At 42.2% G+C, this 72,089-nt stretch overlaps 3 protein-coding genes across 4 annotated transcripts; 2 read left to right on the top strand and 1 right to left on the bottom strand.

Annotated features, from left to right (window-relative positions):
- Positions 1-23,051: 23,051 nt before the first annotated feature.
- On the top strand, positions 23,052-27,752 carry LOC149303717 (interleukin-11-like; the record flags this gene model as incomplete). Its single annotated transcript, XM_089480806.1, has 4 exons — positions 23,052-23,219; positions 24,618-24,704; positions 26,539-26,697; positions 27,588-27,752. Coding segments are annotated over 4 exons (579 nt in total), but the record flags the coding sequence as incomplete, so codon positions are not given.
- Positions 27,753-35,973: 8,221 nt separating this feature from the next.
- LOC149303716 (germ cell-specific gene 1-like protein) lies at positions 35,974-52,189 on the bottom strand. 2 transcript variants are annotated; one of them, XM_089480243.1, is made up of 5 exons: positions 49,022-52,189; positions 45,218-45,265; positions 42,672-42,824; positions 39,228-39,339; positions 35,974-36,634 (listed from the first exon to the last, which is right to left on the bottom strand). In XM_089480243.1, the coding sequence occupies exons 1-5, from the start codon at positions 49,329-49,331 to the stop codon at positions 36,286-36,288; spliced, it is 972 nt and encodes a 323-aa protein (XP_089336369.1). In that variant the 5' UTR covers positions 49,332-52,189; the 3' UTR covers positions 35,974-36,285. The 2 variants fall into 2 exon arrangements, with proteins under 2 accessions (XP_089336369.1, XP_089336370.1); XM_089480244.1 differs by lacking the exon at positions 42,672-42,824.
- Positions 52,190-66,471: 14,282 nt separating this feature from the next.
- Positions 66,472-70,012, top strand: RPL28 (ribosomal protein L28). The gene is made up of 5 exons (XM_089480213.1): positions 66,472-66,570; positions 67,884-67,975; positions 68,185-68,308; positions 69,094-69,212; positions 69,876-70,012. The coding sequence occupies exons 2-5, from the start codon at positions 67,895-67,897 to the stop codon at positions 69,963-69,965; spliced, it is 414 nt and encodes a 137-aa protein (XP_089336339.1). The 5' UTR covers positions 66,472-66,570; positions 67,884-67,894; the 3' UTR covers positions 69,966-70,012.
- Positions 70,013-72,089: the final 2,077 nt, after the last annotated feature.

Here is a 72,089-nt window from a genome sequence, read left to right as displayed (position 1 = left end):
TTACAGGGTTAACAGTAAATGAAAACATTATTCTTTTGGACTACAACTCCCACCATCCCCTCAGCCAGCATGGTCACTGAGCATGGTAGGCAGGGTAGGATCTAGGAGCTTGAATAAGAACCAATCCAGTCTCTGGAGTGATAATAGTAAGACTCCAGTGGACCTCGGCTGTCCTTTAGTTAATAAATCTTACAAACACAAGTGAGTTTGTTTGTGTGTGTGCACATGGGTGTGTGTGTGAGCACATTCATTTTATACACACCTGTGAGTGAGCATGGTTGTGATGGGACTTCAGACAGTGTAGCCTGTGTTTTCTTACATCTCCTTTTCCCTTTTCATCTCGATCTCCATCCCTTTCTCACCTTTGTCTCAAACCTTTGCACTTCCAGGTTTCCCTAACTGAAAACTTTGATGTGTCTTTCTCTGTGTAGGTAAATTAATGGGTGTAACTGTGGGGTGTTTTGTGATGTGTGTGTCTCTGTGTGTGTGGCAGTGCCCATTTTTTCTGCTGCAGTCGGAGAAACGCTATAGAACCTGTGGAGTTTAGGAGGGAAGGTGAGCAGGAGTATGAGCTCACTACAAACCCAAGGAACCCCCCCTGCCGAAAAATACACACACACACATACACACACACACATATACACAAACACACCCCTCAGAAATCTATCTTACAGGGATACCATGCGGCATTACAAAGAATATGTGTCATCAAGAGAAGTTTTTCTATGACCATACTTTCATTCTTTCTTTTTTTCTGTGTGTTTTTTTTTTGAATGGAAAAGTGTGTGAGTCAAGATGTGTCACCGTTTGAAAAAAAAAAAAACACACGCGCCTAGACAAGACCCGGGTGTATATAAAGACCAATTTGTAAGTGATGTAAAACACACACTTGCACATACACAAATACTGGACAGTTTAAAGCTGCTCTGAGTGACATTATTTTTTAAAAATTAATTTTGTGTTCTCCCAGGACCAGTTTTTAGAAAAGTTTTCTTTTTTCTTTTTAAACCAAAGAGGACAGGAGGAAACCTGGGAGATTGTAGTGATTTCTTTTTGTTGTTGTTGAAAAAGTTGTTCCTTTTTTAAATTGATATTTATTTATTTATTTATCTGCCTATTTATTGATATGTATTTATTTGCCCACTATTTATTTATTTATCTGTCGGCGAGGCTATTGTTGTTGTGCACATTTTGGTGAGGTTTGTGTGCATTTGCAAACTCATCTACCTCAAAAAAAGGGACCCAATTTTCTGCAAGAGGAGAACAGGTGTGGCCTGGAAGACAGAGAAAACCTTTTTTTTTAAAAGAAGGAAACTTTTCACAACAAAAAACAAATTCCCAGTTAAAATCCTAGAAGAATAACACCTACCTAAAACCAAGAAGGACTTTTTAATTTTATTTTACTTTATTTTCCCCCAAGAAGAGGGGATTTAAACTCAGGGAAAAGAAATCCTCAAATCTTCTCCAAAACATGAAAAGTAAGTCTCTCTCTCTCTCTCTCTCTCTCTCTCTCTAATGTTTTAGCAATATATACCCTCTGTAATTCAGTTTCCCTGTGATTTGTTGAGAACCCCTGCCTTGACAGCACTATATATTTCAAGATGTACATATTGACAGATAATATATGTGCCTTGTTCCCTTCATTTGATTTATGATCTCATAAATTCAAGTTTATTGCTGACTTTTTTGTGGGCAGTCGATTTTGTCTTAGATACACAGATGTTTTCCTTATCCTTTGCTTGTGGGCAGAATTTTCTCAGTCATTGGATGGAGAAACGTCTCTGGTACTGGAGCTGAGGTCTAGAGGGAAAGAGGGATGATTATAAGTGTGGCTAGTATTAAATACGAAACAGGCTGTTCTTTAGAGATCTTAATACTTGTATAGCTCTAAGCTATGTACTTTGCTAGAAAGCTTAGCTGCTTTTCTTCTCTTTGGTTCTCCTGGTGGACATGGTTTGGTTACATTTGCTCCTATCAAAACATCTTAAGAGTCAATCTAGCCAAAGTTAGACTCTTCAAAAATCCCGTTGATTTCAGTCGGAGACTTTATAGGGCTTATCTGGCTGCATTGCCTTTACTTTGGCTAAACATTTGTGTAACTTTTTTGTCTAGATCTTAAAGAGCAGATCTTAGTGCTCTATCTCTATTATGTTGGGTTTATTTTTTTAACTGTTCAGTCATTTGCAAAGGGAGGAGAAATGGGGTTGTCCAGGTATGTTTCCTCCCTCCCTTCATCTCTTACCTTTATAGATGGGAGGAGGGGACAGAGCTGGGAAATGTAACTTTTTTGGGTTACTACCCCCCCAAATCTCCCAGCCAGTGGTTTGTGGGAGTTGTAGTCCGAAAAAAGCAACATTTTCTAGCTCTGCTCAGAGATGCACTGTTTAGAACCACAGTCTTTTAGTCGTTTCCATGGATGTTTGCTCTGTACTGTGTCATAGCATCGTTGAAGGAAAGTGTGCATAGCATATGGTCAGAGCCCAAATTATACATTTTATCTGGAAATTCAATAAAATCCTTTCAGGCTTATATCTAAGGAAAAGGACCGAAGTTACAAGCCAGGAAGACACATGAAATAAACTGACTAAAAGCACTGGGGAACATCATAGTTTAGTATGCAGTTGTGATGGGAGGAGTGTTCAATAATTAATATTATATATTATTATTATTGGAATGAAGAATTTCAGGATGGAGGGAGAGGAGCCCCTCTTGGTAGCTGTATACAGTAATTCTGTTCTTTTCTTGCTGTCTCTCACACTAAAGAATTATAACGCTATGATTCCCTTTTAACTACCATGACTGCATGCTAGGGAATCTTGGGATTTGTAGTTTGAAGAGGAACTATAACTCTCTGGATGAGAATTCTACAATGAGCACTGTTGTGTGCCCACAAGTTGTTTCCTAAGGCAACCTTACCATGGGATTTTCTCGGCAAGATTTGTTCAGAGAGGGTTTGCCTTTGCATCCCTCTGAGGCTGAGAGAAAGTGACTGGCCCAAGGTCACCCAATGGGTTTCTATGGCTGAGTGGGGATTCAAACTCTGGTCTCCAGAGTCATAGTCCAACGCTTGAACCTCTATACCACACTTAATACCCCACCCTAAACCGCAAATCCCATAGCGTGGAACCATGGCAGTTAACATGGGTTCATAGCACTATAGCTCAGTAATGTGAAAAGTGTCCTTCTCTCTCTCCCATACCATTGTTACAAAGGGAGCTTAAGAAAGTTATTTTGTACTACAGCTCCCAGAATCCCCCAGGCAACATACTCAAGATTAAAACTGTGGGATTCTAATTTCTAGTCACAAATCTGTGGTCTCACCAGAGTTTCTTGACCTTTGGTGCTCCAGATGTTTTGGACTTTAGCTCCCAGAATCTCTCATGCTGGCTAGTGTTTCTGGGAACTGAGGTCTCATAAAGCTGGAAGACAAAAGGTTGAGGACCACTAGACCAGCAGTTCTTAATCTGTGGGTCACGACCCCTTTGGGGGTCGAATGACTCTTTCACAGGGGTTGCCTAAGGCCATCAGAAAACACATATTTCCGATGGTCTTAGGAACTGAGACACAAGTCCTCTATTGTTGGGGGTCACCACAACATGCAGAACTATATTAAAGGGTCACGGCATTAGGAAGGTTGAGAACCACTGTACTAGACCCATGGATATAACCCTTTGTTGTCATTGTTTCTGACGTATGGTGACCCTATCATGGGATTTTCATAATCAGACTTGTTTGGAGGGGGGTTGCCTTTCCCTTCCTCTGAGGCTGAGAGAGTGTGACTTGCCCAAGATCATCCAATGGATTTCCATGGCTGAGTGGGGATTTGAACCCTGATCTTCCAAAGTCCTAGTACAGAGTCCTAGACCACTATACTACAGTAGTTCTCAGAATGCCCTTAGGATCCATTAAAACTCTGAATTTCTGTAATTCTGTAACTCAGATGAGTTACTGGGTGGCTAAATAATGTTTGCCATTTGGATTGGTGAGAATAGGTCTAATCTGTACATTAGGGATTAAGTCTTGGGCCAGTCATTTCTTAAGCAAACATAGCCTCACTTAAAACAAAGGTAAAATGGGAATAATGCCATATTTCCAGAATCAGAAGCTTTCTGGGTCAGATGGAGGCTGCATTGTAATGTCTCTTGCTCAAAAATATATTAGGCGCTGCACTGTATCTGTAAGTGCCTTCAAGTCGACTGTTGATTTATGGCAACCCGTGAATTTCATAGGATTTTCTTAAGCAACAAATACTCAGAGGTGGTCTTGCCAGTTCCTACCAGTGCAAAAATTCTGCAGCCACCACTGATTTTGGCAGCATGGCTCGAATTTGTTGGCAATTGTGGCTACACTCTGTGGTACAAGACGATGCCAGCGCATTCCCTCATACCATAGAGGAAGGTTTCTGGATTACAGGAAGTGATGTTTCCCATCTGAAATAAGGAGGAAATGATTTTGACAGCTGCATCAAAAGGAGGTTTTTACCAGGATGCGCAGAGCGTAGGAGACCTTCAGAAAGATCAGATTTTTGCCGTGTGATCTTAGTTGCAATGCCACTGATTTCCAACAGAGTTGTTGTTGTTGTTGTTGTTGTAGGACAACTGTATATTTGTTGAACTTATGACATAACGAGAGATTTCCCAGTTCCTCTACATCTTTTTCCTTTCTCTCAGAATGCTATTGTTGCTTTCCTTGCCACATCCAGATCACCTGCATCTGCATTTCTACCTGCAGGAAGCAGTCTTTTCTTTATGCACACTGCAGTGGAGTCACCACCATTTTTGCACTACAACTGCTAGGAGATTTTGGGAGTTGTAGTCCAGAAAAGGTACCATTCCCACTTGTAACTCTACCATTTAGAAACCAAAGTAGCTACCTAAGACAGGTGATCTGAGATGTCACATAACAGGAGCTAGTTGCTATCGACATTGGCTGTGTCCAGATGGACAGCTCATAATGCTGCCAGTCAAACAGTATTGTGCAGGTATTTTGGCTTTCCCTGAGTGAAGGATTGTCTGTGGGAAGTAAAAAAAAAAAGTGCAAGAAGCAGGAAATTTGTGGGAGGGTTACAAACGGTAACTATTGTCCTATGGGCCCCTATAAAATTCCATGACTGAAGCAAAATAATTGCATAAGAAAAGACTCTCCCAGAGGGCATTGGACTTTTCTCTTTGATGGTCCTTAAGCAGAGATTGGGTGGCCATATCTCTAGAGAGCTTTCTTTGTCTATTCCTACAGAGTATGGGGTTGGACTAGGTGACCCTTGCAATCCTTTCCAACTCTGATTCACTGAGCATTTGATTCACCTGGAAGCACCTCAATGTAGGATTATAGGTTTTTTAAAACCAGGATAGAAGAGAGGCAGTTGTGGGACTATCTGGCTCAGGTCCTGGAATAACTTGGCTGGTTTTAGATACCATGCATTTTAACCAAGATTGTGTGTGTGCTTGTATGACACTTGTTACTCTGGGCTTGTCCATATGGCTTAAAAACCTATCCTCCCCCACATCTGGAATGCATGGCCCTTTCTTATTGTAGACTTTTCTCCAGAGTTTGTGCCACTATTTTAATGCCTGGACCAGTTTCCAGCCAGAATAGTGGTTTTCCCCTCCTCTTCTCTTTATAGCACCATGGCCACCAGCTCGCAACTGCTTGCTAAGATCAGATGTGGCACCCAGATCACATGCTCACTTTCCCCAGAACAATGGGAGCACCAGTAGAGCTGGCATTGCCAATGGAGGAAGATGGAAGAACCTCACTGTTTGGGCTGGGAACTGGCCTAGGCAAGCTTTGAAGGTGAGGACAGCTATGGCAGGAGCAGCAGGGACAGTGGAAATGGTGGCAGAACCAGTGATGGTGGAAACCACAGGGACATTTGAGTACTGCAGATGATCTACCTGATGTCCCTTTGGAGAAAAAGGTCTGTAGCATGGCTCCAAGCCAGTGTGGGGTCAGGAGGGTCATGAGTCCATTCAAACATTTGTCCCTAGTGTAAACTAGTCCTGTGTCTCAGGAAACAAGATGTTTTTGGTCCTGCACAGAATTGTAAAACTTCCCATTCATCAGTTTGACACGAGCTGATGTAGATGTCACATATTGTTCAATATGTGTGATGTCAGGCAATAATCTGTAAATGAGAATTTGAATGCTCACCTTTGGGCAGTTTTTTTCTTATCCCATGCATCATTTCCAAGCAAAGCTCCATTGGTTTTCCAGACCAATATGGCTATATAGTTGAATGTTAAGGATGATTATTTGAGACTAAATCACATAGAAAATGATCAGACTTAACTTTCAAATATATATGTCATTAAGCTGAAAAATGCTTCAAGTTGGCTGTACCGGGGGGGGGGGGGGGGGGCGCTATTTGTCAAAATACAAAAAGTTTGGGCCATGCTTTGAAAACAGACAGATTTTGGCTGAAGCCCTATCCTTACTCAAGAGATAAAAAGCTGGTTTATTCATATGTGCATAGCCATTACTCATATAAGTATACATGTGCATGCATTGTGTGACCTATCATAACTTGGTTACTCTGTATTGAATAACATTCAGCTAAATTGTGGAAATTGACCTCCCCCCCCCCCCCCGCCCACATAGTTTGGAAAAGTTATTTTTTGAATGACAGCTCACTTGGGGCCTGAGAACTGTAATTTTGAGAGACATTTAGCCTTCTCTGTCAGAGAGCTCTGGTGTGACAACAAATTACAGTTCCCAGATTTCCCTAGCACTGAATCAGGGCAGTTAAAGCAGTCTCAAACTGGATTATTTCTGCAGTGTGTTTTAGCTCAGAGTCTCCCAGCTACTATAGTTGTAGTCCAAAAAAGTAGGCAATCCTGTAAATTGTAGTCCAGACAAGTAATAGTTCCACATTCTGTCCCTAGGACCCTGCGAGATACTTCTGGTCAGAACATGTTAGGCTTCTCCAGTCTTGTGCCCTCTAGATATGTCGCATTGCCTTCTCCATCGTCCCAATCCAGCATGACTAGAGAACATTCAGTACAAGAGGACAACACTGTGGCCACCAAAATTAATGTGTGAGAAAAGAGTTGGTATTTTGAAAAGATATATGCAAATATACTTCTTGTTTTCATCAAGGTTTCTTCCCCCCTAACCTTTCTCCAGTCTTTATAAGTTGTGTTGAGAGATACATCTTATCTTCCCTGACCCAGTGTGCTCTTAATGTTGGAAAAATGTGTCTTAGCAGACCTAAGATCTACCTTTGTATGGTTTTAAAGCCACGGTTTCTTGGAAAACAGGTTGAACTAAATTTTTTCCCACTCTGCCCTGTACCCCATCCCCACTCCCCTGGAACATGATTAATTTGAGATATATGGAACTTGCATGAACTTACAGCAAAATCCTATGCATGCCATGTACCCTTACAAAACCAAACCAAACCAAACCAAAAAACACATTGATTGAGAAATAAATAAATCAAATCTTATCTAATATGTCTTTTCTGGCACCAGATGTCTGCATCCAACCATGGTTATTGAGCATTTATAGACATTTTAGTGGTCATGATTTTGTTGTTGTTGTTGTTTTACAATCCTTACCTCATTTAGCTTCACAACAACCCTGGGAGGTAGGTATAGGGATGGCTGCCTTAGAGGATTGCTTCCAGAAGAATGAGCTAAGAATTATTAAATGATCTGAACATTAAAAGTGCACTGTAAACATCTGGTAATATTCTGCAATGATGGTGAGGTACAAACCTTTCTTTATGGGGAGACAGTCAGACATTGAGTCGTGCAGAGCAAGTGAACCAAGAACACAGTTATAGCCAAACAGAGAGACAAGAAGCAAGATGCTGCTTTTTTTAAAAAAGTAATTAAATGGCCCTGCCATGAGACAGAATGAGGTAGCTGCTTCAGGCAGAAGGTTTGGGGAATATAAAATGGGTATTTAATGTGTTAAGGTGGTGAAGCAGGATCTCAGTTTAACAGATTGAATTTGAACAGTATATTTTGTCATAGCCTCATCTATGAATTGATGTGCATAATTGCTTTTTAAAGGAGATTTGTGTGCTTATTTGTGTTTGTGTATTTGTGTATTTGCATGGTGTAGTGGTTTGAGTGTTGGACCAGGGTTCAATTCCAACTTTGGCTATGAAATCTAGTGGGTGATCTTGGGCAAGCCATATGCTGCCAGCCTCAAGGGAAGGCAATGACAAACCTCTTGTGAACAAATCTTGCCAAGCAAACTCCATGATAGGTTTATCTGTTAGAGTCACCATAAGTTGGAAACAACTTGAAGGCACACAACACTAACAAACATACCAAAATAATTCAAACTACAGGAAAAGAGATTCCACCTAAACATTAGGAAGAACTTCCTGATGGTAAGGGCTGTTTGACAGTGGAACACACTCTCTTGGTGGAGCCTCCTTCTTTGGAGTTTTTTAAACAGAGGCTGGATGGCCATCTTTCAGGGTTGCTTTGATTGTGTATTCCTGCAAGGCAGGGGGTTGAACTGGGTAGCCCTTGAGCTTTCTTCCAATTCTATGATTCTATGATTGTATGAATTTCTAATCCTGGGTGGCTGGGAAGTGTATACAGTGCCCAGTCATAGAATCGTAGAGCTGGAAGAGACCACAAAGGCTATCCAGTCCAACCCCCTGCCATGCAGGAACTCACAAGAGTCTCAAGAGTTCAGTAAGTTTCCAGTGAGGCTTGGTCAACAGAGATGTACCTGCTGTTAGTCAGAGAAGGCAGTTGCTTTAGGTCGCAGATGATGGGATGGCAGATGATGGCCATTTCTTGTAATGTACTGGCCATTGCTATCTAAGGAAGGACAGAGTTGTGTATTTTTCACTGCAACTCCTAAATTAACCTGCTCCCTTAGGTGTAGAGGAGAATACTGTCTTATCACTTACATTGGAATAAAATCCAATTACTCACTTCTGGAGGTGGAGCTGGGCAATGGGCAGGAGTACCAGATTGGTGTAGTGGTTTAAACATTGGACTATGACTCTGAAGACCAAGTTTCGAATCCTGATCAAGCCATGTAAATGGGTTGACTGCAGGGCTTCAGGGTTGATTCAGCCCTCTATCCTTATGTAGGTTGATAAATGTAGTAGTATCCAGCTTGTTGGGGGCAATTGGTTTACAGACTGTAAACTGGTTAGAGAGTGCTGAGTTCACTGATTAAGTGCTATAGAAATGTAAATGGTATTGCTATTGCTGTGTAAATCAACTGGGTGACCTTGGGCAAGTCACAGTCTCCCAGTCTCAGAGGATAGCATTGGCAAATTTCTCTCAGAAAAAACTTGCCAAGGAAACCCCATGATAGGTTCTCCTTAGGGTTGCCATAAGTCAGAAACGAGTTGAAGGCACACAACAACAAACCATCTTGATCTTTGCCTTAGGCAACAGAATATCCTTGTTGGTTGCCTTTCTCCATATGTAATCACAGAATCATAGATTTGGAAGAGATCACAAGAGCCATCTCACCCAATCCCTTACCATACAGGAATACATACAATTAAAACACAAATTCTCATCCAACCCTGTTTAGGGACCTCCAAAGATGCTGTCATAGGCAATTTATTCCACTGTTGAACAGCTCTTACTGTTAAAAAAGAATGAGGTTCTTCCTAATGTTTAAATGGAATCTCTCTCTTTTTGGAATCCATTGGTTCACGTTCTAGTCTCTGGAGAAGCAGAAAACAAGCTGACTCTATCTCCTACATGCCATCCCTTCAAATATTTAAAGATAGCTATCGTGTCACCTCCCGGTCTTCTTTTCTCCAAGCTAAACACACCCAAATCCCTTAGTCGTTCCTCATAAGGCTTGGTTTCCAGACCTCTGATCATCTTGATCACCCTTCTCTGGACATGTTCCAACTTGTCAATATACTTCTTGAACAATGGGGCCCAGAACAGGACACAATATTCCAAGTAAGGTCTGACCAAAGCAAAATTGAGCAGTACTACTATTTCCTTCTATCAGGACACTATTCACCTGTTGTTGCAGCACAGAATTACACTGGCTTTTTTGGCTAAATAAATAAATAAATCACTCAACTGTCCAGTTATCAGTAGTTCTACAAAGATTGGCAAACAGCACACCAATGTTTCTTTAAATATACAGCTTGAAAATGTTACTCTTTTGAACTACAACTCTAGGAATCTCCCCCAGTGGAGTTGTAGTCAAAAAAGTAATACAATATGGAGCCAGAAAATAGCAGCTTTCTCCATACCTTACTGCATGACATTGTACCACTTCGGTTCTCTTTCTGTGGAAGACTGTTGTAAAAGCATATCTTTTTTCTAGCTGGAAAAATCCATTTGACAAAGGACATACTTCTACAGCCATAAGGCATGGAGAAAGGCTCAGTTTCTGCTTTGTTTTTTCCTGGGATAAGGCTCTAAATCTAGGTAACTGTTTAATATCCATTATCATTACCTAGTCACGATTTTGACACTATTGCCATAATTGTAACTCTCTCTCTCTCTCTCTCTCTCTCTCTCTCTCTCTCTCTCTCTCTCGTGCACAACACACACACTTTCTGGGGATCAGCTGCATAGGGAGAGGAAGGTCAACTCTGCTAAAGATCAGTGTGTGGTTGCACAACATTTCCATCAAGTTTCGGGGATTTGAACCAGGAGATGTAGTTAAATATACTTAACTGATATAGAATTCCAGCCATGATTCCCTACCCACATTCTGAAGTTGAAGAGTCTGCTGTGCTGCCCAGTATTCGACAACTTCTGTCTGCTAGTGTAGAGCAGCCCCAGATCTGAGTATAACATAGCAGGGGCAGTCCAATACATACAATATTTGCTGTCTGAGGCTGAGCAGCAAATGACATCTACACCTACACAAACACACACCAGCCAAGTTGCACATACTGGACCACACCAATGTAGAAAACCCCACAACCACCTCTTCCCAGCCTGACAATAAATATGTAATAACTAAGCAGCTAACAATTTGCTGCTGTTTCTTGACACCTGAAATCAGCTGCCTGGGTCAGCCACCTTACTCTAAGACAAAAGGGAACAAGAGGTTAGAATTTTCTTTTGAGCAGCTCTTCCACACTGCAGAAATAAAGCAGTTTGACACCACTTTAATTGTCATGCCTACATCCTGTGGATCTTGGGGATTGTAGCCTGGTGAGGCAGTCAGACTGGTCTGTCAGAGAGCTCTGGTGCCTCACCAAACTATAAAGCTCAGAATTCTCTAGGATAGAGTCATGGTAGTTAAAGCTGTGTCAAACTACTTTATGTCTGCAGTATGGATTTACCCAAGGAGAGAGAGGGAAAGAGAAAGGTAGCTTTTTGCTTCTTTGTATTCATGGCTAGACTAAAAACTTATGCCCCCACGAAGTCCTGGACTATATCTTCCATCATCCCTTACCATTGGCTTTGTGGGCTAGAGCTGATAACAGTTGCAGTCCAATAACTCTTGGAAATCCAGCCATTCCCTATCCCAACATCTAGCAATTGAACTAGTAATTGACTTAAACTGGGCTTTACTGGTTTGTTCACATCATATCTGCCCCATTGCATTTTATTCATTCTTCCTGCCTGCTCCATCCTGCATGCACTTGAACACTTTCTCTATTTGTATCCCTCACCCATTGGTAAGTAAGGAATATTCCTCTTAAATGGAGCCACTGAGGAGGAGGAGTTAGACTCTAACCATTAGGCTCTGTTACAAGTGTTCAACTTGGAAGCTCCAGGTTCTAATTCCCACTGAGCTGTGAAACTGACTGGATGACTTTGGACCATTCGCTTTTACTCAGCTTGAGAGAAAGCCTTAGCCATCTGTTGTGGAGATAAAGCCAAGACGAGGAGAGCTGCATATGCCATCTTGAGCTCTTTGGAGCTAAGATATGTAACATAAGTATTGGTAGTTTTCAAAGGGAAAGCTGTATTCATCCGTTTCTGCATAAAATGCATAAGAGAATGAAGAAATCATTGTAATAAAATGATTTATTTTGGCATGAGCTTTAGTTGATATCGCTCGCACTTCTTCAAATGCACTGATGGAGTTCCGCTGATACCAATGCAAGGACATGCTAAAATAAATTAGTAAATCAGCCTCAACGGGTCTCTCTTGATTCCTTCATTCCATTATCCCATTTTTGCATTTGATAATGAACAGTGGTAGCAAATATGTCATTGTATTTAGATTTACTGGAGTGATTGTAATAGGGCAGTGCTTTGAGGATCAGCTACAAATCACTGCTCCAGAAAATCTGTATACAGTGTACATGCCCAGTACTGTTGTTGCCTCTTCCCTATCATTACCACACAGGAAAGGTGTGGGTTTTTAAGCTTAAAAACTTATTTGAAAGGAGAATTGGTCATCAGACAGAGGATGTTTCCATATGGGGCTTTTGTTGTGCAATAACCCTACTTTATCCATGGGATTTTACTAGAGGTCCAGGTGTCACTATCTTCTGTTTCTGGCTCTCTTGTCTTGTCCCATCTTGTTCTCTGACTTCTGTTGTTGTTGTTGTTGTTGTTGTTGTTGTTGTTGTTGTTGTTGGTACAAAATCCACTAAGACAGAAAACATGGAACAGATGAACAACAAATGTATATTGGTAGGGATTGTTCTTCTGAAAGCACCCAAAACTTGCCCCCCTTCTCCAACAACATGGATAGGATTTACAGATTGAACATGCCACTGGAACCATTTTATTTTTGCCTTGTACAATGTGCGTTCGCCTGCCCTAGAGAAGTGCAAAAGCTACCTGTCTTTATCCTTGGCTGCAGAAAGAGATCCAGGCTGCTCAAAATCTCAAGGGACTACAAGGCCAGTGAGTAACATAACATGAGCATACATTTAAACTTCCACCTCAAAGAGTCTTCTGTTGTTTTTACTGCAACTAGGGCTGGCTCTGCCTATGGCAGCTGCTTCAGATGGCACAGTCAAAGAGTGTCAGGATGTTGAGGGACCAAGCTGGGAGTGCCATATAGGCTGCTCTTTATCCTCTAAGCAAGTCTGCTGTCCTGTCACCAGAGCTGAATCAAAATTGATCTACTATTTTAGTTAGAATCGTAGAGTTGGAAGAGACCGCAAGGGCCATCCAGTTGAGGAGTTGCCATCTTGATATTTCCTTTGGGAAGCAAAATGTCTTGGCTTATCCCAGCCAAGAAATCTTCCTCTCCCTCTTGTAGTTGCTGGTTTCTGAAATTTGCTTTTTTGAAACTACAGCCCAAATCCTCAGGCTGGGAGGGTCCCTTGTAGTCAAGATAATAATTTCCCCAAGCATTCCCTCATTTCCCTTCACTAAGGCTGCATCCACATTAAAGAAATAATCCAGTCTGACACCACTTTAACTGTCATGCCTCCATCCTATGGAATCCTGGCATCTTTAGTTTGTTATGGCACCAGAGGTCTCTGACAGAGAGAGCAAAATGTCTCACAAAATGACAGTTCCCAGAATTCCATAGCATGAAGTTATGGCAAAGTGGTGTCAAACTGGATTATTTCTGCAATGCAGATGCAGCCTCAGTTTAGCATCTGCACCCGTCATCATTCTTTTTGGCAACAGTTCCTTAATTTCAAGTCTGAATTGAGTGTATTGACTGTGTGTGTGTCCCTTCTATGGTAATAATGAGTTGAACCCATTAAGGTGCTATATTGCATGTCTAATAGAGACATGGGAAGAGCATTAAATGTATTTCCATAAGTGTTTCTGTATCTGATGACCACATGCATTTTAGTTGAAAAATTATGGACATGCAAGTGAACATAAGTGTCACTGCTCATAGTATTTGGATACTGTTTTCTTTGGTGTATGTGCTTATTTAGTCTGGCTGCATGCAGTTCACTGGTGTGACAGCAGGCAGGGAAGAAGGGCAACTGCAGAGAAATTGTTGTTTTGGAGAGCAGTTCTCAGCGATGGCTGAGAGATTCTGTAGTTATAGTCCTATGCAAACCCAGGCATAGGGAACATGTGGCCCTCTGGATTATTGCTCGACTGCAGCTGCCATCAGCTATAGCGAGTATATCTAATGATGGAGGATGATGGAGTCCTCAGGAGACCACTCTCTCCCCATCTCTGTCCCAGCGAAAGGCCATAACAAATGCAAATTAGAGCTTAGCAGTAATGCAGAATTTAAAGTGCAAAGCTCTGCATTTTAGCAGCAACACATGAGAACTCATTCAGGTTAAACATCACTGCCTTTACTCTAATTCCAGTCAGCATTTGAGGAAGGGTGTTATAGGTCAAAACAGTAACTTTTCCCCCAAGCTCTGCTCAAGAGAGAACAGCATCAGCATTGCTGTATGTGTAGCTAGAGATATACTGCTGGACAGCTGGTGCTTCGTGTGCCTGAGAGTAGCCACATTTCCCTCCATAGCCATACAGAAGTGTGTTTTCTGGACTAATGCTGGCACTGGTGAATGTATGCATATTTGAATGTTTAAGTCACGTTGCTGCTATTCTATTAGTATCTAGGACCTCCTTTGCATATCCAGCTTTGCAGGCATCATCGTAGGAGGTGTGCTGTGTTGCGCATAGGTGTTGCGCTTAGGGTTCTGTGGCCATGGATGTGTTTGTGTGGGTTGTCTACTGCACTGACTTGCTACATCTCACACGCCTTCCCTGGCTCCCTCATCTTTGAGCCACTTTACGAGGCTTCACCCTGCCAAGCCAGGCCCATAAATCCCAGAGCTGTGAAACCAACCACCCCCCTGGGGGACTCCGCGGTGAGCCACGCGACGCCGGCTTGTTCTGTCTCCCGCAGCTCAATCCTTGTTTCTGTTCTGGCTAGGAAGAATTTGAAGGCAGGGTTTCCAGCAAAATGTTGGTTTCATCCCTGCACCACAGCCATCTGTATTGATCCATTTGCCTATCCGTTCTCCCCCCCCCCACACACACACACACAGAATATCAATTGAAAATGTTTGTCTGCCTGTCTACCATCCTTCTGAGAGCAAGTGTGGTGTAGTGGTTTGAGCACTATGGCTCCGGAGACCAGGGTTCAAATCCTGGCTCAGCTATGGAAACCCACAGGGTTTCCTTGGGCAAGTCACACTCTTTCAGCCCCAGAGGATGGCAATGGCAACCCTCTTCTGAAGAAATCTGCCAAGAAAACTACATAATAGGTTTGCCTTTGGATCACATAGGTTGGAAACTACTTGAAGACACACAACAACAGCACCTTCTTTCCTCTTTCTCCCCTTGAATCCCTTCGTTTATATCAAGGATATGGAAAGTGTGTCCCCCTGCCCCAGTCTCCTGGCAGTCTCCCAATGCTGTCCTGAATCCCCAATTTTTAAATAAAAAGTGAATGGTGCCAATGCAAAGAATACATGTTCATAGTCTTGGGGATTTAGCTTCAGCACGCCTTAGACCACCCCCCCCCACCCCCCACCCCCCCCACACACACCATGACATTTTCTGGCTAAAAATGGGAAATAGAAATGTCAAGACATTACTTCCTTTGTGCTACATTGTAGCAATGTGGCCCAACTGGAATTTGGTGAACTTGCACCATGAATTTCTCCAGCTCTGCTTCATATACACATTCAGTGTAATTTTTAACTTCTTTTCACAACATGCAATACTTTCTATGAACACCTGAGCATCCTTTCTTTAGGAACTGGCACTGTCAGTCTAGACATCTCTCCATCCTTGCTTTCTCATGTGTCCAGGCTGTACCAGTCTTCTGCTGCCCATCTTCATGGCAGATGGGAATGAGCAAAGGATCCACATGAGTAGTTGGCTTATCAACCTAAAAAATAAGGCCATTAAAATCTCTCCAAACCCTGCACCATACCACTTATTCAGAATCTCAAGTGTGGGGCTAATGGAAATAGAAGAATAATCTGTCAGGTAGATAAACCCTGTATCTACCAGAAGTGACTGATGCCCACTGGAATTAGTGGAGCAGACGTTGGGGTCACCAGAGGCAAAGATTTGGGGCTACAAGAGACAGAGCTAACCACATATATCTTTGCCGTCGAGCACTCTCATTTGCAATGTCTATATTCCCCTCATACCTCTGCTGGTTGGGATGCATGTTGGGGAATGGACATTGCTGCATCTGCCCAAAGTAAGACCCACCATTAATATCCAGCCCTTGTTTCACAGCCACCAATCTTACATTTATGCCATAAATATTTTACATGTCCATCTACAATGGTAAGATCACATGTAACAGAAATATTTTTTGCAATTGTTTTTATGGGCCATGGCCAGCTGTATACCTGGGTGAAATATCTGCATTTTCTCCCATTTGAAGGTGTTTTATCTCATTATCCATCATTGCCATTTCACCTTATCAGGATGTCAGACATTTGCATTTTATATCTCAGTTTACCCGTCCGTCCGTCCGTCCGTCCGTCCGTCCATCCATCCATCCATCCATCCATCCATCCATCTGCCTGACTCAGCTTGGGCATAATTTGATTTCTGTGTCTGTCCTAAGGGTGACAATAGAGTGGCCCTCCAGATGTTGTTCGAGTGCAAGTCCCAGCAGCTCTCACCAGCAGAGCCACTGGTAAGGAATGCTGGGGCTTGCAGTCCAACAATATCTAGAGGGCCGCACGATGCCTATCCTGGTCTATCCTGGTGTATCTACCCCTTTAGGGGTAGACATTTTCCATGCCTTCTTGTGCTATCCTGTCTACTGATCATCAAACATGTCCATAACAATATTTATACAGGTGTGATCCAGGGAACATATCATGAGGTGCATTTAATACTGTGTATCACCTCTGCTGATCTTTTGCTCAGGAAAGATGCTGGACTGGAGTAGTTCAGGGGTCAGTGGTTTTAATGGTGGCTTTGATTCAGGAAAGGCCGCTTAACAGAGTTCCAGACTCAGCACTTTATGAGCTAACAGCAGATGGTGGGAGCAACAGAGCCCTTCTCGGCCTTCTTACTTCATGAGTTTGCAGAGTAAACACAAGCAGAGCAGGTCCTTGGCTGAATTTACCTGTGTTACCTCTTTTCTCTCGAGTATCTATTTGTTTTAAAGTTCTGCTATCTCTGCTTTCTCAACTTCAAAACCAAGGCAGATTACAATAAAGCCAAAGAGCCCAATCCCCCTCCAACCAAATTGCTAGCCAAGCCATAATGGAGGTAGAAAAGTAATTTGCAGCACATGGGGTAAGTAGGGTAATGTCAGAAAACATGGTGACCTCAGAAAAGACGTATTTTGCTGGATTTGTCCAAGGTCCACCTAAAGCCAGGATTTTGTTATGTCAGGGAGTGGAGAACCAGTTTGTCAGCAAAGGTTGGAAAGGGTACTTTTTGGGATAACAACTAACCAGTGTGGCCAGTGACCAGGCTGGCTGGAGGCATTCTAGTGCCTTAATCTTATTGCTAATGCCAACTCGAATAAACCCATTGAACCAGTGGGGTTTATTTATGTATAAACAATAATTGAATTAATAGGTTGATTCTATTTGGAATTCACCAGTAAAAATCAGGCCTAGGAGTGTAGGCCCCAAAAATAGGTTTTCAAAGAACAGTGCATAGGTGTGGGGATGTGCCCAGACCCACAACTCTGTTTGTTGTCTCTGGACCTGGATTATGTCAATTGATTTCCCAATGCCATCCCTGCCTAACTCCTTCCGTCCATTTCTTCTTCTTTGCTCATGGTAGTAACATAGGTTTATTATTATTGGCCATGTTAGGGGTGGGGAGCAAGGAGAAAATCTTTAGCAGGAACAAACTGAACATTCAAAACCATTTAGTTGGACCACTGGCATATCTAGCCAGGCAAATGGGTAAAAGAGATTGTAGCTTAAAGTGTGCATGCTTTGGATATAGAAGGTTCCTTTTGAATATGAGGAAACAGCACTGCACATCAATGCCTTCAGCTCGGTTATTAAAACCTCCCAGAAAACCGCAGCCTCTGATTTTAAAGCAGTGTTTGGGGAAAATACTTTCAGGGACTACAACTCCCCCAGCTAGCATGGCCATGGGAAGGTTTTGGTAGCTGTAGTCCCTCCGTGTCACATTTCCAAGTTCTACTTTAAAGAAATGTAAAACTTAATTGAGTAGTCTCAGGATTGTTTTGTCCCCTGAGGTGGTGATCTAAGCCCAAACTGCTTCTCTTGGCTTCTGCCCAAGACTGAAAGCATTCCCTTCTGTATCTCCCACAAGGCTGGTGAGCACCAAAGCCTTCTGAACTTGCCTCTTAAAGAGGCAGGATAGAACAAACCCCGGTTCAATCCCCTGCATACCCTTTTAGGAGTGGGTCAGCGCCAGTTGGTCAGAGCCAGCATGGTATAGTGGTTTGAGCATTGGACTGTGACTCTAGAAACCAGGGCTTGATTCCCTGCTTGACCATGGAAAACCACTGGGTGACCTTGGCAAGCCACACACTCTCAGCCCCAGAAAAACTCCATTATAGGTTCACCTTAGGGTTGCTATAAGCCAGAAATGAGTTGAAGGCACAAACAGAGGCCTAAATAGCCTGAAGTCACCAGAACCCTCAGAAGTCAGCTCTGTTAGTACTTGGATGGAGGACCACTAAGGAATACTAGATGCTGTAGGCTATACTTCAGAGGAGGACAATGGCAAGCTACTTCTGAATATTTCTTGCCTAAGAAAACCCTATAGAATTCATGGGAACACTATCAGTTGACAGATTACTTGAAGGCAGGCAATTGAATACAGTGCCTCGGAGTGTGGTGGTGTCTCCTTCTTTGGAGGTTTTATTTTAAACAGAGGCTTGAGAATACCATCTCTCAGGGGTGCTTTGTGTATTCTTGCATGACAGGGGATAGGACTGGATGACGCTTGTCATCTTTTCCAATTCTACCTAAGCAGTGATTTGGAAAACCTCTGCTAGAGACCCTGAAGAAAAGTTACAGTTACCCTGAAGCAAAGTCAAATCCAGCCTTCCCTGATCTGGGGCTCTTCCAGATGTGGTAAACTAGAGCTCTTATCATAACCAGCCATGCCAGCCAGCAGGCCACTATCTTGGCTGGGAATCATGGAAGTTGTAGTTTGAGTAATAGATTTCAAAGCACATAGGCTGCTTGGAGCAACATAGGCTAGAAGATCATTCTGGCCGAGATGGACAAACTTGGTAGAAGGCATTTTCTTTTGTTCCTTGCCTGATTCACAGGAAGCTGTTCAAAGTGTAGGTGCCCACTACTTTCTGCATGGAAACATGTAATCTGATTTGTTGTTGTTGTTGTTGTTGTTGTTGTTGTTGTTGTTGTTGTTAGCTGTGCCTCCTATCTGGGGACATGAAGGTAATGAATGCACAGGTAAGAATTAAGACTAAAATGCAAATGATAGGCAGCAACTGTGTTTTCCTTTTTAAAAATATGTTTTAGATCTGCTTGGAGTCATGTTCCTTCCTACTTTTGGGCTGAAATTTTGCCTTAATGTCAGTTTTAAATAGGTTTTCTTCTGGTTCACAGGAGTGAAGGGAAGGCACTTAGCACATGCACAAAAGTGCTTTCTTTCATGGGTAGCTTTGCCAACTGTTTTCTGGCAGAATTCCTGAGCCTTTCAGAGTTGCATGTCTGGCAGAAATTAAGCAGCAGCAGTTGGTTTTCCACCCCATTCAGATCAGATACTAGAGGAATAGTTTCACCAGTTAAATTCTTGCCTATCCTGCTAGGTGTCTTGCTGGTGACAATTCACTCAACCATGCTGTGTTTATCAGATGGCCCTGCCCAGCCCCTGCAATGTTTTAGATATCCTATAATGTCGATAAGATGTGGAAAGCATGCCCTCTCTAACCAAAATTGATGAGAAAACCCTATATCTGTGGATTCTTTATCTATGGATTCAACCATCCACGGGTTAAAATTATTACAAATGGATATAAACCCCAAAGAGCAATTATTGGTTTTACTATTTTATATAAGGGATACCATTTCACTATAGCACTGTATTTAATGGGACTTGAGCATCCAGGGATTTTGGTATCCACCGGGGGTCCTGGAACCAAACCCCAATGGATACTAAGGACCCACTGTACATTAACAACAAAATGACCTTTTTTTAGTCATCTATCTTGCTACATGGACAAATTAACAAAGTATAAATATACACAGTAATCAGCAGGCAAAGCTTTACACAGCATAAAGGTATGGGCTTCCCTTGATAACCATAAAAGATGTAGCTACTGCTTAGGAAACAGTTGCATGGACCAGTTTTTTAAAAATTGGTCGTCCTTTTAATCAGAGTCAGCTCCAGCAAGAATCCAGCCAAGAGCCTGTGGTTTTACATCCACACACCTAAGGACTCGTCCTGTTTGCTTGCGCCTATGAATTGAGGAACAGTCTTGGTTCTAGGGGTAGGTTGAGAGAGAGAGAGAGAGGAAGAAATAAACCTAACCTTCATTGAAATCCAGACTGATTCCCCAGCTTGCTAGCAAGGGGAAAATATGCAGTTTGCTCTCTAAGACAACACAGGATGGCTTTTCCATGAAAACACCTTGACTCACCCCCTCCTTTACCCCTCCCTCCTGCATCAGCATCACTATTTCCGAATACCGATGGCTTCTTTTTTCCTTACCTCACGGCAAAGGCGCCGGGATGACTCTGTCGCGGGGCAGGAATTCCCTAACCCAACCAACCCCTCCTTCCCTGCCTTGCCTGCCAACTAGCCGTATGCTCAGAACTCCTGCCAGATGTCTTACAGGGGCACCTTTGGGCCATTTCATTTTCTGCTCAAAATTCCTTCTTCCAACTAGCCAAGCCCAAGGCGCATTTCCCACACACCATTTCTTGCTCTCAAAAGGTGCCGTGCAATTCTCAGAGAGACACACATGCATATGTCCATCATGCAGGCTTAAAAACTACATCGGCACATTTGATTTTTTTTTAAGTTTGCTTTCTCTCTTTGCACAAACATTATGCAAGCAAACAGCAAGAAATGGGACCAGAGACTGGACAGTCCCTTCTAAGCGACAGGCTGAGACAGTCTATTTGATGCAGTAGATTCTTGAAGTACGATTAAAAAGAAACAAACTGTTCAATTCAATCTATACACATACATGTACAGATTGTGTGTGTGTGTGTGTGTGTGAGAGAGAGAGAGAGAGAGAGAGAGAGTGTGTGTTTTGCTGTGTGCCTTCAAGTTGTTTCCAACTTATAGTGATCCTAAGGCATTGCTTCCTATACTTAAGTCCTCCAGATATTTTGGACTTCCATTCCCAGAAGCTCCAGCCAGCTTGGCCAATATCAAGGCATTCTCAGAGCTGGAGTCCAAAACATCTGGATGACCAAAGTTTGGGAACCAGTGCCCTAAGGCAAACCTATAATGGGGTTTTCTTGGCAAGATTTGTTTAGAGGGGGTTTGCTATGGCCTTCCTTTGGGGCTAAGAAGTTGTGACTTGCTCAAGGTCACTCACTGGGTTTGTATGGCTGAGTGAGGATTTGAACCCTGGTCTCCCATTGTCCAGCATTCAAACCACAACAATACAATGTGTGTGTATGTGCATATGCGATTTTATATATATCACACATGCACACACACTAACCTGAATCCCATGGCTTAGTTTTAACCATAGTACACTTACTGGATCACTTGTTGAATGCTTGGGGTGGGGGGGGTTTGATAAATCCCATTGACTAAATGGGCCTACTCTGCTTGGGACTATCAATAGTATTCAGAGTGATTTGTTGTTATGTGCCATCAGGTTGGCTTTCCATGTGGTGACTCTATGAATGAAAGACCCCTATAAGGCCCTGTAATTAACAGCCATGCCCTTGTCTTGCAAACCTACAGCTGTGACTTCCTTGAATGAATCAATCAATGCATCTGATGAAGGAAACGTAGTCCGTAAAGTTTTTACAGTGGGACCTTGGTATCCTATGTGGTTTGCTTCCAGGACTAATTAAGTGTTTATTGTTGTTGTGTGCCTTCAAGTTGTTTCTCAATTATGGAGACCCTAAGGTGAATCTATCACACGATTTCCTTGGCAAGTTTTTTCAGAGTGGGTTTGCCATTGCCATCCTCTGAGGTTGAGAGTATGTGACTTGTCCAAGGTCATCCAGGAGGTTTACATGGTTGAACCAGGATTAAAACCCTGGTCTCCAGAGTCACAGTCCAGCACTCAAACCACTAAACCATGTTTAAGATGAAAATGAACAAGTCCCATGCTCTAATCTAAACTACAGGGAGCAAAACATCAAAAGAGCAGGAAATGAAACACTTAAAAAAAACCTCTCTCTCTCTCTCTCTCTCTCTATATATATATATATATATATATATATATATATATATATATATCAAGTATTAAGCTGCATTTTTGATACCCTCATTCATACACTGTGGAAAAAAGAAAGGACTTTGAAGGAGTTGGTGGTGGGATTGCAGAATAAAGAATGTTTAGGAAAACAGCCAATAAGTCTCTCCATTTGGAATGTGACAGGAAAGACAGCATGAGGCCGATGCTGGAAAACAGTTGCATTTGGCAAAGGCATGGCAGGGCAAGACTTGAACTCATAACCTTGGTGTGTGTATATAAAAGCAGTAATCAAAAACAGAGAGGAGACGGCTGTAATGGACATGGGAGAGGTGTTGGTACCACACACAGTCGGTTCTTTCAGCCATCCCACCCAAATGTCTCCAGCTGCTCACCTCTCCCTCAGCCAGAGCTTGGAAAATTCACTTCTGAACTGCAGCATAATAGAGAATTGTCCACTCAGCATAGCCAGGAGTTGGAGTCCATGGTCCAAAAGGTTTCTGGGAATTGTAATCTGAAAAAGTAACTTTTAAAAGCTCTGGCTCCTTCCATCCGTAGAGAGCTATTCATTTAGAGAACCTGGGCATTCTAGCTCTTAGCCCTTAAGTGAAATGGATTTGCAGAATGAGGTAAAAGAATCCTGAGATGGCAAAATAGAGTGTACCGTTTCATATGTGAGTAGGGTTTCTATTTTTGAATACTTCTCCACATTTGAAAACAAAAAACCAACCAAAACCACTCTTTGTACATAAAAAACAACTACACCAACAAACTGAAATACGACATGAAGAGCTGCTTCTAGCCTGTCCTCCGCTGAACTGGTGTCTACTTGCAGATAGTCCCACCATCCCATCCCTCTCCTTTCGACCTCAGGTTGGCAGTCAGGTCTGTAGCCTCCACTCTTCTAACTGTGACCCATTTTTCTCATTGCAGAGGGTTTGTGCCAAGTCTTGGTGGTGCTGCTAAGTCTGTGTGAAGGACTTTGGGCTGCGCCACGACCAAAGCCTCTGGACCCTCGGGCTGAGTTTGATTCAATTGTCAACCTGGCAAGAAACCTGCTGAGTGATACCAAGAACCTCTTTAACCACTTTGTAAGTCCCAAAAACCTTTTTGAGAGAAATATAACAAAGAGGTCAGGACTGAAATAGTTCCTCTTGCCAGACTACAGAACTCAAATACTGTGTATACTCATGTATAAGTCTACACACCGACCCCAAAAACCTGAGTCGACCTATCCACGGGTCAATGTAGGAACTCTATTTTAACTCTTATTTAAAAAGAACCCATTCCCTGGTGAAAGGGAAGAGCATAATCTGTCTTAGAAGCACTGACGCTGCTCTACCCTCTCATCCATCCAGCCTTTAGGGTGAGCACAAACATGCCTGCCGGAATTTTGTAAGTTCTTTGGCACTATTTTCCTTTAGATCCTTTGTTCATGCCCCTAAATTTTTACCCTCAACTTATTCACGAGTCTTATCAAAATCCTTGATTTTGCCCCAAAACTTGCCTTCAGTTTATACATAAGGTCAGCTTAAAGTCAAGTATGTACGGTTGTTTCTTTTTGGACATGAAATTCCAGAACCCTCAAGTCCTTAAAAAGCCCCTTTCCAAGCTTAAGAGCATTACTGTTTTGGACTGCAGTTCCCAGAATCCCTAGCCAGCATGACTGGGGATTCTGGGAGTTGCGGTCCAAAACAGTAACATTCCAAAGCTTGGGAAGAGGTCATATACTAAGTCAGGTTGTTGGCCTGTGTACCTGAGTACATATCTTTCCCAGTGTGAAGCCCTTCAGATATGGTGGACTAAAATATCCATTGAGACACTCATCCTGTCTACTCTGGGTGACATCTGTTCTCCAAAGATCTGCTGTCCAGGTTCCAGTTAACAGGAAAGGGATTGAAAATCTGACTTTTACATGCAAAGCTGGTATTCTACTACCACTGAGTAATGGCTTGCTAAGGATGAAGTATCTGGGCTGCTTATAGTTATGAAGTTGGCAATGGTTAGGTAATAAGGTTTTGTGACCCAAACAATTAACAGAGCTTGGCAACCTTAATATTTTGGACAAAGGCTGCTACTACACTGCAGAAATAAAACAGTTTGATGCCACTTTAACTTTTATGGCTTGATGCTATAGAATTCTGGGGTTTGTAGTTTGGTGGGGCACCAGAGCTCCCTGACGGGAAAGACTAAATCTCTCAGAAAACTACAGATCCAGAATTCAATTGCATTGAGTCACGACAGTTAAAGTGGTATCAAACTGCTTTATTTCTGTAGTGTAAACACACCCAAAGTCTCCTAAAATTGCCAATCAGCAATGCCATCCATATATATTTTTATAAAAAACGTTCTGTTCATTGTTAAAATGGTGGGGTGCCTGCTTCCCTGGCCTAATTTTATTATTTATTGGCAGAAGTAAAGTGTTCAGCGACGCTCTTGTTTTCATCATGATCTGATTTGCTTCCCTCAATCTTTTTGCCATTGCACAGAAAAACCGTTACCCAGCAGAAGGTGAGCACAAGCTGGAAACACTACCGGTTTTGTCCATGAATGCGGTGGAACTTGCCAATATTCAGGTAAATGGGGGGTTTCTTTTCGTTGTGTCCACTGCCTGGTGTGCTTTGGAGGTTGTCCTGTGCACCACAGCTTGGTGTGTGTGTGTGTGTGTGTGTGTGTGTGTGTGTGTGTGTGTGTCTTCACATTGCCTATAGACTTAAGGGGACCCCATGAATTTCATAAGGTTTTCTTAAGGCTGACCCTGCTTAGCTTCCAAAATCAGACAGAGGAGATTATCAGACAGGGGAACAGGACATCCTTGTCCCATCCTTTTCCCGTCCTTGTCTTGTCCCTCCTGCACAATTGCAGGAAGGACTTTCAGATCACGTCACACTGATCATTGTCCTGTGAGTGAAGTAGAATTGCCCTGTGTTTGTCTTTCATTTTGCATTAACAGAAGAACCTGTTAATGCAATTCCACTTCATTGACAGGTTTATGACAGGATCAGCGTGACATGTAAGAATGTCTTTCACATGATCGCTGTCACAGGTGGGATAAGGACAGGCTTTGCTCCTGTCCTCTGTCTGATAATCTTCAGGATCTGGTCCTTTAGGGTATTTAGACCATTCATCACTTATTTCTTTAACTGCACACTACAATTTCTTTCATTTTGCTTTGATGTTGTAATTTTTTCTCTCTGTGTTTTTAAAAAAATCTTGTGGGCTGCTTGCCGTCCTAGTTTTCGGAGAAAAGCAAGATAGAAATCAAATATATAACCATTTCCCTTCTTGGTGATAATGCCTGCTTTAGCAAATACTGATTTTCCCCCTAGCAACCATAGCTGCTTACAGAAACTCCCACTGGTAGTAGTGATGGATTCAGACTCTCCACAGACTGATTTGCTCTTCCTTTGGTGGGCTTGAGTTTCCACCTTTTAGGTCGCTACAGTTTCACTCACCTTGGGTTAAACTGGAACAACCAAAACTAGAGCATCCTAGATTGACTCCCATTTTCCTTATTGTACTTTCCATTTGTCTCTAATTTAACTAATGCTGAATCTGCACTGCAGAACAGCCATGGTTCCATGCTGTAGGATTATGGAATTTGTAGTCTGTTGTAGCACTAATGCCCTCTGACAAAGAAGGCTAAATACTGTATCTCACAAAACTACAAATCCCAAAATTCCATAGCATGGAGCCATGGCAATTAAAGTGGTTTCAAATTGCATTATTTCTGCAGTGTGGATTCAACCACAATCATCTCTTCCCATCCTCCTGGTGCTCCAGTTATTAGACAGAATAACATGACTGCTTCAGGCAACTAATTGCAGGTCCCAGGAGAAGGCCAAAATTATTAAATATTTATTAGTAACTATGCATTGTGGTTTTCTTCCCAGGGAATATTACTTTTTCACTTTTCTGACTGAGGTGACAGAATAACTTATCTAGCCTTGTGTTTTACCACTTTGATTTGTGGGGATTTTTTGTTGTTGTATACCTTCAAGTCATTTCTCATTTATGGCGAACCTAAGGCAAACCTATCATGGAGTTTTCTTGGCAAAGTTTGTTCAGAGGAGGTTTGCCATTGCATTCCCCTGAGGCCGAGAGGATGTGTCTTACCCAAGGTCACCCAATGGATTTCATGGCCAAGGTGGGAACTGAACTTTGGTCTCTAGAGTGGTAGACCAGCACTCAAACCACTATGCCACGCTATTTGCTATTTGCCTCAAGCAGCAAAACTTCTTATGCCAGTCCTGATCCTCCCAGAGTGCAGCCAGTTTTTCTGGAGAGATGCGGGGAAATATCTGCTGGGAAATCACTTCTAGGATATACAGGCCAATCAGCCATAGTGGTCTGCTTTTTCTCTCTCTGCTCTTAGCCTTAATCCTCTTTTCACTTCCCTCTCTTCTTTAGGTCTCTGGGGGTCTCGCCCGGCTCAGCTCAGACTTGCAGTGTTACCAGCGCCACTTTGAGTGGCTACGGAAAGCGGCACCACTGCTGCGGCCCATGGAGCATGACATTGGCACTGTTCACAACCGGCTTGACCGCCTTCTTAAAAGACTGGAGCATCTGGTAAGGATTTGCTGGAAATGAGGATTGCCTGACAGGTCTTGGGTCCATGAGCAGGACTCCATAGACTCTTCCAACATCATCAGAAACAGAAAGGGACTAATATGTCTGGTTCGGTACTAAAGTCAAATCCAGATTCTTCCTTCAAAATGTGTGTGCATATATGTGCCTTAAAGCTGCCTGTCTACTTACAGCGACCCCATGAATTTAATAGGGTTTTCTTAGACAAGGAATACTCGGAAGTGCTTTCCCAATTCCTTCTTCTGAAATATATCCTACAACACCAGGTATTTGTTGGTGGTCTCCTGTTCAAGTACTAACCAGGCTGACCCTACTTAGCTTCCAAGATCAGATCGGATCTGATGCTTGGTAGATTTAGGCCCTTCTTCCTTCAAAATAGGGATAGATTTCTTGGGGTGAAGGGGCCCTCACTGGACTCTCTGGAGTCCTTCAGAAGCTGCACAACCAGTGACTGTCAGTACCTTTACCAGCTCTCTGTGATGCAAGTGGGTACTAAAATGTCCTCTATACCAGTGGTTCTCAAACTCTAGCTCTCCAGCTCTTTTGGACTTCCAGAGACTCCAGTTGGTATGGCCAATGCTCAGGGATTCTGGGAGTTGACATTCCACACAGCTGTAGGACCAGAGTTTGAGAACCACTGCTCTACACCATAGAGATCTGAAAGACCACAAGGCAGAGCATCTTCTTTCCTTTCTGGAGTGATTGGAAGAGAAGAAAAAGGAGGAAGCCATCATAATTTTGCTAAAGGGGTTGGTGGAAGCCATTTCTGCAGCAGCAGGGGGTGGAGTGTATACAGAACAGGATGATAGGAATTGTATGTCACCTATCCCTGCTCCAGAACATCAAACTAATGCGTGTCCTTTTCTCCCCAGATGACGAAGCTCAGCCTCTCCCGGCCCAATGATCCTTTGCCAACTCTCCCAGCTCATGGCACCCACTGGTCTGTCGTTCAGGCAGGACATGCCATCGTCCACTCATTTCACCTTTATCTAGACTGGGCAGCACGTGTGCTGGTTCTGATCCGAAACAAGCTGTGAGCTGCAGGAAAACAAAACCACCACGGATATTTTGGAAAGCCTCCTTTCGAACCTGGAACTCTTGGATGCTGCTTCAGCAAAACCTATGGAGAAGGGTGCAACGAAGTCTATAAGATGGGCACCACTGGATTCCTCCTTTAGGGGATGCTGCTGGGTGGGAGGAACTGAGACGTTTGGACAGCTCACACCTTCTTACACTGGGTGGCCATTGTGGAATAAGTAGGAGCTTCTTTGCTCTTGAAACAACCATTTCGTCTCATTCTCCATATGAGCTTGAGGTAATAATTGGGGAGAGAGTGTTTGTTTTTCTTCCAAAGTTCTCCCCCTTGCATCAATGGAACATTATAATCTGGATGATATGCATTGATCTGTGTCATGTATAAGGGAATCCTTTAGTGGCATGTAGTGTGTGGGATTACTGTTTTAAAAAGATCAAAAACATCATGCTCATCTTTACTGATCTTTCCCTGCTGTGTATATGATCGACTCAGTTTCCACTGGGGGAAGAGGCGCTATGACCAGTAGGCCAAAGTCATGCCTCCATCTAGAATAATTGTGCTCAAAAACATATCCTAGGATCCTCCAATAGAACTGGGAATCCTGTGGGCTTTGGATGAAGGGAAAAGGATTCCTTGAAGGGAGGGCCTTTAGACCTCAAAGAGAGGTGACCAGGCATTCACTAAGCCACATCCCGATTTCACATAGCCCTTAGTTCAGCTAAAAAAAACCTTGGTGCCCTACACAATTAATTGGGCTGCACAAGGATGCTTTGTAAAAAGTTTACCTTGAGCAAGTCACAGTCTCTCAGCCTCTGAGAAAGGCAGGGGCAGTCCCCTCTGAACAAATCTTGCCAAGAAAACCCCGTGATACTTTTGCATTAGGATTTCCAGAAGTCAGAGACAATTTGAAGGTACGCAACACACACACACAACAAGATGGTCTAAGACACCGTCTTAGAAAAGGTACACATCTTTAAAAAAGGTATACACCATCCATCTTACACCCCACCTTTCTTACAAAGGCCTGTGGTACCTAAAGATGGAACAAGATTTCTTTAGTGCAAGTCTCATGCAAACCTACTTCATTTAGTGCATGATAACAACAATGCTGAATGCATCTCTGATGGTGCTTAGTATGAGATTTCCATGCATTGCCTAAAATAGCCTCCCTTGACCCTCCAGACGTGTTGGGACTACAATCCTAATATCATCCAAGCAGGTGGTTTGGGGACTGTGGGGTTGTAGTCCATCACCTCTGAGGTCACAAGATAGAAAAGCCTAATCTGACAGCAACAGAAATTAGTTTTTTCCTCTTAATTCAATATTGCATTTTTCACATGCGTATTTATGCAGGTTTGATCATCTGATCAGACAGATAATTAATTAAAACTCCAAAGAGTTTTAAAATGCCAGAAAAACATTTCAAAGCAAGTATTCAGCAGAGTGGGACACTGCTTCCTAACGAGAGTGTAGAAGTAGAATTTAGTCTAGACTATAAAATTACCTCCATCCTCCACAACTAAAAACCTTTCCAAGACAAGCTGTATTTTCCTTTACCAGCAGTGCCCCCTGGTGGACGAACATATTGTCAAACAAGCCAGTTGTTTTAAAAGGCAACAAAAGGATGCAAAACCAGGATCAAACTAGGTTCAAAATAGTTAATGCTAGAATGTGTAGTCTATTTACTGTCCTAAATTTGGCCAATGCACGGATTCAAAATATGACCAGTATCTTCTGCTTTAGATTTCCATATGTGGACTGAGATATTTAGTTGTTTTTTTAATTGCACATTGAAATTCAATCCATACCATTCAATGCAGGGATAGGCAACCTGTGCTTTCTCAGATGTGGTTGGACTCCTAATTCCCATCAGCTCAGCAGTGATCAAGTATGATGGAAACTGTAGAGCAGCATTATATGACAAATGACAGGATCCCCACCTCTGTTTCAATGGCTGGACCTAGCACCCACCCATCCACCAGTTTCAGATATTTATCATTAATAGCTCCTGGATATTTATAAAATAAACCATTAGGTTTCTTCCTTATAAGTTATTTTTTTAATTTATCTGTTCCAAGTCTGGGTCGTTTTATTAATTATTGTTGTTCTTTGATATCATTGTGGTTATTGTTATTATTATTATTAATATTAATATTATTTTATGGCTGTTATTTTATTTTGAATGTCTTTTGAGTATTTATTGACCAGCTCCACTTTCTTCTTTCTTTTCTTTTGTAATAAGAAAAGATTTTTTAAAAAAAAAAAGAGTTGGGGGACTAAATTTGAAATAAAAAGTGAAAAGAAATCAACCAAGAGCGCCGTGTCTTTCTTACATGGGAGAAGAGGTGTTTTCAGTGACTGAAATACAAATGAATCATAGATAATAACAAATATTATTCAATACAATGGTCAACCAACAGCTGTGTCCTCACCTGCCACTTTAAAAGTGTCCCTTTGGCCAAGCTGGAAAAATTCGTTTGGCAAAAGGGACATTTTTACATGCTTCAGCATCATGTGAAGACAGAAAGATAAGCTGGAAAAATCCATTTGACAAAAGGATTTTTCCCACTCTGTTTGTTTTTAATGTGATATGGCTCTGCTTGGGACAAGATCACATTACATTGTTATAGTGCTATATTATTCCATTTTAACTGCTATTACCTCCTGTGGAATCCTGGGATTTGTAGTTTATGTATGGGTATTTAGAACTCTCAGTCAGAGAGCCCTTAGTCCTCACTAAACTACAAACCCCAGGGTTCCACAAGAGGCAGCCATAGCAGTTAAAGTGGAATAATATAGCACTATGGCCTGTTACAGACTGCCAAAATAAAGCTGCTTCGGGTCTCTTTAGAGGTATGCTATTTAAATTATGCATGGGTCCTAAGAGTCCGGAGGTCGCTCCAAAGCCTCACTCCAGTCCTAAGCACTGGAGTGCAGCTTTGGTGCAGCTTCCAGATTCTTAGGGTGCATGCATCATTTAAACAGCATACCTCCAAAGAGACCCAAAGCAGCTTTATTTTGGCAGTCTGTAACAGGCCTATAACAGTGTACTGTGATAAAAGTCTTGGACAGAAGAGACAGAAGGGCTAGGATCTCTTGAACTCAAGACCAGTAGCTGTTTTCTGGGTTCTCCAGGTGGCATGTTTCCTGGAGAGTTTTTGCTTTTTGTTTTAGCTTGAGATACTTAGGCTGAAAGTATGAGACCATCTGTGTAGAAAGCATGTGCTCTGGCCTTGCTGAAATTCACAGAATATGGAAACAACAGTGACCGTGTTGGCTGGGGGATTCTGGGAACTGTATTCTCAAACAAGTAAGGTTTTCATACTCTGGAAACATATTCACAGGTAGCTGTGTTGGCCATATAGCAGAGTACAATAACATCCAAAACCCACAAAACAGTGGTGTTTATAATATGGAGGTTTTTGCAGCCATTTGCAGCTCAGATCTGATGTGACTGCGGGTCCAACGATGAGAATTCACACAATAACGTGATGTGTTATCACACACAATTCCTTTCTATGGGGGCTCCTTCCGTGGTGCTTCCGCAGTGATTCCAAAGTGACCCCTCATTTTGACGAAATCGGTAACAAGTGAATTCGCTTTCAAGCTCACTTCGATTTCACTCCAAATTGGTCTGCTGTGGAATGCAACTTTGCTTCTACTCTGGTACACCACCACAACCCCCCCCCCCCCCGGGTTGCAAATTTCCCATGATGCGGTGCTGCAATTTTCTCCTTTCTGTGGTCTTTTCACTTTCAGGGCAACTCATTTTTTGGGGGGGAAATATATATGTGTGTGTGTGTGTGTGTGTGTGTGTGCGCGCTCGCGCGCGCGCGCATAAATGTGAATATACAGATCTGTCTGTCTGTCTGTCTATCTAGTGTGTGTTGAAACTGCTGAAATGGAAGGGAAAATTAAAAAAGGGGGGATGAAGAAGACACAGAAATATTCATGAGGCAAATATTCACACAATCACGCAACTATGCAAAACAGGGAACAAGAACTTGTGCCCCTTTTCACCCCAGAAAGGTACAAGGTCACGGTGCATTCAGACCCCCACTGAGCAGGTGCAAGGGTGCTGATTCAAATCGTCAAATCCACATGGTATGCACTGGTGTGGTAATACAATTTGCACTCACTCTGCTTTGCATGAATCCGCATCACGTGCCTTGCCTTGGATTTGATTCCCCCTTGATTAGGAAGGGCAACCAGGTGTGATAAAACATTCATGTTGCAACGTGAATTCGCATAGCTGAACCAGGAGTCAAGTCAGATCTGAGCTGCAAAAACCTCCGTATGATAAACATCAGTGATACCTTTATCAGACCAACCAAAAATGCACAAAATTCATGGTGCAAGCTTTCAAAGCTCTGATGGCTTCTTCATCAAGCAAAGGTGTTGAAAATCATACAGGACACACTTTTTATTAAAAAAATTACAATGTTTGTCACAGGTCTGTGTGTTATTCTGTGTTGAGATAGTGTGGGGGGCTATTTATCCAGGCAAGCTTCTCCTCCTTCTGGCCATGTGGCATTGGGACAAGTATTCCAAAATCCAGGAGATAAAATGTGAATTTCATTAGCAATACAAAAAGGTACTTCTTCCGTGATTTAAGATGTCTCCATCCTTTGTGAGGTCACAGCCCCCTTTGTTAGGCAGAGAACATTGGATCTCTCTGGAAATTCTGGTTCCCCTTTCAACCAACCTGTTCTTAATTGTTTCTGCATTAGATTCTGACATAAGGACAGTTCTACCAGAAAAATAAGTATCTGCCACTATTTGGTGGCACAACACTTGGACTACCTGCATACAAAAGGTCCAATGTTTGACCTTAATATCAACAAATAAGGGCAGAGAAAAATCATACTTGAAATTCTGGAGATTTCCTACCAGTCATTGGTGATGGACTAAGATGGATGAATACCATGGTCTCATTCATTAAAAGGCAGCTTCCTATTTTTCCTCTGCTATGGAGTTTATATAATGCTAATCCTTCAGCCCTGCCTTGAATCCTTGATCCCTTTTGGAAACCATATAACCAACTTTCCTTGCCTGCTCAGTGCTTCTCCCTTCTCAGCCTTTACTCCTTATGAAATGAAGCAGACTGACACTGATTAATTCTTTAATCCCTTTAATCAAGCAGTAATTAACAAGTCCTGATCATCCTCATTCTCCACAGATGGAAAACAATTACATGAAGCAAAGCAGATGATATAAAGCAGACACAGCTGCAAATAGGCTTGGGGAAGAGTATGTGAGATGGAGTGTTGAAGGGAATACTGTTTGTCATGCCATGATAAAGCCTGGAAAAGTTACTGTTTGGACTACATCTCCCAGAATTTCCCAACTGCTATAACCATTGGTCATACTGACAGGAGGGATTTTGGGAACTGCATTGCAAAAAGTAACTTTTCCAAGCTCTGGGTCATGGCCAAGATAGCAAGAAAAACCCAAATCCATGAGAAGAAACATGTAGGTCTGAAACAGCCAATGCTATTGATGGGAAAAACTAGGTAGGGCCATACCTTCTACTCTACTGCACAAAAAACTGTATATAATATACATCACATACATAAAGATACTTGGATCTCACTCACAAGTTCAGTCACATTGACATGTTGGAAAGAAGGATATCCAATGTTTAGGGTAGCTGGATTTTAGTATGCTTGTACTCTAATGATAACTTGATTACTAGAAAAGTTGAGCATTTCAGGACATTTAAATGACTCTTACTCCAAAATCCTTATTTCAGTGGCACATTTCATATTTTACATGCACAGACACTTAACAAGAGAGTAGAGGATGGAAGGGATTTGCTGTGGCATGGGACGGCCTGAAGGACTGTGGCTATTTCCCCTTCACACACCTGGATGACCCATGGCCTGGAGGAAGAAGAGAGCTTTGCAGTAGCAGCTAAAAAAACCTATGGTCCAAAACACACTGCAGTAATAATCCAGTTTGAGACTGTTTAAAAGGCCCAGGCTCAATGCTAGAGAATCCTGGGTATTGTACTTTATTGTGACTTCTCTGAAGGCTAAATGTTTCACAATACTAAGGTTTCCAGGATTCCCAAGCACTGAGCCAGGGCAGTTAAATCGGTCTCAGACTGGATTATTTCTGCAGTGTGTTTTGGACCTATGTCTGCAAAGGGCCAATTGTGTTTATTGCTAACCTTTACAGGCTTGATGAATGCAAGATTACTGAGAAATAAACCATGTGGAGTTTGGTGGGTCTTACTCACATGTAACGGCACGCAGGATCTCATGGCATTACATGAATGGATACTGACAATTTTCCTGGATAACATTATGGTGACAAAACAGGCTCCTGCTGCAACTTCTAAGTATAAGGCCAAATGTTTGTTATAGGGGCAGTTTCCAATGGGCTGAAAGCCTGACAGCTACAACAAATCTTCCACAAAGTCAGAAGAACTGATGGATTGAAGCAAGACATTCATCTACTTCAAACAGACACCCAAAGGACACAGTCTGCGAGATCTGTGCCATGATCCTTTCTAGGAGACTGCCAGGTATCGAAAACATGGCCTTTTGGGTGGTAGCTCCACAATTCTGGAATTCCTTCCTCAGGAAAAAATGTACCAACCTCATCAATGCTGATTTTAAAGAGTGATTTGAAGACATTCTTATTCTAGTCTATAATTACAACATTTTACTTGGGAGATTTTTGTTTTCAAGTTTCTAACTACAATTAATGATCATATTGTAATTTATCACACTTTATTATTATCCTTTATTGGTTTCTCACCACCCCTCAGTGATCTTTTAATGGGTTTCAACCTTTTGCAAGTCTGTTTATTAGGAGAGTTGTTTCCTGAACAGTGGGTGGGAGAAATCCTTTTAAATACTGTACAACAATATAGATCAATAAATATTACACATGATGCTAGCATGCCTGAAGCACAAGATCGAAACAGAACTAATTTAAACATGGCACAGTCCATTAAAACATTGCCTTTCAAATAAATGCCAACTATGTAAGGACATAATACGGCTTCCACTGAGCCCCTGCTTATTACAGTGTGGTTTATTCAAGCACAGCTTCCGAATAAACTGTGCCCTGTAGGTTAGAATCATAGAGCTGGAAGAGACTGCAAGGGCCATCCAGTCCAACCCCCTGCCACACAGGAAATCCAGATCAAAGCATCCCCGACAGATGGCCATCCAGCCTCCGTTAGAAGATCCATAGTATGCAGCCATGGCAATTAATGTGCTACAGACGTATAGTATGGAAGAGATCTTGGCTGCGTCTGCAGTTTGACACTGCTTTAACTACCATGACTAAATGCTATGAAAATTTGGGATTTGTAGTTTTGTGAGATATTTAGCCTTTTCTATCAGAGAGCTCTGGTGCCACAACAAACTATAAATCCCAGGATTCTATAGGATGGAGCCATGATGGTTAAAGCAGTGTGAAACTGCATTAATTCTACAGTGTGGCAGCAGCCTCAATTATCTGTATTTATGCTACCCTCCAAATAAGGATATTATTTAATTAATGCTTCAATTGTTTATGTGGCTGGGGATTGCTCTGATCCATAGGTTCAACTCCTTCCTCCCTCCCTCCCTCCCTCCCTCCCTCCCTCCCTCCCTCTTGATTTAGAACCAGTAGCCAGAGTTATCTTCTCAGTGCTACAACACATTAAAAACATGAAGTACAGACAATGAAACAACAACCGCTAGAGACAGAACAGAATAAAAAACCAAGATAAAAACCACTATCCCATATAAAACCAAAGTACATAAAAAACAGCAGCAAAACAGAAGAGTGCTACGGTCTAAAAGCACTATTCACAGGTCTTAGCTTTCCTGGGAGAATAAAAAGACCTCCACCAATCATAGGAAAGACTGCAACATAGGCACCAGGAGAGTATCACTGGGGAGAGCATTCCATGGATGGAGTGCCACCACTTAAAAGCCCCACCTTTTGTATTTCTCTAAATTCAACACAGTTACTTAGGAGGGGGGAGTATTGAAGCATTTTCATTCCCTTCCAGTTGTAAAAGCATGGGAGAGGGTTGTAAAAACGTCTCTTTTGCCAAACGGATTTTTCCAGCTTAGCAAAAGGGACACTTTTACGATCATAGTTTTTTGTGGGTTTTTGGAGCTATGTGGCCATGTTCTAGAAGAGCTTCTTCCTGATGTTTCGCCAGCATCTGTGGCTGGCATATTCAGAGAAGCATCTTTCCCTGAAGATGCCAGCCACAGATGCTGGCGAAACGTCAGAAATAAACTTTTCTAGAACATGGCCACATAACCCGAAAAACCCACAAAAAACTATGGATGCCAGCTATGAAAGCCTTCGACTTCACACTTCTCTCTGTTTACTTGCCCGGCTTGTTTGTAATGCAAACAAGGCTCCAATGCTTCTGTACATTGTGAAATAGCCACCAAGTGTCACACCAGAGTCAAAGTGGGAGGGTAATGGTCAGATGGGTGTGGGAAAGGTGAATGGAAAAGTCAGAAGAACAGAGACATGAAGGAAGAGGGCAACTTTTCACCCCAAAGGTCTTTCCTTCAGCATGGTTCCCCATCATCCTCATCACCAGCATCCCCACTATAACCTCCAGCAAGCCCAGCATAACCCCCTGCATAGGCCTTGCGTCCCACACAGGGGGCCATGGGGCCTGGGGGGCTGGGGGAGAAGTCTAGAGAGTCACTAACACTGAAGATATATTTATCCCACAGGAAACGCTCTAGATCAGGGGCCAGAGCAGGTGGGTCAGAGCCTCGGAGGCTCCCCATGGATGCTGTGTGCTTCTCGAAAATCCGCCTACGATACTTGAACTCCAGGATGGTCTTGGTGTAGGTGTTGAGCGTCAGCACAGAGGCTGACATGCAGAGGGTAAAAGACAGCCAGGCCATGCTGAGGAGGAAGAAAACCAGGGAGGGGTTGCAAGAAAGAGAGAGAGAGAGGTCAGATAGTCAGGTTCATCTTTCCATCTAGGCCCCCATTATGCTCATAACAGCTCTGAGCGAGACCTGAGAATGTTTTTGTGTGAGAGAGAAATACAGTTCCCACAACCCCCTAGCCAACATGCTAGCTGAGAGATTCTCAGAGCTGTAATCCAAAAGTTAACTTTTCCAAGCCCTACGACCCTTTATGCACTTGTTCATGCACTTGTTCTAACACATGCCTTTGGTCTAATCTGCACTAGAGAAATAATGCACTTTGATACTGCTTAACTGTCATGGCTCATTGCTATGGAATCCTAGAATTTGTACTTTGTTGTGGGACCAGAACTCTCCAATGGAGAAAGCTAAATAACTCACAAATTGGGACCTTATCACACGTGAGGGGTTTGCAGCTCAGATCCGCAGTCACTCCTGTTCTAGCAACGCGAAGCGTGATGTTTTTTCACACCAGATCCAGAGTCACTCCTGTCTAACAATGCGAATTAAGGTTAAAACGTGATGCTTTACCACACCCGGTTGCCTTTCCGCTGCCCTTCCGAATTGAGGGGAAAGCGAAGTCAGTTCTATTCCAAGCAAGTCACGTGATGCGGATTCAAGCAAAACGGAGTGATTGCACATTGTATTACCACACTGGAGGGTTCAACTATTCAAATAGGCACCCTTGCACATGCTCAGTGAGGCTCTGGATGCTGTCCTCCATCCTGCCCCTCCTTAGCTGTCATTCTTCATTGGGGAGAAGAAGCAGTCAGGGGATGATGGAATAGGTCACTGGGGGTTGCTGGGGCCAGAATTGGGATGCAGGTGCAGTCAGGGGATGATGGGATAGATCGCTGGGGGTCGCTGGGGCCAGGATTTGGATTCAGGAGAAGGCAGAGGATGATGGGATAGGTCGCTGGGGCCAGGATTAGGATGTAGGAGCAGTCAGGGGATGATGGGATAGGTCGCTGGGGGTTGCTGGGGCCAGGATTGGGATGCAGCAGAAGGCAGGGGATGATATGGATGATGGGATGGGGGGCAGAGGGGGTGAGATGGGGTGAAGGAGGAGGAGGGGAATGACGGAGCAGGACGCAGGGGGCCAAGGGCGGGAGACATCAGAGTGGTTTTCCACACCAGACCAATTTGAAGTGAAATCAAAGTGAGCTTGAATGCGAATTCTGTGAATTCACGTTTTTTCTGAATTCATCAAAATGAGGAGTCACTTTGGAATCACTGCGGAAGCCTCACGGAAGGAGCTCCCATAGAAAGGAATGGCGTCTGATAACTCATTCATGTTATGACGTGAATGCGCATCGTTGGAAGCGAGGTCACGTCAGAACTGACCTGCAAAAGCTCTGAAAATCTCAGTGTGATAAATCTCCAAGTATTCCATAACAATGAGTCATGACAGGACAATATCACACGACCGAAATTGGAAGTATAATCCAGTGTCATCCTGAATGGAATCATGCCTATTCACGTTATTGCATAAAAGATTACCACACGTGATCGCTGGCAGTCCGAACGCACTCCGGACGCAATCACGTGTCAATCCACAGTTAAGTAAATTCAGTGAACTAGCGAAGTCACAAACTCTATTCCTAGGCAACTTCGCACTCAGTGCATTGCTTTTTGGTGTGATATGCATGCCTTCTTTGGTCCTGGTTTTCCCCCTCCAATCTGGAAGGGGGGATTTCCCATGAAGCCACGCTGCAATTCTGTTTCAATTTTGCTTCTGCTTGTCCTTCAGCATTGCTGGGGGGGGGCTGCTGCCTGCTAATTAAGAGGCATAGACTGGGAGCTATTGGATAACCATTATATTCACATTTTAACATGACAAGAGTGAATATATGCTCGTTTTAACGTGAATAGAGCATGTTCTTCCAACCATTCTTCCTGCCCCCCTCCCAACCTCTTTTGTAAATTGTGGGGTTCCTTGGTTCCTCTCTCTCACTCACCTAAATATGCTATGCTCCAGTCATCTGGAGTCTCACTGAGCATGCGCAAGGGTGCCAATTTGCAATAAAGAACCCACCGATGTGATGGCTTACTTTGCACAGAATCTGGGTTGCGTTCAGAGAGGCCATTGCAGCGACTTTAAGGTGTGATAAGTAATCATGTAATTGTGTGAATTTTCGAATTGACCTCGCTATCTTCTCTTTTGAAATTGAGAGCCTCCCGTCCCATTTGATAAACTCCACAGTTAAAGTGATGTCAGGCTCCATTATTTCTGCAGTGCAGATTAACAGATTTATGATCTGTAAATCCAGATACTGTGTTGGCATCATGACTGAACAGATAACTGAACACGGGTTCTTATGCAGCAATGTTTGAGGCTTCTGTCACATGAATTGACAAGTTCAATAACTTCTGTCATTCTAGAAGTTCTATTCTTCCACACTTGTGACTGACATATTCTGTCTCTTCTTCCATCCTTTCCACTTCCATTTGCCTGTCTCCCCTTTCTCTCCTTCCCTATCTAGACCACAGAGTTATAAGAGAAAAATGTCCAAGGTTATAAAGCGGAAGAGCCTACACTGCTCTCTTTACCAAGACTAGTGACTCACCCAAAGGACCATCCATAATACCATGTCTGAGGTCTCCAGTCTTTTGGTCCCAGGTTCACTGCCACTTGAAAGACTGTCATGTACATCATGTGGGCTACCATGCCCAGGAGCCCTGTTGAAAAGCAGTCAGAAAGTTATATTTTGGAAAATATCCAGCAATTAGCAAATAATACTTGCTAATTAGCTTACTTGCTGTTCACTGCTATGATCTTTGGAATAGCGGTATATAAATAAAACAAATTATTATTATTATTATTATTATTATTATTATTATTAATAAAATAGTGCTCCTGAAACCCAAGGTGTGTCTTCCAGAGTCGGAGTGTGGAACTTCCTTCAGGGGCCCATTCACACTACATAATTGTGGCACTGATTCCACTTTAACTGTTTTAGAGCCTTATCACATTACAAAAGTAAGGTGAGAGGCAGGAGATAGAAGCAGCTTTCTGTTTACCTCTCTGTATGCCCTTGAAGCACTTCCATTCTATTCCCAAGGGAGATGGCCATAAAAGCATGCCTGTTGTCATGCTGGAAAAATCCATTTGGCAAAAGGCATGCTTTTACGATTGTCTGGAGGGTGCTATAACAGAACTGCTAAGAATTCATGCAAAGAGGTAAAGAGAAAGCTGCTTCTATTTCGCTGCTTCTCATCTTACTTTTGTAATGGGATAAAGCTCATTCTATGGAATCCTGAGAGATATAGTTTAGGGAGGCACTAGAGCTTCTAAACATTTCTCCTTAAACTCCCAGTCCCAGGATCCCACCTGGCAGTTAAAGTGGACTTACAGTGCTATAATGATAGTCTAAATGGGCTGAGTCTAAGGGTCAAATTCAATTTCAAAATAGTTTTCAGGGGCTATACTGCAATGGCAAGACAGGCAAAAATCAAAAGGGACAAACCCATCATATTTTCATCTAAAGCTCTAACTGCCTTAAGCCTTAGGAGAGGCACTTCAACCTTTCAAAATGACAGAGATGAGAAACTAATACATGATGGGGTGTCATGGGTAAGGGGTATGGCCCTAAATTTGGGACCCCGGAAGGGCCAAGCAGGAAATGGGGCAAATTTAGCTAGAAGAGGGTGCAGCAGTTTGCTTTTGCCTCTGAGCCTACTAGAAAAGGCAACATTTCACCCTCCCCTCTCCTTTCCTCCCTGCTGAGTTAACTGAGAGCAAATTTCTTTTGCAATTAGAACTCATTTTGCAGCAAGTGAAGTAAGTTGAGGACAAGGGGGGAAAGTGGGAGGAAGAAAGAAAAACTGGGATATTTTAAAGGCAGCTTAAAAAGTTGACAGAGGACTTATTATTAATAGAGATAAGTAATATTTGTTACGTTTTCACATAAACAGATTTGTAATATTCATCTTCCACCATACTTAACATTTTTTTTTTGCATTATTCCCCTTCTTTACACCTTCTTTAAGCTTAATTTCAATACATCCATTTGTGGATTTCTCTTAGTCTTGGTTCTTCCTATTACATCCCGGCTCTTTATTATTATTATTATTATTATTATTATTATTATTATTATTATTTTCAATTAAAACATCCATATACATCACAAATTACCCATAAACATCCATAAACAGAGAGATGACAGAGGATTAATAGGGGCTGTCCCTGCCAAATTGGGACCATTGGAGGGTATGCTTCTTGACCTGGGAAACTGCTGAGGGATTTCTAGAGTTGCAGTCCAAAAAACTAACTTCCCCAAACTCTTTGCTGAATGCACAAATGGACAGAAAATCACCGGTTTGTTCTGACAGGTTGTTAGGGTGCTCCAGCCAACGGCTTCAGAATCCCACATTTTTGCCGATGGCAATGAACACAAGCCATCGATCACATAAGTTGTGAAATGGTGCCATCTACCTTGGCCTGCCCTTTATAGAGCTGCCTGGACAGCTTGTTGTGAATTACATGTGTATGTAAGAATTTAAACATGTGCCATAACCATTCAGGAGCAAACTACAGGGGACACTGCTTTGTTTTTATTTTTGTTTGGAATGAAAAGCAGCCTCAGGAAGCTTGATGGCAGAATGTGTGCTCTTCTGACAGCCAGCCATTTTCTCTACTCAAAATCTCACCCAAACGCTTTTCATTACCGGTATTTAAAACATCAGCAACCACCCTGAGGCGTCTTTACATATTTATTTGTAAGGATAAGGGAATTAGTCTATTTCTGGTCCGTGTCAATTTTGCATGTATTTACCCACAAGCCTGCTTAGTTCTATTTGCATATTAGGCTGGGGTTTTTTTTTAATGAATATATCCATCCAAAATTCCTCATTGAAATGCATGTGCAATTATCTGTTTTAAAAGGTACTCTCTCTCAACATCCATATTTCTAAACAAAGCTTCTCTCAAAAATATTTTTTTCAATTTATTGTAAACCCAAGAACTGTGTCAGAACATTCAGGCAGTGCGAAATCCAGGGGATCAACAATTGTTCCAGTTTGTACATTCAGTCCATGAGGCATTGATCAAATCGTTTCATATCACAATTTGTAAAGATAAAATTAATCAAATATCCATATTGGCAGATATTGTGTAGATTGATACACTGTGTCATGAGATCATGCAGGCATTTTTAGAGTAAATTGGCACTTGGAAAATTATCTCTTTGGATCACAACTCCCAGAATCCCTAATCCAAAAACAGAGAGGAACTTTTCCAAGCTCTGAAGTAAATCAGTGGTCAGTAGACTTCAGGCTTTACGGAATTACTTTGTGGTTTGTTTATTTTTACTAAATTTTAACTTTTCATTAAACCTTTTATTCAAATTTCAAGATCCAACAACCAAAGTGAAATGGAAAATGGCAAGATAGGGAAATGGTGGATTTTCTGGGGCTGGGAGTGTGTGACTTGGCCACAGTTACCCAAAGGGTTTCCATGGTCAAGCAAGGAATCAAATCATAGGACCCATACAGACAGGCCAAAATAAAGCTGCTTCGGGTCACTTTAGAGGTATGCTGTTTAAATGATGCATGCGTCCTAAGAGGCCAGAAGCTGTGCCAAAGCTGTGGCCCAGTCCTTATGACTGGAGCATGGTTTTGGCGTGCCTTCTGGCCTCTTAGGACGCATGCATCATTTAAACAGCATACCTCCAAAGTGACCCAAAGCAGCTTTATTTTGGCCTGTCTGTACAGACCCATAGTCTCCAGAGCCATAGTCCAACGCTAACCACCACTATATGACACTAGCTCTTAGACATACCAATATGTAATATCTGAACTAGCCACTTGGGGGAACCAAGGAGCATTTTCCTGTATCTCCCAATGGCACAGTAGTAATAACAATGGTAATCTGTAAGAAATTAGCAACTCAACTAGTTATCTTTCTGCACTGGACCAATCGTAATAAGTCATGAACGGTTGGATGATGAGAGTAATAAGTACAGTATCTAGTTCATTTTTAAAGAAACATTCCAAGTTCTTATTTAAGATACCTGAGAGAACGGTGATCACAGCAGCAAAAGCGTTGATCTTGAGTCCATCAATGAAGTTGGCATAGTAGACAGCATCCAAGCACATCAGCAAGAACCCCACACTCAACAAGATGATATAAAGAAATTCTGAGGCAACAGAAAGCCATAGTACCCCTGACAGAAGGAAAGATGGGGATGAGGATTAGGGTCCCAGAGTTTTTTATTTTTTTAAATGTTGATATCTGCTACTTGCCTTTTGAATTCAATAATATATTCGTGTGTGTATGTGCCTTCAAACTGCTTGCTGACTTATGGTGACCGTGGAATACTCAGAAGTGGTTTTCCTAGTTCGTTCCTCTGAAACACAGCCTACAGCACCTGGTATTCATTAGCGGTCTCCCATCCCATCAGGGCTGATCCTGCTTAGTTTTCAAGGATCAACTTGGAAACCACCTCTGAGTATTTCTTGCTTAAGAAAACCCAATGAAATTCATGGGGTCACCATATGTAAACAGGAGACTTGAAGACACATACATGCACAGATTCATAATTTTGGCGCGTTACATACCACCGGATTGCAGCGGTCTCCCGCTGCCGCCGCTTGCAGCATCCAGGAGCCGCAGCAGCCAAACCGCACAGCTCTCGGATGCTCCGAGGAAGGAGTGCAGAAATTGCGCTCCTTCCTGGGCCCCGGAAAAGACATCGCAAGGCGCTAGTCACGCACTCGCGGCGTCACTTCCAGGGTGCGACGTGCAGACGCACAGCGTCCGCTACGTCAATATGGCGGCAGCCGTGTGGAAAGGCCGCTGCCATTTGTTATGGACTCTGTCCGTAATAGGAGTAGGGGCGTCTGGAAGAGATGCCCCTTTTTCAAAATGGGACATCCTAAGGACATCCCTTATGGCAGTCTGTAACCCGCCATTGATTTATAAAAATGAGTATAATGTGACCTGTTTGTGGTGGGAAAATCTACATAACAGGCCTTTTTTTATTCACAGCCAAAGAAGCATGTAAATGGAGAAGGGGGTGATTTTCCTTCCTGTTATATATGACTATTGCAAAATACTTAGCAATGCATAATTTAATAATTTAAAATTAATTTGTTTACAGAAAATGGGTTTATAGTAAGCATATATCTTTAAAGGCACATTCTCACTATGAAGTACTAGCTGTCAAAACTGACTGGCAAATTCTAAATTATAAGAAGATAATTGAATCCTGTATTCCTAATGGAACAAATGAAATGACAGTTAAGATTACTGTTGCACCTTAAAGACCAGCATAATTTATCTATTAAAACTTGCTATCCTTAAAACTTGCCACAGGATTCTTCATTGCTGCAATTGCTGACTGCTGACTGACATGGATACCACCCTGGAAATAAACCATCTGCGGAACTTGAAGGTTTGACAGATGTTACATTGATATAACTGAAGTACAAAATTACTCAGCCTGAATCATTAATTTCACTAAATTCATTAGTTCCTACACTATAAATAACCCTTCCAACCTTGAAAGTTCCATTTCTGATTTTCAATATTTATTGAGCATATATCTAACAGCGGACAACAGATGAAATACTGCATCCTAATATTTTATAGGTAGTGCACGCTCCTTGTAATTCAATAATAATAATAATAATAATAATAATAATAATAATAATAATAATTTTTATTTATATACCGCTTTTCCAAATTAGATCAAAGCGGTGTACAACAGGAAGTACAATACAAAGTCAAAATAAAACATAACAGGCCTCTCTCCCCCTCAAGATGTTGGTCAGAAGGAGGGCTTTTTCTTCTTTCAGGCAGGCAGTTGGAGCTTGCCTGCCTCTCTCCCCTCAAGATAAAATAAATAATAATGGCTCCAGAGGAAAATTAATAGATAAAAGTTTATCTACTGTATTCGCTATCATTTTCCAGAATCTTTTGCACCTTTATTCTACCACATGGAGCAGGACATCAGGCAGGGAATTTATATTATGGCCCAACCCAATAACTGCCAGGGACCAGATCGCTTTTCACAGTTTATGGGCTTGACTTTACCCTTTTGGGAAGGGTTTCCATTGTGCACAACTATTTTCAACATAGAAAGTCTTGTTTTCAGTCACCAGCCTCAGTTTAAGAATATTGTACAGGGCCAGCCCTACCATTAGACAGAATGTGATAGTTGCCTCCGGCAAAAGACAAGAAACAGAAGGGCTGGTGGCAAGACTGTGGGCACCACACACCCAGAGCTATGTCCCCCTTTGTTATTGCATTAAGGTAACTCATCACCATTATTAAGGTAAGAATCATCTCCCACCCCGGATAGTATTTGTACATGGAATAGGTACATGTGGGTACCATCTTGTCCTTTGCTTCATACAAGAAGAAGTCTTGGGCCAGCCTGGTTGGGTGGGAAGAAAATGACTTCTTGTGATGGTGAAAAGTTGCTGTCGGTTAGACTACTAGACAATTCTTAGTGAGATAGATCAGTGGCACATGTCTCAGTAAAAAACAGTTGTTTCCCCATTTATTTTGAACTTAAAAAACAACTTCTCTTGCTTTGACCTTCCAGAATCTCACCTTTTTCTGACTCTGGGGGCAGCTCGATGAAACTCCGACACTTCTCCTCTGGCATGCAAGGAACACAGAAGAAGACAATGGTAATTTAAACAGAACTAGCACTCTTCACAATCTCAGAGTAAGACAATGGTAAATTCACTCAGAACATTTCCCCCCCAAGAAAACCCCATGATAGGGTCACTTTTGGGTCCCCATAAGTCAAAAACAACTTGAAGGCACACAACAACAACAAAGTGCTAAACATGGCAACTCCATTCCAACTCCTTGTCTACCACTCTAGTGAAAGAGAATTTTTCATTTTTTGACTGTCCAGCCACTCAGCCTTGAAATATAATTGCCTCTAAAATGCCAGGCACCTTTGGCTTTATCTAAGGTAGAATGCACCTAGTAGAAACCATGTAATAAACAAGACAAGCATGACCACATATGTGATAGTCTAATGTCACATCCTCCAAATGTCCCAGTTTGGGAAGGAGAGCCCAAGTCAGTCCTTGGTCTTCCCATTTTCTCAAATGCTTTTATAATAACCTGGTTTCTCTCTTCTCTTCCCACTTTTCCCCTTCATGCTATGCTTACTTCATTTGCTGCAAACTGAGTTCAATGTGCAAAGTTTCAGTTAGCCCAGAGAGGAGGAAAGGGGGTGAAATTTTGCCCTTCCCATTCAGCTCATTTGGGTTTTTCTTTTCTTTTCCGGCTTTCCTAAATGCAGTATATAAATTCCATGATTTCTCTGCGTGAAACAGTTTTGTGTGTTCTTTCTCACAAATAACATTTGCCTACTTGTTGCCTGGCCACACCCTTTTGACCACACACTGATGGTCCTGGTTTTCGTCTGTGAAATCTTGGAGGATATGTAAGGTTCTAGGTGGCATCAACTCATGAGACCTGGAACAGTGTAAAAGAAATGAATGAGAAACAGCATGGGATCCTAAAATTCCTACAAAGAAAAGATATGAACCATAACCACATCCATCCCTGCTAATACTCAAAGTAAGATATCTCTTTCAGATATCTCTTTCTGGGATGCGGCAAGTGAGACAACCCCCAAGGCATTCTCCTTGAGCCACCTGGACTTTTCCTTCTCATTCAGGACAGAACTGTGTGCGTCACATAGCCTATACTTATGCACTAAACTAAACTCTGCTCAATTAACCATTGCACCTCAAGTGCTGGAGTTCAGTTAACTGCTTATGGTCATACCATCCTGAACATGCTCAGTCTCATCTGATGTCACAAGCTAAGTAGGGTTTGTGCAGCTAGTTCTTGGATGGGAGAGCCAGCATGGTGCAGTGGTTTAAGTGTTGGACTCAGGAATCAAATCCCTGCTCGACCATGGAAACCCACTGGATGACTTTGGCAAATCACACTTTCTGTGCTTCAGAGAAAGGGAATGGCAAACTCCCTCTGACCAAGAAAACCCTGTGATAATTTCGCATTAGGATTGCTATCAATTGGAAACTGCCTGAAGGCACACCAGCAACTTGTACATAGAACTGGGAGGGCATATTTTTTCTTTACTTTAGAGAACAAACCATTTTGAACCAGCCCTTGAATCCCTTATAATACACACATCATAGCTTGAAGAATGGAGTTTGTAAAAAGTGACTTGTTCTGATCACTGCTACTATAATTCTCTAGTTCATCTGAGAGATATTCTCCAAAAGGCTTTTCCCCCCTTGCCCAAGGCCTGTGGAAGAGATCTTAACACTAGTCTCTTCTTCCTGGTCTCATTTGAGAAAATGATTGCCTATGAAGTGCTACACACCAGTGGCACTACCTTTCTGGAATGGTAGGATTGCACGCCCCTGTGAGACAAGAGGCTGTGCTGATGGTAGCAAGGCTGCTGGTAGAGTCTTTCATGTATGGTTGTGGAAGCTGGACAGTGAAGAAATCTGATAGGAAGAAAACCAATTCATTTGAAATGAACTGGTGCTGGAGAAGAGTTCTATGGATATCGTGGACTGCTAAAAAAGACAAATAAATAGGCCGTAGAGGATATCAAGCTTGAACTCTCCCTAGAACCCAAGATGACTAAGCTGAGGCTGTTGTACTTTGGATATATCATGAGAAGACATGACTCACTAGAAAAGATTACAATGCTTGGTAAGATGGCGGGCAGCAGGAAAAGAGCTAAACCACATAACAGATGACTAGACTGAATTAAGATGTCATAGCCTTAAGTCTACAAGGCCTGATCAGGTCTACTGATGATAGGATGACTTGGAAGTCTCTCATTCATAGGGTCACCATAAGTCAAAAGACAACTTGACAGTAGTTGACAACAGCAAAAATGAAGTGCTACACTGGACCCAAAGCCTCCAGACCTTTGAGTATAATCTCAAACTTACCAGTACATTATTTTGGTGACAATAGTAGTTGCCAGCAGAGCCAGCGATGTCAATGTTTAGCATCCTTGGTCAGCTGTTGGAGGACCAACATCTACAGTAACTTCTGTGTATACCTTGCCTTATACCTCCCTTAAAATATTTTCCCATCCTAACTGTGTCTAACTACTACTTAATATGAATGGAAACCTCTGGAGTGGGAGTGGATAATTTTGGTAAATTTAGGATTAATCTCTTGTACCATTCTTTTAAGAGGCTGTTGGTAGCATTTCCTTGGATCTGCACTAGGGTTCTGCTGGTATGTTTTTAAAAGTGAAAGACAGTGTTGTCTAGTGGTTTGAGCATTGCATTTTGACTCTGGAGACCAGGTTTTGAATCCCCACTTAACTATGAAAACCCACTGAATGAACTTGGGCAAGTCACACTCTCTCAGCCTCAGTCAAACCCTTTGTGAACAAATTTCACCAAGAAACCCCTATGATAGGTTTTCCTAAGGATCACTTTAAGTAAGAACCGACTTGAAGGCACACAACAACCATGTTTTTTAAAAACCCAGACCACTTCAGCAAACCATACTCCTGTTTTTTTTAATTAAAAACTTTTAAAAAGGAATAACGTTAGTGAAGACCCAAGAAATCTCCACAAACAGCCCCCTAAAATAATGGGTGTGGATGTGGCAAGAAGAACAAAACCTGTCAAAACCCACAGAGCCATACTGATATTGTGAGAACTTGCACTTCTTTAGACCACTCTGGAATTGCCCATAGGTTCCCCTAACTCTTCCAAAATGGCCCTGTCAGTCACATACAACAATGTTGTTGTCACTCCTTCTGAAAGCAAACTTAGCTAGGTGCCACCAACCAAAATGAGACTACAGAGATGCAAAAGGTGGAGGTATCAACTGGTTTGAGAAAAGAAGAGAACCCTAAGGTTTGAAGAAGTATAAAGAAAAAATCATTAGATCACTGAAGTGACAGAAAACTCCAAAAGAACCCAATAAGCATTAAGCATACTCAGGAACACAGAACAAGGAGCATCTTTTGAGAGAGTGTGTGTGAATAGATTGTCCTGAACTAGGGAATTCCTTGACTAGCTGAAATTCTGAATAGGATCACTCTACACAACATTTTGTGTCTGTGTGTTGAGGCTGTGGCATGGCAAATGTCTTGGTACTAGTCCTTAATTTCAACTTGTTTTGCCAAGCTTGTGTTCCACCCTTCCCATTCCTGTCCTGTCCTGTAAGCCTTGTGGGTTTGGATCTGACAATATTAACAACATCTTCTCTGAAGATGCCAGCCACAGATGCTGGCGAAACATCAGGAATAAACTCTTATAGAACATGACCCACAAAATCCACAAAAAACTATGGATGCTGGCCATGAAAGCCTTTGACTTAACAATAACAACAGCTGCCACCACAATGGAATCTACTTCTTTGTAATATACAAGAATTTTATACCTCCATGATGTTCCTCACATGAAAGCCAGAAGCCTGTGTGGAAATAGCGGAAAGCGTACTTATCTTCGCCCGTCTCCCAGATGTACTGGACCACATGTGGATCCATAGTGACATTCCCATCCATTGTCTCATTGCTGTTGACAGGCACACAGTTCCCTTTCTTGACAGCCGAGAGGCAGGGAGGTTTTACTACCTTGTGGGTCCCTTCGCACCAATAACTGGTGCAGAAAGCCGACACAGAAAAGCAGAGGGCAAGAGAATTAAGACCCAAGGACAGCATTGAGCGAGACCTTCGACTTAACTTAATCATGGTCCTAGATTCCCAAGAGAAGGGGGGATTTGATGGTTTTGTTGCTTGAAGCCAAACCTGAGTGTTTCAGCTCACCTTAATTTCCAGAAAATCATGTTCTATGGAGTAATTCTGGAATTTCCAAGTTTAACTATACAGCAGACATTTTTGAACAAATTTCTCCATTCGTAAAGCAAAAGAACTGCCTTCTTTGCGACCATAATTTTTGCCTCCTTATTAAGATGCGGTGGACTTTCCATTAAATATATCCACAGAAAAGTAGAAACTAACAACATGGAAATCCTATCAGTAGTGAATCTTAGCTTGGGGTTCTCTTATTGTTAGGGACTAGTAACTTTAAGGACTGGGAAACAGCTTCCTTCACACAGCAAAGAGAGTTTAAGCCAAGAAGGAAGAGTGTGTTTGGAATCAAATCACCTACATTCTGCTGGAGAGGAATTAAAGTTATTGAATTCACACAGAAAGGGGTAGGAGCCAATATTCTTTGACTCTCTAGATTATGATTGAAGGTTTGTGGATGGAGTAATTATTGACAAGCTGCTTAGTTTCTGCTAGGTGTTTTAAAGAAATCTATAAAGAGATCTTTAAAACACACACACTAATTGCTAACCCTTTCTCCTTTCCTTACCTTGTTTAGAAAAAAAAATCTCTAATAGTCATGTTAAAAAGCAATTATAGCCCATTCACTGAGATTAGGCAATCTTTCTAATTAAAACCTGAAATCCCTTTAGATTTTTAAATGAGTGGTGATGAGTTTAAAGCCTAAGTCTCTAGAATCCCCTAAAGAGTTACAAGTTTCCCTCTCCCACACATTACTTCTGCTAATAAAGCATCTTTTAAATGGGCAGAGGGACTTAACCTAACCTATCATCCTCCCCACACACAGAAATGCAGGATGCTATGGTCTGAAACCTGCACAGGGGCCCTCAGAAATATACAACATTAAAATAATTTCAGTAAGTGAAAATTTCCCCCGGAGGGTTAGGTTATCAGCTTAAGAAATGTGAGTGCAAGCATTCTCTCACAGTTCAGGGAATTGTATAAAGAACCGACGCGTCTATCTTGAGGCACTCAGCAATTTGAGAGTTGCTGGCTTTGCCCTTTTGCTAGGAGGAAAAGTCCCTTGAGAACCTCCAACATACACACTCACACACCCCTCCAAAATTGTTAGCATGTACAGACCTGGCAAGCTGCAAATTTTCTTAGGACACTCTGAGAACAGAGCAAAAGGTGACAAGCCCTGCTCTATCAAATAGTTTGCTGCAAATGTTGTGTTAAGTCAAACACCTCTCATCGTAAATCCCTTTGGCTTCTAAACTAGGAATCTGTCTACCACAAATGGCAACCAGATTTTAGTGGTAGGCCAAGAGGCCCACAATTTCTTAGCCTTAAGGTTTAGTTTTCTAATCACCTGCTTGTCCCTGTAGTAGAAAAACAAAATGAAACAAAAATTTCTTTTGCTCACTCTAAAAACCACTACCATCCTCTGAAACGTCTCTCCATTCCTATCTAGACAACTATATCACTCTTGCCAGCAGTTTCCTTCTGGCTCTCCAAAGTCTATTAGAAACTGTCTTCAGTCTGTCTGAATAGGGTTACACGCTTCTGCCCTCCACTCCCACACAGCTGTGTCCTTTAGGGATCAGACAGCTCAGAAGTCTGTTTGTTCGTCTTCCTTTAAGAATTATATCCTAATCCACTTTCCCTCTTGCACGAAGGAATCCAATCTCTTCCCTTCTGTCCTGAATCCATTGCTGTCTCCCTTCAAAAATCACCTTCTGTTCTCTTACACAAGGTTGTGGTTTTTCTTTGTCTTCTGAGCCTACACCACAATCACAACAAGGTAGAAAGGTGTCCCGTTTGTGGTGTAAAACCTCTCCAATGGCTTGAGATGATCTGAGTGGAATAGCTGCCCCGAAAAGAATGAGAAAACCTACAAAGTTAATACAAAGGTGAAGAATTAGAGAGCTTTTAAAAATAGATGCAGGGAAATTAGGCAAGATTTATTTCTGGAGGCATAGAGCTCTGTCAAAGTGATCTGAAGAAAAGAAACTGTTTGTAACATAGGACAAGGCCTTTCAGTCTGTTGCTTCAGGGAATCGAAAGACTGTATTCTGAAAAGCATCCAAAATGTCCTCCATTAACAACAGAAGGTGATGTAGCTTCAATGCCCTTGCTTAGTGGCAGATCACCTGGTTCCATTCCAAATGATCGAAGAAGCAGAAAAGACCTGATGCTCAGGAAGTTTTGATTCCTTTTTGCTCAGAGATGGTTCGGTTTACAGTTTTGACAAGAAGGTTGCCCCAGAGGTATTCCGAAATGTGTCTCGGGTCTCACCTGGAGTCTCTCTCTCCGTCAAAGATCAATCCCAAAGCATACAGGAGAACCATATCTGGTGTGCCACTGTACAGGTTGCCTGGGGGTTTGTTTTCAGTGAAGAATGGATGCTGAGGAGATGCTGTTTCAAGGTAGCCAAGCTTCCATCTGGCAAGAAGATGCACTAGGAAGCACCACTCCCAAGGGCTCAATGTGCGCACTGTCAAGAATGTTTCCCAAATGCTGCACAGCAGGAAGAATCAGGAGGTTCCTTCCGAGCCGGCTGGTCTGAGTGGAGAAGTGGCATAAGGGCTGTGATAAATGAGCAGGCGGCGGAGAGCTCCGGCACCCTCCAGTGCAGCACAGTCCCCAGGGATTGGAATCAGGAGGAGAAGCACAGCAGCAGTGGCTGATTAAAAAACCTCTTCATTAGTGCCAAGGAGGTACCAGTGCCAAGTGCTGGGGATTAGCATCTAATAAACGGGAAGGGAGGGGAAAGGAAGGGAAGAGAAGCAGAAGGGAGAACATCACACAGAGCAGGACTTTGGTCTCCCCTTTTGCAATCGGCTGGGCTCCCAGGAGAGGATGAGAAATTGGATGGAGAGATGAGGGAGCAGCTGGGGTCAGAGGGAATGGAGTGGACAGAGGCAGAGAGAAAGAAAAAACCATTAAGGCAAGAGGGAGAGAAAAAAATAGAGAGAGTGCTGGACAGAGGGAAAAGCAAATTGTAGAGCAATGGAGGGATAATGGGAGCTTGGTCAATAATGGGTGGGAGACATGCATGTTAATGGATAGGTTGATCAATGCCACAGAGGGATTGTTATTTCGGAAGTGAAATTTTCCCCGAGACCCAAATCTTTAGCTTTTCATAGCCAGAAACAAAATGTTTGCAGATGCTGTTGTTGTTGCTATTGCTGTTGTCACTACTATTATTATTGCATTTATATTTATGTCCGACTTTATTACATTTACTGTATATTTATCTATATCCCACAGATGTTTGTTTAGTTATTATTACAGCAATGTGGTTATGGAAGATAGGGGTGAGCTGTAAGTTTTCCCAAATGTGGCCGCCTTTTGGGAAGATATTTTCCCTCTCCTCCCCCAAAATATGAAGTGGTATGAAAGTGAGGGAGGGCAAGTGCCAATATATAGATATGGATTGATGGACAGACAACATGAGGAAGAATTTATTTGGGTGGGGGTAGTAGTTACAAGTGTGCAGAGAAGGAAGGGTGGACTGATGAACGGACCAAGAAATCAATATGTCTATCCAGAGAGAGAAGAGAACATTTTATTCTGTGATACATTCTATCTTGATTTGGCTTTGTTTTAGTATACAATTCATTGTATACAATATCATTTAGTACACAATTCATGCACTGCTATTTTACATCTGGGCTGGTTTCTTCCCTTGCATATCCACCGCCGGCAGCCCACCCCGTGTCCTGAGTCATCCCTGCCCCAAGTTCACAGTCTCTCTCTTTGGGGCCTCTGTCTTTTGGGATTAACTCCCAGCTGGCAATTCCAGCTTGTGTGTCCCTTTCATTAAGATCAACATGTTAGAGCATCAAACCACTTTCACCAAAGCCGCTGCAGACTTAAACACAGCAAAGTAATTAGAACAGAGCAAGGGGATCTAGCTGGATGGGCTGGAAGCCAGGACTCCAGGCTTCTAAATAAGAATTTTAAAAGTATGACTGTGGGGCTGCTGGAGTAGAACAGGAAGCCAAACAGGAGAAGAGCTCCTAGGCTCTTTGGGGAACACAGTTTAGTCATGGCCTTAGAGGTCTGAGGAACAGAAGTAACACAGGATAAGGTGCCTGAATTTGGGGGACAGAAAAGAGAATTTCAGTGAGTGTAGCTTACCATCTCACAATGCCACAGAGAGGGGAGAGAAGCTGCAGCTTCAGCATGTGGTTTTTGTGTCTTTAAGTCACTTGTTGACTTATGGTGACCCCCTGAATTTCATAGGGCTTTCTCAGGAAAGGAATACTCAGAGGTGGTTCACCATTGCCTCCTCTGAATATATGTGACACCATACTCTCCAACAATGCCTATATGAAAATCAGGGCATATGTGTCTAAGCAACTTCAGAATGTGGTCAAAAAGGCAAGGTATTAGCGAGGAAAAGCAAACAGGTTAGGAGAAGCTGCAGCAGTTTGCTTTTGCCTGAGTCTACAGGGAAGGACAAGATTCCACCACTGCCTCCCCTCTGCTCCCTGCGGTTGCAGACTACTCTTGTAAACTATTTTTTTGCAGTTTGAACTCAGTTTACTGCAAAAGAAGTAAGCCAGGCACAAAGGGAGGAGAGAGACATTTTAAAAACAGCTGAAAAAGTGGGACAACAGAAGATTAGTTGGGATTGTTCCCACCAAATTGGGACAGCTGGAGGTTTTGCTACAGGACCTCATCCAAATACTAACCATTTCTGTAAGAAGCTACTTTTTCTTGAGCAACTCAAGGGAGTTTATCACATGGAACGAATCTTGTGCAGAAGCTAAATTTAAACTGAAAACAACCCGCATTTGCAGGTTGCTTTTCAGATGATGTTCAGGGTTAACCCGAACAGAAAGTTGAAAAAACCCGCATTTGCAGGATGTTTTTCAGACAACGTTTGCGTGAAAGAGAAATAATGTGAAAATAACCCGAATGCAAAGTTGTCAAAAACAGTTCCTTTTTACTTTCACTAAGTAAAAAGGAGCTTTCAGTGTGGATTATTTTCACGTTATTTCTCTTTCATGCCAGCGCATCTGACAAACAACACCCGGTTTCTCCATGAGATTTTACCAATTTGCCCTCCATGTAATAAACTCCAAGGTTTCAGAGTGCTTCCACCTGCATCCCTATCTTGACATGCCCGGATTAAATGCAGGAACGTCTGCATGCAAAGCAGGCACTCTGCTGTTCACTTGTGGCTTTCTCTTCTGTAATTTCCTCTTCTATTCATTTGTTTCAAGGGCAAGATCCATTGGCTATCCACCATTTCAAGAATACAAAAGAAATGGGGGAGGGTTAAAAATCCCTGGTAGAGCATGGGAAAATTACTTTTTGGAGTACTGCTGCCAGAATCTTCCAGTCAGCATGATCACTGAATAGAAGGATTCTGGGAGTTTTAGTCCCAAAAAAATGACCTTTCAAATATTCCCTTCAGTTCTTTAGGGGCCTTAATTTGGGAATGCTAACAATGTATTGATTCATACAGTCAAAGAAGGAATCTCAAAGGCTACCTGGCCAAACTTTATGCTGAACAGATAATCCACGGCCAAAGCACCCCAACAGGTGTCCATTCATCCTCACTTTAAAAGCTTGGATGAAGGAGTCTACCATCTGAGCAAGCCAGGTGAACAGCTGGGGAAATTTTTGCATTTAGTGGACACCTTGCCAGTTTTGAAAGCATCATTCAGGTCTTGCCCAATATATGCCACCCCTGTGGAACATCAGAAAGCAAATTTGCATGATCATCTGTGCAGGAGCTATCATGTTGCCTCTTTTTCTAGTCTTCTCCAGGCTAAGCATACTTCACTCAATATGGTTCATTATCATTCCTTCCTCCAGCTCTTGTGGAAATGATTTACACTCTGGTTTAAGTGGGGAGGAGAATATAACACGCACAGCCTACAAGATTGGGATGAGGCAGGGACATCCTACGTGATGGAAAAAGACCATTGAATGACCCACATTTGCTACATGGCATGGTATTGCTAGAAGCTGGTTTAGCCCCTCCTGATTTAAAGGCCCGATCAGCAGTAGTTGATAATGAAGTATTTCAAGGACAGAGCAGAGTTGTGAAGTGTGTGTCTCTGTGCTTTGGATCCAGGAAATCAAGAATGCTGAGAGTTGTAGTCCAAAAATGATGCAACTCTGTGATGGTGATAAAGTGGCTGTTTTTCGTGGTTACCTCAGACATTTTGCAAACAGGCTGAAAGAGACACAGGAATTTTTAACAGTTCATCTCTGGAGAAATCACATTCATGTAGGAACTGACAGTTCAGCTCAGGAACAAAGGCCAAGAAGGTCCCCTTCTCCAATCATGTGCAAAGGATTCACTTCACTGTGCATGTGTATGTATGTGTCTTCAAGTCACCTGTTGATTTATGGTGAACCCATGAATTTCATAGGATTTTCTTAGACAAGGAACACTCAGGGTGGTTTTGCCAGATCCTTCCTTTGGTAGTCTTCCATCCAAGTACTAACCAGAGCTGACCCTGCTTAGCTTCCAAGATCAGACCACTATGAGAAGCTAAAACCCAGCAACCATAGACATTTAAGAGATGACAAGGTAGATCTGATGTTGGCCTTACTCCTATATCTTTAATGGCAGCTCCATCCTGCAGAAATTTGGAAAAGGGATGCTTTTTCCAGACCAGAAGGTTAAAACAAATGGAAAAACCTCAGTTGCTAAATTGATATTTGTCAGCTGTTGTTAAAAATATGTTTCCCAAACACATTTTAGCATATTTTTGAGAAAACCATTTGAACTTAATGAACAGTTGGGAAGAGAAGACCCTGTGTCGTATAGGTCTGGGAAAGCTCAGGTTCAAATCCTCCCCACCATCCATCACAAAGCTCACTGAATGACCTACCTCATAGGGCTGTTGGAACAATAAGCAGGGAAAGAACACCATACAATTGTCTTTGGGCTTTTTGAGGAAAGGAAAAGACATAAATGAAATACACCTGTCAATCACCCAGGAACAATTCCCTCATGAAATTTCTGTTTTGCAGAATTTGTCTTTTTGATTTGCTTTTTCTCAGTCCCATGTTAAAATTTGCTCTTAAAATTCTCCCATGTTTCTTGCTCGTTTCTTCTTCTCCCTTCCTCCTTCTCTTTCTCACAATCAGATGTGTCAGTCTAACACTACCACCAGCACTATCTGAGGACGTTATCAGACAAAGGAAATTGGAAGTATAATCCAGTGGCAATCCGAACGCAATCATGGGGTTTAACATTATTGCGTGATAGACTACCACACGCAATTTCGGGCAATGGGAAGTCAGTTTGAATGCAATTTGAATTCATGCAAATTATCTGAACTAGCAAATTCATGTGAATGCGTTCTTTCTTTTCATTCGAAATTTAGAGAAATTCCTCCTGTGTGATAAACTCCTGAAACAGGCCTGTATGCCTACATTTTGTGGGGCTTTTTCAGAAACCCATTTAAAAATACATCTCAAAGGTTGGTGGGGTCAGTTGAGGGAATGGGAGCATGAAAATATAATTCCAGTAGATTTAGACCTCTGCTGCTTCCTCCAGAATCAGAAATTGAAATAATCCAAAGATCTAACCTCTCCTCGCAGCCCCTCCCATAAACAGCCCCATTTTGCAATAATAAAAGCATCAAAGAACACTTGTCAAGCACTCAGCCAAGCACTTTATTAATAATTATTTATTGTGAAACAAGGTTACTCAGTAAGTTTGTGTGGCTGTGCTTCTTTTAAAAAAAAACTGATAGGGAAAAAATCAATTTGTTTGAAATATGATGCTGGAGAAGAGTTCTATGGATACTGTAAACTGCTAAAAAAAAAAAACCCCAAATAAATGGGTCCTGGAGCAAATCAAGACCCTCCCTAGAAACTACAGATGACTAAATTGAGACTGTTATACTTTGGCCATATCATGAGAAAACATGACATACCAAAAATGCAATAATGCTCAGGAAGGTAGAAGGAAGAAGGCAACAAGAACAGAGGAAGACACATTCCAGATGGATATACTCCACAGCCCTGAGTTTGCAAGACCTGAGCAGGGCTGCTGATGATAGAATGACTTGGAGGTCTCTCATTCATGGGGCTGCCATAATAAGTTGACTTGAGGACAGCTAACAACAACAAAAACTTTCCAAAGTCACCTGCCCCATAGCCCAACCATCACTGTGAATTGCTGATTAAAGAGTCAACATAGTAATTGAGTATTTTACATAACATCCTTTCAATACTCCCAGATTTGTAAGTGTGAAATTATCCACTCTCTAAAATTTGTAAAGAAATTTAGAAAAACAGAAACAGATCACAAATCTGTATAGCATACTCTCAAACTGTTCCAGTTTGACAGGGACACTTCTGATTAATCCTCTGTCGTCCCACTTTTTCAGTTGCTTTTAAAATGCCCCAGTTTTTATCTCCTCCTCCCACTTTCCTCCTTTGTCTCCAGATTGCTTCAGTTAGCACTATAGTACATTCAAATGTAGTTTGCACTCAATTAACTTAGCAGGGGGATAAAAGAGGAGAAGAGAAGGTGAAATCTTGCCCTTCTGGCAAAATCAAACTACTGCAGCTTCTCCTAGCTTGTGTATTCCTCTTCATGAATAATTTTTTTCCGTTTTGACCACACTCTGCTGTTTCTTGGCCACACATGTCCCATTTTTACTTTGTGCAATGTTGGAGGAGTTGCTGCATGTGGCAGAAAAGAATAGAGGAGTCTGAGAAAAAAAGCCACTCGGAGACCTGTGCCAGTCTGGCAAATATAGGGATGTTATCTCTGGCCATACAGAGCAAATGAAAAATTTGCAGGGATCCCTGAGAAATATCACTGTTTCCCCTGCAGTCAGAGCCAGAGGAGTATTGCACATACACACCAGTCTCCAAAACTGAGGGTTTATGTTCTTGTTTTTCAATCAGTGACTGTTGACCACAAAGCCACGAGGGATGTCACAACCAGAAGCCACAAGGAGGATGAAGTAAGGCAGGGAGAAGCACTTTTCTGCCAATGGGCATCTTGGTGGCAAGGCACACGCTCATGGAGAAGGTGTTCAGCAGAGGAATCGGAACCTGAGAGAAAGGACATAGTTGGAAGTTGGGACCTTTATTTGACTACAGACGTCAGCAACAATCTATAATACTCCTTCTCTCCTCCCTTTATTACTTCACGGATCAAGTCCTGACACAAAAACAGGTTTTGGAACTGAGTTGGAGCTCAAATTAAGATTACCCGTATATACTGGACTATAAATCAACCTCATGTATAAGTCGAGGGCAGGTTTGGGGGCCAAAATTAGGGATTTTGATATGACCCATGGAGAAGTCGAGGGCAGTGGATGTCAGTCTTCTTTTCAGCTGTGGGGCACAATTTAGTTAACACTTGATTAAAACAATGTGTTGAAATAATAAATTTTATTTTGCTGTCTTTATTCCTTGTGGTCCATTCACATGATTGGTGGACATGCACAGTTGTACCAATATGCTACACATGTGTAAAACAATCAATTGTGATATAATAACAATTCATTTGTGGATGTTTGTGAAACATCATTGTGATATTATTTCTAGTGTGCAATTGCACGAATGAAAATCATGTAAAAGCATTTGGTGGAATTGCCTCCTCAAACCGCTTCTTTTGCCCCATGTGGTAATCTCCCTAAGGTAGTCACAGTCCAGTGTGCAAAACACTACAGCACACTGGATTGTTGTGGCACCAGAGCTCAATATCCCAGAAAGCTACAAATCTCAGGAGGATTCCATAGCATGAGCCATGACAATTTAAACAGTTTCAAACTGCATTAATTCCGCATTATAGATACAACCAAAGGCTACCCTTGCTGATAGGAAAAGAACCCCTGCTCTTATTTCCAATCAATGATTACAGATAAGAGTGGGCTTTCCACTTGCAATGCTAAAGCAAAGCTATAGTAATTATTTGTTACAATTATTAATGAAATAATTTATTATTTTTAAATTAACCCATCCAGTAAATCTGTGTTGTCTTTTTGGATTATGCATTTTTTAAGTGGATGCCCTGGGATAGTGCAATCCCGTCCAGCATGTAGAAACACCATCCTTTCAGGCAGACAAACTCCAGTACCTCTGTCTTATCTGGACCTATCTTCTGTAACTTGGTCTCACCCAGTTCAAATCTATGATCAGGCACAGCTATATAATTAATATGAATCCTCAGACTTGCATCACATCACTAAAAATGCCTATGGGCAGAGATTTTCATGCAGATTGTTCTTATTGAATAAATGATAAATTGTTTCCCAATCAACCTAGAAAGATGTCACAGCTTGGTTATTGCCTTGTTTTAATAACAGAACATTTATAAAAGTTGCCTTTTCATATATGTGTGTGTGTATATTTTTCAAAACTATCACTCCTTCAAACAGAGATTTTCAGGATATATATATATATATATATATATATATATATGGTAATTCAACTGAAAGGCTTATTCTTCACTATGATGGCTGATGTGGATAGATACAGTACTTTGCAGATGATGACCAGATATTCACATGCTGAGTGAGGAACGATGGTGCTCTTACTTCTATGTACAATTTTCAGCAGGCTTGCGTTATATTTCTGCTTCTGAATTCAATGTATACCTAAACATATATAGAGTTTGTAAAAGTTAATTTTTGGATTATAACTCTCAGAAAACCCAGATAGCCTAGGCCTGGCCAGGCCATTTGGGTTGGTAGATTCTGGGAGTTGTAGTTCAAACATAACTTTGCTAAGCTCTGTATATGCACATTAAATAAGCAAATACATGCAAGTAATTAATAAATGTAGCATACTTAATCCTTCATCTGCTTGTCATGGGATATGAATGAGGCAGTTTTTCTTTCACATTATTGTGACTGTGCATCTTCAAGTAGTTTCCGATTTATAGCAGCGCTTAATCCCATAAATCTATCACAGTATTTTCTTGGCAAGATTTGTTCAGAGGGGTTTTTGCCTTTTACTTTGTCTGAGAGGGTGTGACTTGCCCAAGGCCATCCAGTGGGGTTTCCATGGCTGAGCAGGGATTCAAACCCTGGTTTCCAAAGTTGTGGTCCAATACACAAACCACTAAACCATGCTGGCTGTCACACCATCTCTCTCATTACCTGCTAGAAATCATTATCCAATTTGAAAAGATGTACCATAGTTCTGACATTTCCACATATCTGGGACTTCGAACCACAAAGATTTTTGCTTTTCTCAAGTGGGCTGTATTATTACATAATTACATAATAATACAGCCCACTTCTCAGCTAGCCCTTTCTTTGTCCACTACCCATGCTCCAGATATGCCCTGCAATTTGTTGTTGTTATGTGCCTTCAAGTCGTTTCCAAGTTATGGCTACCCTAAGGCAATCCTATCATGGGGTTTTCTTGGCAAGTTTCTCCAGAGAGGGTTTGCCATTGTCATCCTGAGGCTGAGAGAGTGTGACTTATCCAAGGTCACCCAGTGGGTTTCCATGGCTTGGCAGGGATTCGAACTCTGGTCTCCAGAGTCATAGTCCAACACTCAAACCACTGCACTACACTGTTTCTCATGCCCTGCAGTATCTTTCCCCAGATACTGCCCATAAATTTTTCAAACTTATCTTTACATCCATGGGGGCTAGAAACTTCTTTTGCACACAGCAAATTTGTTTTCCTCCTATCTGTCTATATGAAACCTATCTGTTTGATAGATAGGTTTTCTTCCTATCTCTTTGTATGAAAAACAAGATAGAAGAGGAGAGGAGGAGGAGGAGGAGGAGGAGGAGGAGGAGGAGGGAAGCAAAGGTTGATGGAGCAGGACAGGAGGACCATGATCTTGACATTTAAATGAATGATCTTTTTTTAATATTGTAATAGTTTAATATCATTTTAATTGTCAGTTTTATAAGTTTTTAATTGTACTATTTTTAGACTGTGAGTCATTTTGGGTCCCAGTTTTGGGATAAAAGGTGGGATAAATATAAATATAATAATAACAATAATGATTGACATGGAGAGTCTCACCCTGTGACCGGTTCCATATGAAGAGCCTGAGTTCGCTCAGGGCTTCCGTGAGATTCTGGACTTTGCCTTGAAGCTGGATGTTTTCACTCTGTAGCTCCTCAATCGCCTCCTGCAGCTCAAAAAAGTGGCCCCTGCCCCAGAGGAGGGCCAGAAGCAGCCACAATCTCAACGCCATCTGCATCGCAGCCCTCCGACAGCCTCACAGTGAGAAGCTGGCGAGTGCTTAGTGCAACTTCGCTTCTCTCCCCAATCAATCAAAGCGCCTGGACAATCAATCGCTTTTAATTATCGCTGTCCTTCCTGAGCCATAGTCTCAAAAATATATATGCATGCACTCCCAGGGTGCATCTACACTGTAGAAATAATGCAGGTTGAACTCACTTTAAGTGCTGGAGCTCCATCCATCTCATGGAGTCCTGGGATCTGTAGTTTTACAAAGCCTTCACTGTCAGAGAGTTATGGTGCCCCACAAAACTACAAATTCCAGATTTCTGTAGGATGGAGCTGTGGCAGGTAAAGTGGTGCCAAGCTGCATTATTTCTACAGTGTAGATGCATCTTCAGTCCTGAGTGTCACAGAAATGCAGATGAGAAAGTGGGGTAAAACTTAAGTGGGCAGCCCTGACTACTGGACCTCAAAGGCCTATTTTTCAGTTTCCTCTCTTCCCATCAAGGCTGCCAGTTGTGGGTCATAGGACATTGGATGCTAAGGTATATCAGGGGCCCTTTCACACCACACAATTATAGCACTATGATTCCTCTTTAACCACTATGGTTCCAACTTGTGGAATCCTGAGATTTGCAGTTTTGTGACGCCAGGATATTTACAGTTCTCAACCAGAGAGCTCTAATGCTTCACCAAACTACAAAACCTAGCATTCCATTTGTGTGCATGTGTGCGCGCGCACACCTTCAAGTCACTCCCAATTTATGGAGACCCTAAGGCAAATCTATCACGGGGTTTTCTTGGCAAGATTTGTTCAGAGGAGGTTTGCCATTGCCTTCCCCTGAGGCTGACAGGAGTGACTCGACCAAGGTCACCCAGTGGGTTTCATTGCCAAGCCGAGAATCAAACCCTGGTCGCCAGAGTCAAACCCTTACTACTCCATTCTGGTTTTCGTGGCCAAGCTGTGAATCGAACCCTGGTACCTCCAGAGTCTTATAGTTCATGAGTCCAACCGCTATACCACAGTGGCTCATTAGGAACATCCACCATATGTCCAAAGGAGGGCAACTAAAATGGTAACGGGTCTGGAAACCATGCCCTATAGGAACAACTAAGAGAGCTGGGGATGTTTAGCATGGAAAAGAGACAATTAAGAGGTGATATGATAGCCCTGTTTAAATATTTGAAGGTATGTCATATTGAGGAGGGTGCAAGCTTGTTTTCTGCTGATCCAGATAATAGGACCCGGAGCAATGGATGCAAGTTCCAGGAAAAGAGATTCCACCTAAACATTAGGAGGAATTTCCTGACAGTAAGGTCTGTTTGACAGTAGAACAGTCTTCCTCGGAGTGTAATGGAGTTTGCTTCCTTGGAGGTCTTTAAGCAGAGGCTGGATGGCCATCTGTTGGGGATGCTTTGATTTCGATTTCCTGCATGGCAGAATGGGGTTGGACTGGATGGCCCTTGCGGTTTCTTCCAACTCTACGATTCTATGATTCATATCTTACCAATGCAGCTGGTATCAAGAGACTGATGGAGAGCGTGTGTTTCAGCAAAGGGTCCTCTCCTTTATGTCCCTTCCAGATCTGGTCTGGTCCCCATTGGGGCCTGTCTTAGAAAAGGATAAAAAGCAATTTACAGAGTGAACACTGAAGATGCAAGTGTGAAATTAGCTCCGATGAGTTATGAGGAGGAAGTGTGTTGTGTTTATTTCTTTTTTTAAAAATGGAGTGGGGGGGATCGATGTGAAGAAGGGCTAGCTGGAAGGATAAAATAAATGGGAAATAGAGGGGGAGAGTGTGAGACACCCAAGGAGCACAAAGGAAGTCATTGGGAGGTGTGAAAGATTACACACACGCAAAGAGAGATAAAGCCAGTCACACTCCGGTGGCATTTTTTAGAAAATAAATACAAAACATCTAGGAGGCAGAAAAGAAGTGAGACAAGAAAATAAATCACTGCTGTACTTGGAACTGGGAAGGATTTCTTAAAGAAAACAAATTGGTATGCGTCGTGGGGAGTTTTTGGCAATTTAAGATGAGGCGAGAAAGCAGACGCTGTTTCTTCAGAGGTTAGATATGTGGGAAGATGTTGAGGAACAATATCCTATTATTAACTGATCTTTTGCCCTCGGGGAATAAGAAATACAGTGGGCCCTTGGAACCCGCTGCGGATTTGGGTCCAGGACGCTCCATTAATACCAGAATCGATGGATGCTCAAGCCCCATTGAATACAATGGCATAGTAAAATGGTGTCCCATGTCTAAAAGGGCAAAATTGAGGTTTGTTTTTTGGAACATACACAACCTGTGGATACTTGAATCTGTGGATACAGAGGATGGACTGTATGATAAGAAATTCATGAGAGCTGAGAAGGTTATGCTTGTTGAGACACTAAAGGACACTTGTAAATGCGTTTCACACTACACTTGTCCCTCCTTATTCACTAAGGTTCAGGGCACAAGACCCCCATGAATACAGAAAAACCACAAATAACAAAAACGTCATGTTTTTATCTGAGAGGACACCTCTCTAGGAATCTCTAGGTCCTCCAAAGCAACTCTGTGGTCAATGTCCGACAGACACTGACCATACAACTGCGCTGGAGGAGCTACAAATACCTGGTAGAGTATTCTCTCTAGGAATCTCTAGGTCTTTCAGTGAAACTTGTAGTTAAATTGGACCATAGAGTTGCACTGGAGGGCCTAGATATTCCTAGAGAGAACATATTAATCAAATTTGTGAATAATCAAATCCTCAAATATCAAAGCCATGAATATGGAAGGATGAGCGTATATTTTCAGCAGTTTCATATCACTTCAACGGCCATCGCTGTCTCCTACAGAATCCTGGGATTTGTAGTTTCACAAGGTGACATAAAACTATATATTGCAGGAATCCATATGGTAATGTTGTGGCCACTGAAATGGTATCAAAATGTTATAACTGTGTAGGGTGAAACAAATCTTATCCCTGACCCATCTCTCTTTTTTCTGTCAATCACAGAGAGATACAGTACAGTCAGCCCTCTATATTTGCAGCTTTGACTTTTGAGGATTTAATTATTTGTGGATTTAATTGATTGTTCTCTCTAGGAATCTTAGGTCCTCCAGCATGACTACGCTGGAAGCTGACCATAGAGTCATCACATCGGAGGACCTAGAGATTCCTAGAGAAAACACTTCTCTAGGCATTTTTAAGTCCTCCAGGATGGTTCTGTGATCTATTCATTTGATAATTGCCCTGCTTTTAATAAAGTAATTGTTTTAATAATTTAATTGTATTTTATTGTGTATGGGATGGTTAGGGAGAGTTTGGGATATAATTAAACATTATTGTATTATTCTATTGTATGGATATTTTTTGTCTAAGCCGCTTCGGCTTATTTATTGTTATTTGCTTTTAACACGTTCTAACTGTAACTTGTTTAATTCTATTTTAAGGGAGGGAGGGAATGGGGGAATATGTCATGTATATTTTGCCATTATCCTCTGAGGCCGAGAGAGAGTGACTTGCTCAGAGTCACCCAGTCCATTTACATGGCTGAGACAGGATTCGAACCCTGGTCTCCAGAGTCAATAGTCCAATGCTCAAACCACTAGGCCACACCACTTTTAATTCCCAGTGCTATGGAACTCTAGAAATTTAGTTTTGTGAGGTTTAGTTTTTAGCCTTCCCTGTCAGAGAGCTGTGGTGCTAAAAAGAAACTAGGATTCCCAGGATTCCATAGGATGGAGCCACAGCAGTTAAAAGTGTTGTCAAGTTGGGTTATTTCTGTAGCAGAGATGAAGCCAAAGGCTCCCCATAGCCCGAGAGTTTCCGAAAGTTTCCGAGAGTTTCCGATGGCTCGCGATTCATTGCTCGACCGTCGGCATCTCTCTTTTCTGAAGCCTTCTTGGCCTCATACGGAAATACCCGAAGTCGGACCCGAGCATTTCCGAAGTGAGAGAGAGGGGGACACCCCCTCCCCTGAGGAACGATCCCAGCTCGGCCTTTCCGAAGCAAGCCGAATTCATCCGAGACAAGCCGACCACTTCCGAAAACGTCCGATTATGACCGAAACCAAAGCCGCCATTGTTCTCCGCGGTACCGAGAACTAAGAACTACAATTCCCAAGAAGCTTTGCAGCGCGTCTCGCAGAGTCCCCCGCTATAGCCATAGTCATGAATTCTGGAAGTTGGAGTCCAAAAAATCCTTACTGTTTATGAACCACTGCACTATTCTCGCCTCAGGCTGCATCCGTACAGTAGAAATAATCCAGATTGAAACAAGTTTAACCGCTATGGGGCCATATTATGGAATCCATGCTATGGAACTTGTAGTTTTGTGGGACATTTCTTCTCCTCTGTCAGAGAGCTCTGGTGCCACAATAAACTACAGTTCCCAGGATTCCATAGTATGGAGCCATGGCGGTTAAAACGGTGTCAAACTGGATTATTTTCTACTGTGCGAGTGCAGTCCTAGTGGCGAAAACTCTATTCTTAATAATGTTATATTATTGTTGTTGTTCTTATAGTACGTATTATTACTATTATTATTATTATTATCCCTTTAGGTCCAAAACAGACTGGAGAAATAATCCAGTCTGAGACTACTTTAACTACCCTGGTTCCGTGCTAGGGAATCCTGGGAACTGTAGTTCATTATGGCACCAATGCTCTCTCTGACAGAGGAGCCTAAATATCTCACAAAACTAGTTCCCAGAATTCCGTAGCACTGAGTCAGGGCAGTTACAGCGGCCTAAACTGGATTATTTCTGCAGTGTGTTTTGGACCTAAAGGGTTTATTTATGTATGTATTTATTTCTCCCTTCTGCCTGCTTTGGGCCGCACTGAGGGAAACCCCGTTCAAGGGCACACCGGAAGTAGCGACCATAGAGTTGCAGGTCGCTCTGGGCCGCGGAGCGGAAGGCGCGGATACACGAAGTGGGCGTGGCCGGGAGGACTATGAAACCCCCTCTCACTGAGCCGGCTCCCCCTTTTCCGTTTCCGGTCGCGGCTGAAGTAGGACACAGAGAGAGCGAAGCGCAGGCCGCGTGTCTGGGGAGGTAGGGCGGCGTCGTGGCTGTTCTTATCCGGCGGATTGAGGAGGAGGATTGCGGGGCAGGAAGGCAGATGCAGGGCTGCCCTGTCCTCCTGCGACATAGATCTGGGATCAGGGGCCTGGAAAGCGTTGCCAGCCATGTCCCTCCATTCCCCCTGCTTTACCCGGGATGATCAGGGCCCTCTTTTCCCAGGACATGGCCTCCATTTTAAGCATGGATTCACACTTACGCGAGTGTTTCCTGCTTTTTATATTGGATAACGCCCTTTTCTTGGGCTGCCCTACATTTTGCGGTGCCTTTCTTTCCCTCTTCCTTGTTATAGATCATTGATTATTTTAAACCCAGAACTCTGACCAGAAATCAGCGTTGGATACCGCAGCATACGTCTCTCCCTCTTGAGTCAGCCACCCGTCGGTCTTTCATCTCAAACTGTTTATGCAGCGCTTCCTTTTATTTGGGTTACAATCATAAGTTAGGAGCCGTTTCCACATTGTTTACATCCCAAAGCAGATCATTTGACATGGCCTCAAATCACAACCTTTGCTCTGGTACATTTCAGCACAATAATAACCTTCAGCTCCTGGGCATTAGTAAGATTATGGGTTTTAACCATTCTTCTGCCACACCTTTGTGGCTATAAGACATCTGGCCACTCTGCTCTTAGAGGGACTGTGGATATAGGTCCAGAACACACTGGGAAAGGATCCAATTTGAGACTGCTTTAACTGCCCTGGCCCAGTGCTAGGGAATCCTGGGAATTATAGTTTATTGTAGCACTCTATCTCTCTTATAGAGAAGGATAAATGTCTCACACAAAACTACAGTTCCCAGAATTCCCTAGCATTGAGCCAGGGCAGTTAAAGCTGTCTCAAACTGGATTATTTCTGTGGTGTGTTTTGTACCATAGAGGAAGCACATTCCCAAACTTTGGTACATCTCTCCCTCAGGTTTGTTGGTTCTCAGGCCATCTGATATTGTGGGAAAGGCAATTCTGTTTATCTAATGGGACAGAGAGTGTGGCCTAGTGGTTTGAGTGTTGGGCTGCAGCTCTGGAGACCAGGGTTTGATTCCCAGGCCTATCATGAAACACACTAAGTGGCTTGGGATAAGTCACACTCTCTCAGCCTCAGAGGATGGCAATGGCAAAGACCCCTCTGAAGAAACTTGCCAAGAAAAGCCTATGATAGGTGTGCCTTTGGAAACTTGTCAGGGATCAGCACTGTCCCAGGACCATCATACTTAGCCATCAGCTTTTAAGATTAGGCAAAATATACACATTGAAATAATGAATGATTGCTTGGATTTTTCTTGTCCAGGACTCTGCACAATGTCTGCCCATCTTCAGTGGATGATCGTTCGCAATTGCTCAAGCTTCCTTATCAAAAGGAACAAGCAAACATACAGCACGGTGAGACATAGCTCCTTTCCCTTGACTTCTAGTGTCCCTTGCTGAAAGTGTCATTTCTTACCCAAGTATTCAGCTGTCTTGTATTCTTAGCACCTCATTTCCTTTTGTGTTTTTCATTTTCCCTTTGAAGGAAAAAAGCCCTATTTCCATGCCCCATATTCTTGTTCTGAACCTTACGAGATAAGGGTTATCTTCTTCTGTTTTCAAAGGAACCAAACAACCTTAAAGCCCGCAACTCCTTCCGCTACAATGGGCTGATCCATCGCAAGACTGTCGGGGTGGAGCCAGCTGCTGATGGGAAGGGCATTGTTGTAGTCCTCAAGAAGCGTGCAGGTGACTTAGCTCATATTAAAGCAAGATCCTGAATTGGATTCCAAGTTGAAATGGGGGTCCGAGGCAGACATTAAAAAGTTCAATTGGTTTTTTAAAATGAATTTTTAGGATATCGATGTTGTAAAGGGGTGGTGAATAAAGTGTTTCAAGTTATTACAGTGGCACGTAAAAACAGTATGTAGAAGCCAGAGAGAGCTGATTAGATTTGTGGCCACCAAAGTGGAATGTTTAACCAGCTTGTTTTCCACACTGTCTGCCTATTCCAAGTCTATTTACCTTCTAGCCATTATATTTCCAATTCCTGGAACTAATAGATTTGGAGAGTAAAATACATTATATTAAAAGTATTTAGAGCATGAGAACCACAACTTTCAGCATGAAAGCCTCCATTGAATTTCTGGGAGGTCCTATGTAGAGCTCTGGGAGGTTTTCTGATGCTATATTTTTCTGTGGAAAAGTCTCTCTCGTTTATTCAGGGTTGTTGTATTGCAGGCAGTCATGTTCGATTAGTTAAAACCTCTTGCTTCTCAATCAGTAACAGTGACAGGTCAAAATAAATGTTATAAGTTGTCAATGCCCACAGACTCGCATACCTCCTTAAAATTCAGCCAGTTTTACTGAATCAGTTTTTCCTCAACTTAAAATTGAAATGACAGAGTGAGTGGGTGAAGCTAAAGGTACTACAGTTATACCATAACCCCCCAAAATTAAATTTTAAACTTGATATTAAGATAACAGAGAGTCTTCTGCTTCTACGTTTTACTCTCTTCTCTTGCTCCTTGCAGGCCAGCGGAAGCCAGCCACTTCCTACGAGAAGATCACTATCAACAAAAATGCACGCGCCACTCTCAGCAGTCTCCGCCACATCATCCGCAAGAACAACTACCGCAAGGACCTGCGCATGGTAAAGCAGAGCTGTCTGTTTTCTCATTTTGTAGGTGTGCTTTATATATCTAGACTCCACAAGTATCAAGAACAATGGCTTCCATGCTCACAACCTTTAAATTTTAAATCATTAAAAGGCAAGGGAGGATTACTTGTCATGCAAGAAAGATAGAATACTTGCATTTGGGAGTAAGAAACAAGGTGATTGTATTTATGTAGATGAATGTTCAGGGAGTGGTATAATTGTCAAAAGGCACTCCTATATAACAGCTTAAATTATAGTAGTATATTGAAAATTGCAAAGGTATTCAAAGTGTTGGTTCCTAGAAAGTTTCAAAGAAATAAAGATACGATTGTACTCAGTGGGCATCAGCAGTGGGACTGTTGGTTTTACACATAAAATAGCTTAAGAAGCACTGGTGTAGAGGACTTCCATTCAGCCACTGGGTCATCTTGGGAAGAGGTGAGGCTAGGGAAGAGAAGGTAGTATAGCTTTGAATACCTGGCCCTATAGTTAGGTCCAGAATGATTTGGTATGCTTGAAAATGTTTATATCATTTCCACATGCTAGAAGTTAGAGGGTGACGTGGAGACAATTTGTCAGCAAATGAGAAAATTAGGACTGCAAAGCCCACCCAAGGCTCTCTTTATTCACGTTTCCTCCTATATCTCTCTTTTCTAGGCTGCCTTGCGTCGTGCCAGTGCGATTCTACGCAGCCAGAAGCCAGTGGTGGTGAAGAAGAAGCGGACCAGGGCTACTAAAGCTCCATAAACATAGTTCCCAGATTACCTAATAAAGGATCAGAATTGGAGTACAAAGTGGCTCAGTGGTGTTAATAAATCATTGAAAGGGATTTTTCTCTTCCCCGAGAAAACATTTTCAGTTACCATTTTGCTTGAGGACATGACCCCCCCCCCAAAAAAAAAAATCCTACAATTGGCATCATATAACTGGACAGTAGTTCACTCCATGCATCTGAAGAAGTAGACCAAGTCTACAAAAGCTAATACTACAACTTTCTTTGCATACTTAATCTAAAAGATGCTACAAGATACAGATTCATTAAGAGAGGTTTGACAATGGAATCAATTGCCTGGAGAAGCAGTGGGGTCTCCTCCTCTGCACATCTTCAGAAGAGGCTGGACAGCTTCCTGCTATGGCTGCTTTAGCTGGAGATCTTGCATCGAGGAGGGATCCTTTTCCTGCTGCCACATCAGAATTAATCCCATTTGTTACAACTTCAACTGAAATCCCAGAATTCCATAGCATTGAGCTGTGGCAGTTAAAGTAATGTCAAACTGCATTAATTCTGCAGTGCAGATGCAGCCTATGAGTCTTTTGATTGTAAGACCTACAAACTTGCTTTAAAGACAAAACAAGGTTCTCAAAAATGTGAGCTTTTGTGGATACTGTATTTAAACTGTTCTAAGGCAATGTTAGATTTCTTTCTAACTCCCTCTGAAGAAAAGACTAAAATACCATGTTTCTAGATTGTGGTGTAACTGGAAATTAAGTACTACATATGTTTCCATCTGTTGTCCTTTGGGGTATCTCAGAATAATTGTTTAATTACCTCTGCAACCAATAGGTGGCAGTTAAGAGCCAAAGAAAATCTCAATTCTGATAGTGTACCATCAGTTTTATCCCTTCTTCAAGCCACTCAGTTTTAACCACACACAACTTATCAAATTCTTTACCGTAAGTAACATTTCTTTGGGTGATAGGCTCCAGAATCAGGTACAAATGTTGCATTGCTTTGAATCCTTAAAAGTGCATTTATTCCCACGCTTACAAGCTTTCATTTCTATTTCTGCCCTCATGTTTAAAGCATATGTACTGCTGTGTGTGGGACTTCAAAACAGCTGAAATGCACACCATGAGATTACAGTCCTTTCTCCTGCTCACAGAAATACACACTCTTGCAATAAATGCTAAATGTATCTTAAGCCTCTGTGAGAATAGGTGCTTGGTCCATTCTGGAGAGGAACTCTTAATTTGGTTTTGTTGCTGCTAACTGCTATCAAGCTGACTTCAACTTAGTAATGAGAGACCTCCGAGTCACCCTGTCATCCACATATCTTGCAGAATTGGGGCCGTGGCTTCCTTGACTGAGTCTATCCATCTGCAGTGTAGTTTTCCTCTTCCTACTGCCTTTCAATTTACCTAGCATTAATGGCTTCTCTAATGAATCATGCCCCAATATGGCCAAAGTATGACAATCTCAGTTTAATCATCTTGACATCTAGGGAGAGTTCCAGCTTGAACCCATTTATTTGTCCTTTTGAAAGTCCAGGGTATCCACTGAACTCTATTGCACCACATCTCAAGTTGATTCTCTTACCAGCCTTCCTCTGTGTCCAGCTTTCACAGCTATACACAGAAATTGGAAATATTTTGACATGAATAATACTGATTTTGGTATTCAATGATAAAATTTTCTACTTGAGGATATTGTCTAGTTCCTTCATACTGCCCTTCCTAATCCAACTCTTCTGGTTTCTGACTGCAGTCTATTTTGACTAATAACTGAGCCAAAGTAAAGGAAATCTGACTCTCAGTGTCTTCACTGCTTACTTTAAAGTTACATAAATCATCTCTGGTCATTTTTGTTAATGTCCAAATGTAAACCTGCCTTTGTGTTTCCTTCAGTAGTCATTCTAAGTCATTTGTATTTTCTGCTAGTAGTTTAGTGTCATCTGCATATCTTAAATTAGAATCATAGAATCATAAAATCATAAGAGTTGGAAGAGACCGCAAGGGCCATCCAGTCAAACTCCCTGCCATGCAGGAAATCGCAATCAAAACATCCCGGACAGATGGCCATCCAGCCTCTAGTTAAAGACCGCCAAGGAAGGACACTCCACTACAATCCGAGGGAGTGTGTTCCACTGTTGA

Source organism: Sceloporus occidentalis, unplaced genomic scaffold, assembly GCF_023333645.1.
Source record: "Sceloporus occidentalis isolate IW3139 unplaced genomic scaffold, rSceOcc1.0.p SCAF_14, whole genome shotgun sequence".
Lineage (NCBI taxonomy): Eukaryota > Metazoa > Chordata > Lepidosauria > Squamata > Phrynosomatidae > Sceloporus > Sceloporus occidentalis.
The sequence above is the reverse complement of the archived record's forward strand: the minus strand, read 5'-3'. Positions and strand labels throughout refer to the sequence as shown.

Bases quoted from the DNA above. Each gene is read 5' to 3' on its own strand.
- LOC149303716 (XM_089480243.1), bottom strand. From the start codon at position 49,331: ATGATTAAGTTAAGTCGAAGGTCTCGCTCAATGCTGTCCTTGGGTCTT. The intron at 45,266-49,021 runs GTATAAAATTCT...CTTGCATGCCAG, and splicing joins ATGTGAGGAACATCATGGAG to AGGAGAAGTGTCGGAGTTTC. The intron at 39,340-42,671 runs GTATCTTAAATA...GCTTTTCAACAG, and splicing joins TGTGATCACCGTTCTCTCAG to GGCTCCTGGGCATGGTAGCC.
- RPL28 (XM_089480213.1), top strand. From the start codon at position 67,895: ATGTCTGCCCATCTTCAGTGGATGATCGTTCGCAATTGCTCAAGCTTC. The intron at 68,309-69,093 runs GTGACTTAGCTC...TGCTCCTTGCAG, and splicing joins AGTCCTCAAGAAGCGTGCAG to GCCAGCGGAAGCCAGCCACT. The intron at 69,213-69,875 runs GTAAAGCAGAGC...TCTCTTTTCTAG, and splicing joins ACCGCAAGGACCTGCGCATG to GCTGCCTTGCGTCGTGCCAG.